The sequence below is a fragment of the Macrotis lagotis genome, chromosome 1 (assembly GCF_037893015.1).
Source record: "Macrotis lagotis isolate mMagLag1 chromosome 1, bilby.v1.9.chrom.fasta, whole genome shotgun sequence".
Lineage (NCBI taxonomy): Eukaryota > Metazoa > Chordata > Mammalia > Peramelemorphia > Peramelidae > Macrotis > Macrotis lagotis.
Genome location: NC_133658.1, coordinates 904,154,186 through 904,223,252, shown reverse-complemented (window position 1 = coordinate 904,223,252; position 69,067 = coordinate 904,154,186). Strand labels below are relative to the sequence as shown.

General features: G+C 47.3%; 4 protein-coding genes across 8 annotated transcripts in view; all 4 read left to right on the top strand.

The window, feature by feature from the left end:
- Positions 1-15,472, top strand: part of CCDC9 (coiled-coil domain containing 9) — a 16,120-nt gene extending 648 nt beyond the window's left edge. Inside the window, exons 3-12 of one of the 3 annotated variants that reach the window (XM_074219180.1) lie at positions 37-141; positions 235-336; positions 449-718; positions 1,723-1,806; positions 1,895-2,065; positions 2,308-2,483; positions 14,287-14,333; positions 14,415-14,562; positions 14,681-14,768; positions 14,902-15,472. In XM_074219180.1, the coding sequence (XP_074075281.1) occupies positions 37-141; positions 235-336; positions 449-718; positions 1,723-1,806; positions 1,895-2,065; positions 2,308-2,483; positions 14,287-14,333; positions 14,415-14,562; positions 14,681-14,768; positions 14,902-15,264 (1,554 nt within the window). In that variant the 3' untranslated portion in view covers positions 15,265-15,472. Of the gene's footprint in view, positions 1-18; positions 142-234; positions 337-448; positions 719-1,722; positions 1,807-1,894; positions 2,066-2,307; positions 2,484-14,286; positions 14,334-14,414; positions 14,563-14,680; positions 14,769-14,901 lie in introns of all 3 variants that reach the window. The other 2 variants (XM_074219179.1, XM_074219178.1) reach the window with 2 other exon arrangements.
- A 2,095-nt stretch (positions 15,473-17,567) lies between these two features.
- On the top strand, positions 17,568-38,101 carry C5AR1 (complement C5a receptor 1). 3 transcript variants are annotated; one of them, XM_074219175.1, is made up of 3 exons: positions 17,568-18,729; positions 30,795-30,845; positions 36,580-38,101. In XM_074219175.1, exons 1-3 carry the CDS (start codon positions 18,720-18,722, stop codon positions 37,608-37,610), a joined length of 1,092 nt encoding a protein of 363 aa, XP_074075276.1. In that variant the 5' UTR covers positions 17,568-18,719; the 3' UTR covers positions 37,611-38,101. The 3 variants fall into 3 exon arrangements, 2 of the variants coding, with proteins under 2 accessions (XP_074075276.1, XP_074075277.1); XM_074219176.1 differs by lacking the exon at positions 30,795-30,845 and having other exon boundaries at positions 17,571-18,729; positions 36,580-38,097; XR_012474663.1 differs by lacking the exon at positions 17,568-18,729 and having other exon boundaries at positions 30,806-30,882; positions 36,580-36,661.
- A 1,910-nt stretch (positions 38,102-40,011) lies between these two features.
- On the top strand, positions 40,012-44,552 carry C5AR2 (complement C5a receptor 2). Its single transcript, XM_074219177.1, has 2 exons — positions 40,012-40,550; positions 42,351-44,552. Exon 2 carries the CDS (start codon positions 42,371-42,373, stop codon positions 43,394-43,396), a length of 1,026 nt encoding a protein of 341 aa, XP_074075278.1. The 5' UTR covers positions 40,012-40,550; positions 42,351-42,370; the 3' UTR covers positions 43,397-44,552.
- Positions 44,553-50,049: 5,497 nt separating this feature from the next.
- Positions 50,050-68,425, top strand: DHX34 (DExH-box helicase 34). The gene is made up of 16 exons (XM_074219174.1): positions 50,050-50,949; positions 52,074-52,385; positions 53,074-53,331; positions 53,450-53,552; positions 54,359-54,576; positions 55,328-55,502; positions 57,112-57,305; positions 57,506-57,607; positions 58,087-58,332; positions 58,536-58,709; positions 59,131-59,242; positions 59,494-59,600; positions 60,078-60,356; positions 60,807-60,983; positions 61,274-61,412; positions 61,594-68,425. Exons 1-16 carry the CDS (start codon positions 50,248-50,250, stop codon positions 61,785-61,787), a joined length of 3,492 nt encoding a protein of 1,163 aa, XP_074075275.1. The 5' UTR covers positions 50,050-50,247; the 3' UTR covers positions 61,788-68,425.
- The last annotated feature ends 642 nt before the right edge of the window (positions 68,426-69,067 follow it).

The following is a 69,067-nucleotide window of genomic DNA, read 5'->3' as shown; positions in this document are numbered from 1 at the left end:
CCTTGGGGTCCGCCTCAGCCCCCCCTCCGGCCCCAGGCCACCACGCTGGACCTGAAGTCCAAGGAGGAGAAGGACGCCGAGCTGGACAAGCGCATCGAGGCCCTGCGCAAGAAGAACGCGGCCCTGATCCGGCGCTACCAGGTGGGTGGCCCCGGCCTTCCCCCAGCCCCAGCCCAGGCTGGCCCCCGGGGTCCGGGTGAGTCAGAGCCCTAGCCCCGGCTTGTCGTCCTTCAGGAGATCGAGGAGGACCGGAAGAAGGCCGAATTGGAGGGGGTGGCCGTGACGGGTCCCCGGAAGGGACGCCCCGCCGAGAAGGAGAACGTGGCCGTGGACGTGGTGACTGCGGGGCGGGAAGGCTGGAGGAGCAGCTGGAGGGAGCTGGGCTCCCAGGGGTGGGTCCCGCATGGTACCCGGTGGGCTTACCGGCTTCCCTTCTCGTCCCTTACAGGAGAAGAGCGCCCGCCGGCCGCCCGCCCCTGCCCGTGCCCAGGGCAGCACTGGGAAGGGGGGCCGCAACACCCCACAGAGAGGAGGCCGAGCCGGGCTGGGCAGGGGGTCCAGGTTCTGGGAAGAAGAAGTGGTGATCTACGTGGAGCCGCCGCCGGCACGGAGCGGAGGAGGCCGGGGCCGGCGTGGCCGGGGACGAGGCGGCATGGCTTATCCTTCTGGGACCAATGTGGCGGCGGGGGATGCCCCAGTCCCTGACAGGAGATCTAAGGTACCCGGTGGTGACGGGGACCTCTTCTTCCCAGTTTTCCATCTCCCAAGAAGATGTGGTCCTTGTCTTGGCCAAGGAGACCCATCTGTCTTACGGGGAATCCCACTCCATCCCATCGGTGCCAGCTGGCACCCTCTCCAGCAACTCCCATTCAGTTCTCTTCAGGCTCACCTCTCCAGGCTGCCTCTTCCTGGGTCTCTCTGCTTTTTGTGGTTCCACTCCCCAAAGGGGCTTCTGCTTCCTTCACCCCTGCTCTCTTCTGAGCCCCTCACTCTCTGACTCCCCCCCCTCACCTCCCTGGCCACCCCACTGCCCTCTGTCCCAGTTGTCCCATCCAGGGGCTTTTCCCCATCTGTTGCTTGCTGACCTCTGCAGCCTGGATGCTGCCCCCCACCCTCTGCTCAGAACTACAGGTGCCTTCCCGAGGCTTTCACCATAGTGCTCTCATTCTCCATCTGCTATTCATATCTAAGAGAAGATGAAGGCCCCTCCTACCTTTCCAGGCTTGTCAGCCCCCTTGTCTGGCCCCCTCGCCCCAGTGTTCTCCAGTCACTGATAGTGGCTTCTCTCCCAACTGCTGCATGTCCTCCGACTGGACTCGCCCACGCCTGCAGCTCTCTCCCTCCTCATCTTCTCCTCAGACCTTTCCCAGCTTCCATCAGGTCCCACCTTCTGAAAGAAGCCTTTTTGGTTCTCCTTCCCTCTGAGACTAGCTCCAGTTTATAGCTCCCCAGGCCAGATCCTGTCTGTCTCCAGTGGACTGATTGCATGTGGTTTCCCTCCTAGTTAGATGGCGAGTTTCCTGAGTACAGGGACTGCACTTTCCCTTTTAAGTTCTTGGGGCTTAGTCCAGGCCTTGACTTGATAAAGGCTGGTGGACTTGTTAGCCCACTGCTTCCCCAGCCTTCCCTGTCTGCCATCTTCCCTTGCCATCCTCTCCTAGTTTTGCATCTCCTGTCCTTCCTCTGTGTTTCCTTTCTTCTCTCTGACTCTGGACCTTCCAGGAGTGGGAGGAGCGTCGTCGCCAGAATATTGAAAAGATGAATGAAGAGATGGAGAAGATAGCCGAGTATGAGAGAAATCAGCGGGTGAGGGGGGCTGGGGAGAGTTAGGGGTGGTAGGGTGGTGCTTGGTCCCAAGGGGACTGGCTGACTGACCTCACTTCTCTGAACTCAGGATGGGCTGCCTGAAAAGAACCCTGTCCGGAATTTCCTGGACGATCCTCGTCGCAATGGACCTCTACAGGAGTCAGAGCGTGACCGTCGGGAGGGAAGCAGACGCCATGGACGGAACTGGGGTGGTGCCGACTTTGAGCGTGTTCGCAGCGGCCTAGAGCAGGAGCGTTATGTGGGTACTAGATACTGAGTGGGGCTGGGGACCCGGGAAAAGCTCAAGGAAGATCTAGGCCCTGGGCCAGGGCTGCCAGGGATGAAGTGGTCTGGAGACAGGGCCTGGCCTGAAAATGGCCTGACCCCCGGGGGTGTGGGTGCTGGGCAAGGAGGTTGCTTAAGAGAAGGGCCTGGCCCTGGGTCAGGGAGCCTGGTTTTTGGGAGCCTCAGCTCCAACATGGCTGTTTGTTGGAGAGACAGGGTCGTCGGGCAGGGCCAGGTGGGGACATGACACTGTCCATGACGGGCCGGGAGCGGGCTGAATACCTGCGATGGAAGCAGGAGCGCGAGCGCATCGACCAAGAGAGGTTGCAGCGGCATCGAAAGCCCACAGGCCAGTGGCGCAGGGAGTGGGATGCTGAGAAGACAGAGAACATGTGGGTGTCCCCAACCTGAGCCACCCTGCTGCCCCCTACTCGTGGGCTTCCATTGTCTCTTCTGCCCCCCATCCTTTCCTTTCTTTCTCCACTCTTGATTCCTCTCATCATCTCTGGTCGCTTTCTTATTTCCTAGTCTTTTTTTTTTTTTTTTAGTTAGCACTTTTTTCAGTCTCCTTCAGAGAAAGAAAGAAAAGTGTTACAGGCATGTAGTTAAGCAATATGAATCTCTGAATTGGGTCTGTCTGAAAACCTCATGTCTCAGTCTGTGCTCTGAGTCTATCAGGAGGAGGGGACATGGTTCATCATGAATCTTGGGGAATCCTGCGGTCGCTACATTTACCATAGTCTTTCTAAGTTGTTTGTCTTTACAGTGTTATTCGTCAAATTGATTGTCCTTTTGGTTCTCACTTTGCTCTGCATTGGTTCATAGAAGTCCTCCCAGGCTTTCTTGAGACCCCCCCCCCCCTTCATCATTTCTTACAGCACAATGGCATTCCTTGCCATCCACATCCCTCGTTTGTTCACCCATTCCCTGGCGATGGTCACCCCTTAGTTTCCAGGTCTTTGACAGTGTGAAAACAGCAGCTGTCAATATTTTGATCCAAATAGATCCTCTGGAACACCCTTTCCTCATTGCTTTCCAGCATGACTGAACCAGTTCACAGCTCCACTAACAGTGTAGTCTGCTACCTGATTTCCCACAGCCTCTGTAGCATTTCTCATTTTTTTCTTTTTTATCAACTTTGGTATGATGGAACTCCAGAATTGTTTTAATTTCAGTTTCTCTAAATATTAGTTATTTGGAGCATTTTTTTCACCTATTGGTAACTTAGATTTCTTCTTTTGAAAACTGTTCATGTTCTTTGATCATTTATCAGTTTGGGGGATGAATTATTCCTATAAATTTGAATCTGTTTTATATATATCTTAGAAATATGACCTTTATCAGATAAATTTCCTACGAGAATTTTTTTACAGTTCCCTGCTTCCCCTTGAATTTTAGCTGTATTAGTTAAGAAAACCCTTTAAAAATTTAATCAAGGGGCAGCTAGGTGGCGCAGTGGATAGAGCACCGCCCTTGGAGTCAGGAGTACCTGGGTTCAAATCCGACCTCAGACACTTAATAATGACCTAGCTGTGTGGCCTTGGGCAAGCCACTTAACCCCATTGCCTTGAAAAATCTAAAAAAAAAAAAATTATTTAATCAAAATTGTTCATCTTCCCTTCTGGGATTCTTTCTATCCTTTGTTTTATCATAAATTCTCCCTCAGGCCCTTTTATCTACCTGGTAATTTCTTGCTCTTCAGATTTGTCTATGATGGCACCCTTTGTATCTGTACCATGTGCCCATTTGGAGCTTGGGATATATGTCAGGAGATGTTGGTCTCTGCTTCACTTCTGCTGAGAGGCTTTCCAGTTTTCCCAGAAGTTTTTGGCAGACTATGAGTTCTTATCCCAGTACTTAGGATCTGTCAAACACTGGGCTGCTAGGGGTTTTCATCTGCAAATTGAGAATCTGATTTGTTCCACAGATTAGACTTTCTGTGTCTTTACCCTGGACCAGATTGTTTGGATGACTATTACATTGTGGTGTTCTTTAAGAGGTACCTGGTGGGGGTGGCTAGGTGGCACAGTGGATAGAGCACTGGCCCTGGAGTCAGGAGGACCTGAGTTCAAATGCGGCCTCAGACACTTAATAATTACCTGGCTGTGTGGCCTTGGGCAAGCCACTTAACCCCATTTGCCTTGTAAAAAACAAACAAAAAAAAAGAGGTACCTGGTGTGGCTAGGCCTCCTTCCTTTTTTATTCATTATTTTTCTTAAGGCCTATTGTTGTTGTGGATGTACTTTGTTATTATTTTTTCTTTATAAAGGAATCTTTTGGTCATTTTATTAATTGAACAGATAAGTCCATTTCGGTAGTAATGCCATTTTTATTATATTGACTTGGTCTACCCATGGACAGTTAATATTTTTCTAATGATTTCGATGTCTTTATTCATGTAAGAAGTGTTTCATAATTGTATTCATATAGTTTCTGGTCTGTCTTTGCACAGGTAGACTATGTAATTTTGGTTACTGTAAATAGAATTTCTCTTTATTTCTGTTTCTTACTACGATGTTTTATATATATTATTCAGAAATGCAGTAACTGATATGGATTTATTTGGTAATTCTGCAACTTTACAGAAATTAATATTTTCAGTTAATTTTTTCGTTCTCAAAGACATCTAAGTAAACGATCATGTTATCCATAAAAAGGGCTGATTTTATTTCCTCTCTGTCCTTAGTCCTTCACTTTCTTTTGATTGGCTTACTGCTGCTATAGCTAGCATTTCTGGCACCGTAATGGGGAGAATGGACATTTTTTTGTTTGATCTTCTTGGAAGGGCCTCTGGTTTGTTATTGCCATTACATATAATGGCTCTTGGTTTTAGATGGACATTAATTACTTATATGAAGGAAAGATTAATTTATTACTTTGCCTAATGGTTTTAAAGGGAATTTTTATCTTGCCAAAAGCTTTTGCTGAAACTATTAGCATAAACATCTTTTTGTTGTTTTTATTAATATGGCTATTTATGTTGATTGTTTTCCTGATATTGAATCAGCTCTGCCTTCCTAGTATAAATCCAAACTGGTCATAGTATGAGTAATCTTTATGACATGTTGCTGCAGTCTTTTTTTTTTTTTTTGCTGCAGTCTTCTTGCTCTAATCTAATATTTAAAAATTTTCATTTTTCATTGTTCATTAGGAATATCGGTCTCTAGTTCTCTGTTTTGACACTTCCTGATTTAGGTATCGACCATTTTTCTGCCCTGGAAGGAATTTGATAGGATCTCTTTTCCTATTTTTTTCCCAGTAGCTTTTGTAATATTGGAATGAATTGTTTAACAGTTTGATTAGAGTTCATTTGTGAATCCATCTGTTATCCAGAGTTTCTTCTTTGCATTTTTTTATTTCTTTTTTCTGAGATTGTATTTTGGTTAATCTGAACATTTTACATTTTTGTAAAAATTCACCCATTTCATTTAGATTATGAGGGCTTTTTTTGGTATATAATTGGCAAGATATTTTCTAATAGTTTCCTTTTTTCATTTGCTATGAATTCACCATTTTCATTTTTGATCCTGGTAATTTGTTTTTCTTCTTTATTTTTAAGAATCAAATTCCTTAATGGCTAATCTATTGTGTTAATTAGGGAAAAAAAGCACCCAACAACCTAGCTCTAGCTCTTAGTTTTATTTAGTAATTTCACTGGAGTTTTTGCTTTCAGTTTTGTTGATCTCTCTTCTTTATTTTCAGAATTTTTATTTTTGTGTTTAATTGTAGTTTTTAGTTTGTCAGTTTAAAATTTTTTAATTGCTTGCCCAGTTTGTCGATCTGTTCTTTCTTTTATTGATAAAAGTATTTAGAGATATATAAATCTTCCCCTAAGGACTGTTTAGGCTGCATCCCAGAAATCTTGCTCTGTTGTTTCATAATAGGCATTAACTTTAATGAAATTATAGATTACTTCTGTGGTATGTTCTTTGACCCATTCACTCTTTAGGATAATTATTTAGTCTCCAGTTAATTTTTAATAGTATTTTCAGTGACCTTTTATTGAGTATAATTTCATTGCATTGTGGTTTGAAAAAGAAGCTTTTAATACTTCAGATTTTTTTTTCCCCATTTGTGAGGTTTTTAATGCCCTGAATAGTAAATTTTTATAAGGTGTACAGCTAAGTAATATTTACACCCATTTAATAATCTCCACATGTCTATTGTATCTAACAGCTAAAATTCTATTCAGGTCCTTAAATTTTTCATTTTTTTGATTAGATTGATATATAGGTTGGAAAGGATTACCTTGAGATTCTCTAATATTATAGTTTTACTTTCTTTTTCTTTTTTCTTTGAGTATTCATATGCTATGCCATTTAGTTGATTGTATATCTTTAATACTGATATTAATTCATTATGATATCTTTCAAGATAAATAATATATAATGTTATTTTTGCTGTTACCATGTCTGAGATCTTAATTGCTTCCCCTGCATTTTTTACTTTGGCTCAAACATGATGGGTTTTGCTCATGCTTTATGTTTTAAGTATGTTTCTTGTAAACAACATTTTGATGGATTTTTCCCCTTTTATCCATTTTATGGGTGAATTCATTCCATTTCTCTTCACAATTATAATCATTTATTTCCCTCTCTTCTGTTTTCTTAGACTTTTTCTTCTCCCTTTCTTGCAACTTCCACCCTAATGAAGAAGATAGTGAGAGAGATGTACTGAGCACCATTGCTCTGTACTCAATGAAATCTGCCTCTAGCTCTGTCTCTTGTCCACAGTCCTATCATGGGTTCCAGTCCTTTCTTTTCTTTTAAAACTTCTTCCTGTGATTCATTCTCTATAATTAGAGTTTGCTTTGCTTTTATTCCCCCCCCCCCTTAACCTTATCCTCTTTCCTTCCTTTCCTTGTTGGGTGAAATATATTTCTACATTGAGTTGTGTATAAATATTTGTTCTTACCTTCTTTGACTATTTCAAATGAAATGAAGTTTAAGCGTGACCTTTTGCCTACACCCTTTCCTCTTTATTTTGATTGTCTTCCACTTATGCATCCAATTATGGAAGAAAATCTGATCTCCCCCCCTGCCCCCCGTGTATTCCTTTTCTTCTTTTAAACTCATCAAAATATCACAAAAACCCTCTCAGACCCTATGTCTTATATGACTCTTGAAGATAGGGTTCAGAGTGGATACTATTATCTCTTCATATTAGAATACAACAGTTTGTCCTCACTTAGTATTATAATTATCTTTATCTTGATTCCTGTGTTTGTATTTCCTGGGAAGTCCTTTATTTCATTAGAGGTCCAATTTGTTGTATAAGTTATTCTTGATTGTAAACCACTATCTTTTGCCTTCTGTAGCATCATATTCCGAGCTTTCCATTTCTTTTTAGTGGTGTCTGTTAAATCGTATTTATTCTGTCTGTATATCCTTAGTGATTGAAATTTTTCTTTCTTATTGTTTGCAAGATTTTTTTCTTTGACTTGAAAGGTCTGAATTTTGAACGTAATAGTCCTGGCAATTTTTATTTTGGAATTTCCTTTTTCTCCTCATTAAAACTTTTTTTTCAGTTAGCAAAATCTTTTCTTCTTACCTTGCAGTTGAGAAAGAAACCCCACCCCCCGTTATAAGCATGTATAGTTAAGCAAAACAAATTCTTAAATTGATGTTAAAAAAATACTCTAATTCTGCTCTGTGAGTCCGTTCCCTCTCTGTCAGAAGGTGGGTAGCGTTTTTCATTGTGAATACTTTGGAATCAAAATTGGTGGTTAATCAGAGTTCCTAAATGTTTCAGAGTTCTTTGTCTTTTAAATGTTGCTGTTCTGTATAAATTGTCTTTCTGGTTCTTCTCCCTTCACTCTACTCAATCATTTGTACAAGGCTAATCAGGTTTCTCTGCAGCCATCCTCTTCACTTCTTTTAGCACAGTACTATTTAATCAGGTTTATATATCATAATTTAATATATTTAGGCATGCCTAAAAGAATGGGACCTCCCTCAGTTTCCAATTCTTTGCCACCATATGTAGAAGTGCTATTAATTTTTTTGTATATCTTTAGTTTGATTTGTTTAGGATTAATCTTTTCCTTAAGATGTTTTTTCTCTCATTCCCCCTTCCTGTTTCCCTGTTGAATGAAATGTGTTTCTATTCTCAGCTGTGTGTGTGTGTGTGTGTTTGTGTGTGTGTGTGTGTTTTTTCCTTTCCTTTAATGTGATCATAAGAAAGTGAAGTACTGGTGTCAGTCAGTCACTTGTCCCTGATCTCTTCTTCCTTGTCTGTATAGACTTCTTCTTCTTACCTTAATTATATTAGATACATTTTCCTAACCTTCCTCTCCTTTCTCTCCCCCTTTTCCCCTTATTTTTTCCCCTTCCCATTCCTCTGTGTGTGTGTTTGTCTTTGTGCCTGTGCCTGCGTGTCTGTGTGTCTGTGTGTCTGTGTATGGGGCAGTGGGGTTGTGACTTGCCCAGAGTCATTCAACTAGCAAATATCAAGTGTCCGATGAAGGATTTGAACTCAGGTCCTCCAGCCTCCAGAGCCATTCCTCTTTTAAGATCATTCAGTTATAACGGAACCCCTCCCAGCATAATTAGACTCTTTCAGTGATCTTAGGATTCAGAAGGGAGCCATCTGTCATCACCCCAATTTGATACATATTTTCTAATTAGAATTACATTCATCGGGGCAGCTAGGTGGCATAGTGGATAAAGCACTGGCCCTGGAGTCAGGAGTACCTGGGTTCAAATCTAGTCTCAGACACTTAATAATGACCTAGCTGTGTGGCCTTGGGCAAGCCACTTAACCCCATTTGCCTTGCAAAAACCTAAAAAAAAAATTACATTCATTAGGATGGGTAGCATTTTATATCTATTTAGTCCTTTATGATTGTTCCTTTTTATCTTTTTCTTTACTCATGTGTTTTAACTATAAAGTTTCTACATAGCTCTATTTTTTTCCATCAGACATGCTTAGAAGTCCTCTTTTTCACTAAAAGCCCATCTCCCCCCCTCCCCCCCCATGTAAGATTATTCTCAATTTGCTGGGTAGGTTATTTGTCTTTTTCTTTCTGCAATATTTTATTCCAAGCTCTCTCTTTATAAGTGATGGCTGTTAAGTCTTGTTGCTTGGTATATAAATTCTCTCTAGCTGCTTGTATTATGTATGTATTTATTTTTTTTAATCTGGAAGCTCTTGAATTTTGACTGTGATGTTCCTGAAAGCTTTCATTTTGTGATTTCTTTAGGAGGTGACAGGTAGGTTCTATTTTCCCTTTGCCTTTTCCTCATGCTAAGAGATCCTAGCACTTAATTTTTTTTTTTTTGATCAAGGTTTCAGGTGATTTATTGTTTCTTAAATTATATCCCTTTTCCTGTTTTCCACATTGGTTATTTTTGCTATGAAATCAGTTAGGTTTATCAACCTTTGACTTGAATATTTCTTGTGCCCTCATCAAATCTTTGGCTTCTGTTTGGTCCATTCTTGTTTTCTGGGCAAGGTTTTGTACCTCTTATGTCAAACTGGAAATTCCCTTTCCATTCATTCTTCTACAACTCTCATTTCTTTTCCATTTTTTTCCTTTGAGTCTTTTCATTGACAAAAACATATTAAAATCTTTAACACTTGCTTAGTATCTTGAATATATTCTAGTTGAATCTGTGCCCAGATTTATATGAAATTTTGATTTTAGACAGTTTGGAATCGTTCTCTTTTGGGTTTGTGTCTTGAGGCTCCCAGACACCATTATGAGGGGGATTCCTTTTTATCTGCTCCTTCTTCCCGCCCTCTTCCTTTGTAGTAGGAGCAGTCACTGGTGCTAGGATTTATCTGAGCCCATCCTGCCATTGCTTTCTTGGGGGGGGGGGCATTGACTGAGTATTATTCCAGGATCTAAGGTCCAGCTCCAGTGGAAGAGTCCTAGCCTCCTGCTCTCATCTCTACAAGTCCCTGACCCAGGTGATTTTTCTGGTTTTCTGATTGGACTTTCTGATCAAGATTAGGCCTGCTATATCTTCTAGATTTGTTTGGAGGAGATGTTGGGAGGGGGAGTTCATTGTTCTCCGGTTCTTCCACTTTGCTATCTTGGCTCCTGTCCCATCCTTCTTTTCCAGTAGTTCATTGATTTTTTTAAAAAGTAAATTTTTATTGCTGTATTTTTAGAATACTCTCTCTCCAGTTTCCCTTTTCCCCTCCCAGAGAGCCATTCCACTTAACAAATAGTCTTTTTTAAGACATAGAAAAAAGATGAAGAGGAGAAAAAAATCAGCCTGATGAATATATCAAAAAAGTCTGAAAAATAAGAGCAATGTTTTACAACACCTGTGGACTTTCTCACCTCTGAAAAAGTTTGGAATGGGAGGGGGAATCTTCTCATCTCTCTTCTCTGGAGTCAGGCTTGTTCTTTAATATTTTTGGTGAGTGGTTCTTTCCATTTTTGTATTTTTTGTGTATCTTAGTTCTCTCTGCATTGATTCATGGAGATCTTTCTGTGCTTTTCTGTATTCCTCTCTTTCACCATTTTTTCCTATATAGTCATATTCAATTCTTTCAAGTATCATAATTTTTTTAGCCTTTCCCCCATCGATGAATATCAGCTTCATTTCCAATTCTTTGCTATTACAGAAAGTGCTGCTCATAAATATTTAGTATGAATGGGACATTTTTATCAATGGCCACTTTGGGGTATACACCTTAAATTTGGAACCTTTGAGTCAAAAGATATGGATATTTTTAACCTCCCAGATTTCTTTTCAAAGTTGTCATTACCAATTCAAGCATCACCTACAATATACTGGTGTAATTATTTTTCCACAACCTCTCTAAAATTAACTATCCCATCATTTAGCATCTTTACTGATTTATAGGGTTTGAGATGAAACTTCAAGTTGTTTTCATTTGTATTTTTATATGGGCACACTTGTATATAACATACACACATTATATTTATATATATATATATATATATATATATATATATATATATATATATCTGTTATTTATTTGTAAATCTTAATATCAAAGCCTTAGAGAAATTTTGAGTCAAATATTTTTCCCATTGTTTGCTTTCTTGTCCTAAACATATTAAATTGTTTATGCTTTTTAGTTTCATATAATCCAAACTATTTTCTTTTGTGATTGCTTCTGTCTTTTGTTGAGTTATGATGTTAAGAGTTGTCTATCTCTTATACATACCTGGGAGAGATATATTATCTAATTCTCTTCCAATTTTTTTATAGTGTGAACTTTAATATTATGGTGCTGAAGCCATGTCTTATGGAATATTGTATAAGCTGTTGATCTAAGCCTAATTTCTACTAGACTTTCCTAGCTTTCCCTTATTTTATCAAATAAGGGGTTCTTTCTTAAGTAATTTATGTTTTCCTGTTTATCATAATCTATTTTTAAATACATTTTTATTGATCTTTTATGTCTCAAGTTCATTGATTTTTAATTTTCTCTCAATCTGTTTTTAGTTTTTTTATTATGAAATAACTTTTTGGTTTTCAGTCTTTAACTTTGGTTTTAATATCTCTTATTGTCTCGTAGAGTCATTAACTTCTACTTGGTCCTAATATTCAAGGATTCTATTGCTTGGGTAAAGTTTTGTGCCTCTTGTGCCCAATTGTTATCTTTCTGATTCTTTCTTCCACAATCCTTATTTTTTTCCTCCAATTTTCCCCAGTGATCTCTTATCTTTTCCCAGTTCTTTTCTTTAGAAAGATTTTATTAATTTTGAGTTTTACAATTTTCCCCCCCATTCTTGCTTCCCCCCCCACAGAAGGCAGTCTGTTAGTCTTTACTTTGTTTTCATGATATATATATATATATATATATATATATATATATATATATATATATATATATATATAAGTTGAATGTGATGAGAGAGAAATCATATCCTTAAGGAAGAAAAATAAAGTATAAGAGGTAGCAAAATTACATAATAAGATAGCATTTTTATTTTTTTTTTCTAATTTGAAGGTAAATAGTCTTTGGTCTTTGTTCAAACTCCACAGTTCTTTCTCTGGATACAGATGGTATTCTCCATCGCAGACAGCGCAACATTGTCCCTGGTTGTTGCACTGATGGAATGAGCAAGTCCACCAAGGTTGATCATCACCCCCATGTTGCTGTTAGGGTATACAGTGTTTCTCTGGTTCTGCTCATCTCACTCAGCATCAGTTCATGCCAATCCCTCCAGGCTTCCTTGAATTCCCATCCCTCCTGGTTTCTAATAGAACAGTAGTGTTCCATGACATACGTATACCAGTTTGCTAAGCCATTCCCCAATTGAAGGACATTTACTTAATTTCCAATTCTTTGCCACCACAAACAGGGCTGCTATGAATATTTTTGTCCTTTCTGGTTATATTGGCCAGTCTGAGAGGTGTGAGGTGGTACCTCAGAGATGCTTTAATTTGCATTTCTCTAAGTTGTGATTTAGAGCAATTTTTCATATAACTATGAATCTCTGATTTCCTCATCTGTAAATTGCCTTTGCATATCCTTTGACCATTTGTCAATTGGGGAATGGTGTTTTTTGAAAATTTGACTCAGTTCTCTGTATATTTTAGAGAGAAGTCCTTTGTCAGAAATACTAGTGGAAAAAATTGTTTCCCAATTTACTACATTTCTTTTGATCTTGGTTACAGTGGTTGTGTCTGTGCCAAAGCTTTTTAATTTAATGTAATCAAAATTCTCTAGTTTTTTTTTTTTTTAGGTTTTTGCAAGACAAATGGGGTTAAGTGGCTTGCCCAAGGCCACACAGCTAGGTAATTATTAAGTGTCTGAGACTAGATTTGAACCCAGGTACTCCTGACTCCAGGGCCTGCGCCACCTAGCCGCCCTCTAGTTTGTTTTTAATGATGTTCTCCATCTTTTCCTTGGTCATAAACTGTTTTCCTTTCCATAGATCTGACCAGGTAGACTAGTCCTTGATCTTCTAGTTTGCTTATAATATTGTCTTTTATGTCTAAATCCTGTATCCATTTGGATCGTATCTTGGTATAGGGTGTGAGGTGTTAGTCTAAACTAAGTTTCTGCCATACTACCAATAATTTTCTTTAGAGCTCTTAATTCATTTATAAAATCATTTCTAGTTCTTTCTACTTGTGTTTCATCTCTTCCAAAAATTTTGGTTGCAGTGGTGCCCAACGTGTGTTTTTCTTGCTGACTTGCTTGTAGATATTTTAGGCCATTTTCTTCTGGGTTTGTGTCTTAAGCATCCCTATAACCAAAATATAGCTCTTTATGTTAGTATTTGTTTTTTCGTCTCATTCTTCTGCTCCTTAGACACTGGGGTTTTCTGTTCAGAGTAAATGCTGTGTATTTTGGTTGTAATTGTTTTGTTTTGTTGGGGTCTTGTTTCAGGGTAGGGTGCTGGGTTCTTTTTTCTTTTTTTGTAAGGCAGTGGGGTTAAGTGGCTTGCTCAAGGCCACACAGCTAGGTCATTATTAAGTGTCTGAGGCTGGATTTGAATTCAGGTACTCCTGACTCCAGGGCAGGGTGCTGGGTTCTTTCTGGAGAGACAGCTCAGCCTGGGGACCCACAGACTGTCAGTGGGCTCAGGGTGGGCTGTTCTAGGGCAGGTTTGAGCTCTCCTCCTTTCTCAGCTCCACAGGTTCCCCAGCAGCATTCTTGTGAGCTTGTCTTGAATGGAGCTTGGGGAGACTGGCTACTTCCTGACTCGGTCCAGGATCCCCTTTGGGGTGGGCTTTCTTCCCTGGTATTTTGCTGCAGGTTTCAGACAGGCTCCTCTGGTGTCAAAGCCATAATGTGGCTCTGTGATTCTAAATTGGCCATCTGTGGGGCCCCTGGCTGCTTATGCTCAGCCCAGGACACCAGGGATGAGCTTCAGGCCTCACCTGATCCCCCTTGTCAGCTGACTTCTTGGTTTGTGCCCCCCCCCCCCCCCGCCCCCGGCTGAAAAATCACTGGTGTTGGTCTAGTGTCTTTTCTAGGGGAGACCTGAGCCATCCTGCCTCCTGCTGCTCCCCAACTGGTGTCTTCTCTTTTCACCCCCTTGCCTGCCCCTTGCTTTTCTCCCCTCCCTATCTTTTTTCTTCTCATCTTCATGTCTCTTCTCCCCCCTCCCCTTTCTCTTGTTTCTCTGCCTTGACATCACCCCCTTAGTGCCCGGCTGCTTTCTACCATCTCAGCCCTGCCTCCCACATTCTGTCATCCTCACCTGCCTTCCCCTGCGAGTACCTGTTGTCACCAAATTGTGCCCTCTTCACCCAGGTTCAAGGATGGCCCTAGCCCTGCCTCGGAGACCCCCACCCATCGTGGTGAGCCCTGGGATTGCCCCAGAGGAACGGAAGGGAGAGAGGAAGGGAGGAGGCAAGGTGGAGGGTCTGGTCTCTACTCAGCCCTTCTCCCCACAGAGGAGGGTGGTAGCCGACCCCCCAAGCCCCCCACCTTCGGGGACTTCTTGAGCCAACACAAGACAGTATCCAGCAGCCGGAGGAGAAGGAAGACGAGCCATCCCCGGGTCAAGGGACCAGCTCGGGGCTACAGGTGAGACTCTCCTGGGTTCTCCCCCTTGAGGCTGACTCACCTGGAGAGAGCCACCTTTAGGGATGCTGGGCCTGCTGGACCCCCATCTCCCTCCTTCCCTCTCCTTCCTCTCTCCCAGCCACCATGATGACCGGTGGGAGCCCAAGGAAGGGGAAGAGGAATCGCCTGCAGCCCCCCAGGAGGAGGCCCCTGGCCCAGAGCCGCAGGTAGGGGGGGGGCATCCCCAGGAACCCTTGGCTGCCAGCTTCTGACTGGGGGTGTAGGGGGAGACTCGGGGTGCTGGGACGGAGACCAGGCCAGAGGGAGAAGGCGGCCTCTCGTGCTCCCCTTCCTCCACAGACCGTGCCCCCCAGTGCAGCCCCGGAGCCCCCAGAGGCCCCCGCCCCCGAGGCGTCCCCTGCCACTGAGGAGGACGAGGACCAGTGGGAGGATGTGAGTGGTGAGGAGGAGGAGGAAGAGGAGGAAGAGGAAGAAGAGGAGGAGGAAGAGGAGGCGGAGGCAGGTGCTGGTGGCTCAGGGCAGGCCCCAAGCCCCCAGGAGGGCAGCCCCGGCCCGGCCCCAGCGGCCCCCGGCAGCCCCTTCTCCCCCGCGGGGGGCCACCGGCCGGTGTCCGACTGGGGGGAGGAGATGGAGCAGAGCTCCCCGCGCGCGGCCCCCGCGGCCCCTGCAGCCCCGGGCTCGGGCCCCCGGGAGGCCGCGTGACTGCCCCGAGCCCCCGGCCCAGCTGGGGCCCCCCGCCGCCCTGAGGCCGGGCCCGAGGGGGGCGGGGGGCGCCGCTTCAGATCATTCCGTCCGGCCCCCCCCGCGGCCCCCGGGTGAGGCGGATCCAACCCTCCCGGACTCCGGGGGGCTCCGGTGTCCCCCGTGTCCGTGTCCCCCCCGCCCGAATAAAGGAGCCGATTGTAAATAAGCCGCGGCCCTGTCCTGTGTCTGGCGCCGGGGGCGGGGGTGGGGGCGGGGCCTGGGCGGCGGAGGCGGGGCCTGTCTGCTGCAGCGGCTCAGGGCAGGGGGTGGGGCGGGGGCGGGGCCTGGGTGCCGGGCCTGTCTGCTGCAGCGGCTCAGGGCAGGGGGTGGGGCGGGGCCTGGGTGCCGGAGGCGGGGCCTGTGCTGCAGCGGCTCAGGGCGGGGGGTGGGGCGGGGCCTGGGTGCCGGAGGCGGGGCCTGGCTGCTGCAGCGGCTCAGGGCGGGGGCGGGGCCTGGGTGCCGGAGGCGGGGCCTGGCTGCTGCAGCGGCTCAGGGCGGGGGCGGGGCCTCGGCGGAGGCGGGGCCTGGCTGCTGCAGCGGCTCAGGGCGGGGGGCGGGGCCTGGGTGCCGGAGGCGGGGCCTGGCTGCTGCAGCGGCTCAGGGCAGGGGTGGGGCGGGGGCGGGGCCTGGGTGCCGGGGGCGGGGCCTGTCTGCTGCAGCGGCTCAGGGCAGGGGGTGGGGCGGGGCCTGGGTGCCGGAGGCGGGGCCTGGCTGCTGCAGCGGCTCAGGGCGGGGGCGGGGCCTCGGCGGCGGGCTCGGGGCAGCAGCGGCTCAGGGCGGGGGCGGGGGCGGGGCCTGGATCCCGGAGGCGGGGCCTGGCTGCTGCTGCAGCGGCTCAGGGCGGGGGCGGGGCCTGGGTGCCGGAGGCGGGGCCTGTCTGCTGCAGCGGCTCAGGGCAGGGGGTGGGGCGGGGGCGGGGCCTGGGCGGCGGAGGCGGGGCCTGGCTGCTGCAGCGGCTCAGGGAGGGGGCGGGGCCTGGGCGGAGGCGGGGCCTGGCTGCTGCAGCGGCTCAGGGCAGGGGGTGGGGCGGGGGGCGGGGCCTGGGTGCCGGAGGCGGGGCCTGGCTGCTGCAGCGGCTCAGGGCGGGGGCGGGGCCTGGGTGCCGGAGGCGGGGCCTGGCTGCTGCAGCGGCTCAGGGCGGGGGCGGGGCCTGGGTGCCGGAGGCGGGGCCTGTCTGCTGCCGCGGCTCAGGGCGGGGGCGGGGCCTGGGTGCCGGAGGCGGGGCCTGGCTGCTGCAGCGGCTCAGGGCGGGGGCGGGGCCTGGGTGCCGGAGGCGGGGCCTGGCTGCTGCAGCGGCTCAGGGCGGGGGCGGGGCCTCGGCGGCGGGCTCGGGCTTGGGGCAGCGGCGGCGGCGGCGGCAGCGCTCGGCCCGGGCTCCCGCAGGGATGCGCGCGGCGGCGGCTCCAGCGGCGGCTGCGGCGGCGGCGGCTCCAGCGGCGGCTGCGGCGGCGGCGCCTCCGAGCCCGAGCCGGGCTTCGAGGCGGTGGGCAGCGAGGCCCCCGCGGGCCGCTGGCTGCGCCTGGCGCCCGTGTGCGCCTACTGCGTGTGCGTGTCGCTGGCCGCCGCGCTGCTGGCCGCCTACTATGGGCTGGTGTGGGCCCCCGCGGCGCCCGCCCGCCTGGCCGCCAGCCCCGCGCCCCCCGGCGCCTGCCCGCGCCCCGCCGCGCCCGGGCCCTCCTGCAGCCCCGCCGCGCCCGCCGCGCTCGCCGCCGCTGCGGCCTCCGCGCCCCGCGGGCCCCCGCAGCTGCCGCCCGGGGATCCCGCGCCGGAGCCGCCGCCGCCGCCGCTGGAGCCAGCGCGGCCGCACCACGAGCCCCGGGTAGATAGCCGCCCCCCGGCCCCGGCCCCGGCCCCGGCCCCGGCCGCGCTCCCCTCCCCCTCCCGCGCCCCTCCCCCCCGCACCGCAGGCCCCGCGCCCCGGGGGTCCCGGGGCCCCCGCACGCGCACCCGGCGGCTGAGCAGCCTGGACCCCCCGGATGGGCGCCGGCCGGAGCCGCCCGCAGCAGGACCCGCCCCGGAGCAGGATGCCCCGCGACGCCCCCCGCCTCGTCTCCCCGTCCGTGGGGCCCCGTGTCCGTGCTTGTGTGTGTACGTGTGTCCTCGGGAAATAAACCTCGCACCCGGCACCGCGGCGGCCTCGTCTCTGCGCCGGGGCCCGGGGGGCGCGGGGTGGATCGGGGGAGGGGGCGGCCGGGCCCCAGGGACCACCAGCCCGGATAAAGGAGAGCGCCCGGCCCCGCCCCCGCCCCCCGCCTTTGACGCAGGAGGGACCCGGATAAGCGAGAGGCCGCCATCCTGGAGCCTGGGGACCCTGGGAGCCCCTGGGGCGCCCGCCCCGCCCCCCGCCCCCCATCTCCAGCTCCGCTGCCCCCTGGCAACCCGGGGGCGGGGCACGGCTGTTACTTTGGTGGGGGGAGGGGGTGCGGGGCATGAGGACGCCCCCCCCCGAAGAGCCACCTCCCAGCTCGGGGGGCCCAGCCCTGCCCCCTCCCCGCGGCTGTGGGCGCCGCCCCGGCTGTCCGACTGAACGTCCACCAGGGAGGAGGGCTCCGCACTCGCCCCCTGGCGCCCCCAAACCGGCCCGCGGTTGTTAGGGGCCTGAACTGGGCGACACCCCCACAAACGGTGCCGCGGCCACCCCGCCTGCCCTCCTTCTGGACCCAAGACCACGATGCCGGGGGTGATGCCGTGCCAAGCACAGGAACTGGACTGGAGGGGGCCAGTGGGCAGAGCGTGGGCCCTGGGTCCGGAGGGCCCGAGTTCAAGTGCAGCCTCACTCATCACCCAGCTGTGTGGCCCTGGGCACCTCACTAACCCTCCCCCTCCCCCAAAAGACCAAACAAAATGAGCCATCTTGTCACAAAGGATACGTTTGCCCAATTACAGTTGAGATTCCTGGGAAATGGAGCCTTTGTCTCTATAGAGCAGAAAAAGCCGCCCCATTGTGCCCACGCACATTTGTTAAGAGGACCCCATGTTCAGATGCCCCTTCTCCCACCCAGGGCATCTCCTCCTTTTCAAGGCTCCTTTGCCCTTCTCCCACTGAGCCTGCCTCCCCCACCTTGGCCCTCCTCATGCTACTCTTCCAGAAGTCTTCTGGGTTGACTTTTCCTGCCATCATCATTAGCCCATGGGGAAGGAGGGGTGCCTTGTGGTTTGGCCCCTAAACTCAGGGTCATTGCTTTATGGCCCCAGGGCAAGGGCCAGCTCCCCTTCCAGCACAGTAGCCAGGAGGGAGCGCCCGGGTTCCTTTGGGTAGTGGACATTGAGTCAGGGGAACCCCTGGGTGGAGCTAGGTCACTGTTTCCTCTTCACCCCCCTTCTTAGCCTCCCTCCCTTACAAAAGTGGGCAACAGAACTGGGGCTGGTAAAAACGGAACAGCTGAGAACAGAGCCAGAGTGACTGGACCGAGATGGAGCTAAGTAAGTTAGCCCCTCTTTCTGCCCCACCTCAGTGACCCCTCTGCCTTGATCACTGTCTTCCCTGTTCTGTGACCCTCAGTGATGTCTCTCGTTCAGGAATTCTGTTTTCAATCCCCTCCCCCCACCAGCTCCCTCACTCTCCCCCTTGTCCCTGCAGGATACCTGCTCTGTCCCTGTCTCCCCTTTCTCTGTTCAGTTTTTCTTCTTTCTTCCTAACCTTCAGTCTGCCCATCTCTATCCCCCAGTCTCCCCTTTATCTCAGTCTCTTCCATTTCTGTCCCCTGGTCTCTGTCTGTGCCCTTCAGTGCTCCCTGCTGCTCTCTCTGTCCCCTCATTCTCTCTCTCTCTCCTGTCCCTGACTCACTTTCCCTTCCCCTCCCAATCTGACTTCTCCATTCCTTCACCTTCATCCTTTGATCCTCTCCTCCACTCTGTGTTCCTTCCTCTCCCTGCCCCACTTCTGTCTCCCCGATATCCCTGTGTCTGTCCCTTGGTCTCCTCTGGGAGTTCTTCCTTTGTCCCTTCCCTTCTGCCTGTCCTTTCTTTGCACCCCCTCCACTCCCCCCCCCCCCCCCCGTCTTTCCCATCTCTGGATTACGACCTCATGGTACTCTCTTCTCCATTTCAATCATTTCATCTCCATCCTCTCTTGTCTTTCATTCTTCCTTCTCTGTGTCTCTTTTTTTTAGGTTTCTGCAAGGCAGTGGGGTTAAGTGGCTTGCCCAAGGTCACACAGCTAGGTCATTATCAAGTGTCTGAGACCAGATTTGAACCCAGGTCTTCCTGACTCCAGGGCCAATGCTTTATCCACTGCACCACCTAGCCGCCCTCTCTTGTCTCTTTTCAAAAAAATACATCTTAATTTCTATTGGCAAGTGTGGATACTCAAATAGAGTAAGAAATGATGATCATTAACAAGGGTTAGAGGTTAGAGGACCAGATTGGCTTGGGATACCTACTGGGGTTGGTTGACCCTGGCAAAGTCCCTTCAGTTCTTAATTTCCCCTAGGCTACACCTGGAAGAGTTGCATGCTGCCTTGATGGAGGGAATGTCCTCATCAGGAATTCCCTTCTGAGCTGAATTCACAGAAAGCCCACACATGACCTAACCCTAATAACTAATCCCATCGAAAAAAACATTAAAATAAAGCAATTACTTGAAAGATGGAAACCAACCAACCTAGATGGTACAGAGTTATAGAAAGGGAAAGGGGAGACTAGGGGACTAGGGAGGCTGGGGGAAGGAGGAGATGGTCATGCAAGGAACTGTAGTTTCATCAGCCTTCCCTTACTCTCCCTTCTTGTAAATAGCATACAACTGTCTTTGACTCAAGAGAGAAGTGACCTTTTCCCTTTACTTCCATATTTAGTCAGACTCAGAGGAGAGATTTGAACACAGGTCTTCCAGACTCAACCAAACTGAGTCCTTCATCTATTTACAGTATGTTGACCTTGCCCCCAAAGATGCACAGCATCCATATCATCAGTGTTTCCACGTTCTTTTTCTTTTGTGTCCTATTTCTGGGCTATGATTTGGAACTGCGGAAAAGATAAAATATATATTAAAAAGAAAAAAAGAAAATAGAGTGAACTTTGAAAAAAAGATTTAGGATGTCAGATTTGCTCTCCAGATTATGTTCTTTTCTAAAGTGTTTCCTGTTTATTGTGTAGTTCTGAAGCTGTAACTATTTTGGTGTAATCAAACTCAACTCTTTTGCCCTGTGGTGGTTTGTTGTTGCTTCTTTTTCCTGGTCCTGTAATTTCATCAGTATAGGGAACTTCTGATGTGGAAACTTCCTCCCACTTCTAGTTCAGTTTACTTATATTCAAGTTGTAATCTTAAAAGTTCTCTATGGGCTTTCCCCCCAGAACCTATGACTTCTCCATTATATAACTGGCGTGGGAACCAGATGGGCCAGTCTAGTCTCCCAGTATGCATTCACTTAAGATCAGAAAAGAAAAACAAAGGAGACTAGTCATTGGTACCATGCTTTCATAGACACATGGTGGCCAGGTGGGAGAAGGGAAAGTGAGAATACCTGTGGATGTCTGCAGTTGGAGAGGTAGAGGAAAGGGCCCTCTCATCATGCATTGAATATCCTTATTTAAGTTAAATGAAGTCAATCAATACAGCTCAAGGAACTCTGGTCTTCCACTTACTCCCTTCTAGTTCTTGGGTGAGTCCATCCTTGGTGGGCCTCAGTTTCCTCATGTAAAAGACTATATCTCCTTCTACCTCCAAATCTGGGGTACTGAAATCTGTATCTCTCCCTGTTCCTTCTTGTTCTCCCTCTTGGGATATTTTTGTCCAGTTCTTCCAGATAGAATTCAGAACCAAAACTCTTGGTTTTCACTGACCCTGTTCAACCTCAAGGGAATCTTCCAGTAGTCATCCTCATTGGTGTGTGTCCCAAGTTAGGAGTTTCTCTGCTAACATCAGAGTGTGATGCTTTCCAAGATCTCTTGGGGAAAGATCCCTCAGCACTCAGGTGGACAAAACACAAGTTGAGGGGAAATGTTTGTCCTAGAGGCAACGAGTGGATAGAGAACAGAGCCTTGAGTTGGCAAGACCTGAGTTCAAATCCAGCTTCAAATCCAGCCTAGCTATGTGACCCTGGGAATGTCATTTAACCTCTGACTGCCTTAATTTCCTCATTGGTAAAATGAGAACAATAGCATCTCCCTCTCAAGGTTGTTGTGAGGATAAGATGAGATAAAATTTAAAAAAGTGCTTAGTACATAAATTATAATCTTAATAATTATAATTAATACTTAGATAGTGCTTAATAGTGTGGTTGCCTTACTCCCTTCCCTGCTCTCCCTTCTTTCTTGCTCCCTCTTCTTTCTTCCCTCTACCAAGAAACTGCATCCACAAACATAACAATTAAGAAAATTCCCTTTCCATCACCAGTGGGCCTTTTCTCCAAGGTATCCATCGAGTCTTTCACACTTACAATCTCATCCCTGCAGGACATCTTCCCAGGAAGGAAAAGTATTAAGCAAATCTACTAAAAATAACATGTATTCTTTTATCATATCAAGCAGCTGTTTAGAGGACAGCTAACCTCTAAGGAGAAGCTGTGCCATCAAACTGTCTTGAGTTTAGCAGATCCTTTAGAAATACTTCTGGAAAGTTCTAAAAATTCCTTCATATTCTTGGGTTTGCATTAAAGTTAGACATCACCAAGATCTGTTAAGATAAATCTTTATCAAAAGGAAAGGGAAATGGGCCCAGGATACAGTTTGTGATGGTAGCCTTTAACAGAAAGAGATAAATGCACACAATAGTTAATAGTTGTTATTCAGTTGTGTCCAACCCCATTTGGGTTGTTTTGGGCAGAAATATTGGAGTGGTTTTGCCATTTCCTTTTTCAGCTCGTTTTACAGATGAGGAAACTAAGGCAAACAGGATGAAGTGACTTGCTCAGGGTCCATTACCATTACAGGAGTTTCTTTCACTTGCATAACTATTATTTGTGACTCAGAGAGGCCTGGCTTCTGTTGAGAAGTTTGATCACATTCTTAGACCTCTTAATCTTTGGGGAATGCTTCTCAGGTTTGTATATTTGTGTTAATTCTCTTTTTCTTTTGGAGAGTAAAATATTGCCAGAGATATTCATACAATTTTTTTTTTTGCCAAATTGATAGTTTCCCTTGGCAACCAAGTGACCAGTGTAGTCAGGCAGACCTGAGTTCAAATCCAGCCTTTGATATGTCCTAGCTGGATGTCCTTGGACAAATCACTTAATCTCTGTCAGTCTTAGTTTTCTCGACTGTAAAATGGGGATAACCATAGCACTTATCTCATGGGGCTATTGAGAGGGTGAAAACGAGATCATATTTGTAAAGCACATAGCCAGGCACCTTCACATGGTAGTTTCCCTTCTCTTCCATTTTTGGAGCACTGGTTTTGTTTGGATGAATGTTGTTTAATTCTGTGTAATTGGAGCACTGGTTTTGTTTGGATGAGGGTTGTTTTATTCTGTGTAATTGGAATAATCTCTGGTTTTGGTCCTTGGGTCCCCTACCTATTTCTCAATCTTTTTCTTTGTGGATTTCCTCTGCTGACCTTTATCCTCCCACTCTCTCTACTCTGACCCTCAGCCCCTCTTCTGTTCAGTTTGGCCCCTTAGTCTCTACTTTCTTTATGTCTCTGTCACTCTCTTCCCTCTGTCCCTTCTCTCTGCCCCTTGCCCTCCTTCCTTCCCCTTCCCCCTCCCTCTGTCCCTTGGTTCTCTTCTCTCTTTCTCACTTCCTCTAGCTGTTCCTCATTGTCCTCTTTTTCCATTCCTCAGTCTCTACCTCTTAGTATCTCTACTTGGGGCACCCCAGCTCCCCTCTCTTTGCCCCTTCCTTCTCCCTCCTTACTTTTATTATTTTTCTGTCCTCTTTCCCCATCAGTAGCCCCTATTTTGCCCCTCAGTTTCTCCACTCTCCACCCCTCCATCCTTTATCCTTTGTCCCTCCGCCTTCCCCTTGGGTCCCACACTCGCCCTCTTCTCTTTTCCTTCCTTCTGGTTTTCAGTCCCAGTTCGTCTCTTTGTCTTTTCATCTCCAGGTTGGGGTTCAGACTTCCAGAAGCAGACTCTGGGGCCCCAAAATGACCTTTATGATGTCGCCAACACATGACCACTCCAACTTTGCTTGAACTCCTCCTATGGGATACCAGGGGTGGGCTTAGGGAAGAAAGTCTGTTATCCTCTAAGTTGTCTCATTCTATTTTGGGATGACTTTCATCACTGGGAAGTTTTTCCCCTCCATATGGAGGTACAAATCCAACCCATTTTCACCTTCGCACTATCCTGATCACAGAATCTCAAAACTTTTGATTTGGAAGGGACTGTCTATAGTCTATTTCTTCTCTGCAATCACTCTTATTATAGCATCACAAATTAATTAAAATATAATTCAATTAACATTTTAATTAATTTGAAAGTATTAATTTAATGCATTTTAATTAATGTTCTAAAGTATTTTATTGAGACAGCTAAAATGGTCCAGTCGATATAGAATGTTAGACTTGGAGGCAAGAGGACCTGTGTTCAAATTTGACCTTGGACGTTTACTAGCTATGTGATTCTGGACAAATCATTTCCCTTCTGCTGACCTTAGTTTCCTTATCTGAAAAAATACAGATAATAATAGCACCTCCCTCCCAGAGGTATGGTGAAGATACCCCATAGAAAGTGATTTGGAAGTTTTATGGCATTGTGAAATTTTCAGTTATTATTTTAAAAATCCTTTTGATTTTTTCTCACAATTACATGTAAATACATTTTTAACATTCTTCTAATTATTTTTAAAATTTGGGGTTCCAAATTCCCCCCTCCCTTCCCTGCCAGCCTCCTTAACAAAGCAAGCATTTTGCTATAGATTATGCTTGTGCACTCATGTAATTTCATATTAGCCGTGATACAAAACTCAAGAATAATCAAGAAAGTAAGAAAAATCTGCTTTAATCTCCTTTCAGATGCCGTCTATTCTTTCTGTGGAGGTGGATCATTTATTATTATTATTATTAGGTTTTTGCAAGGCAGTGGGGTGAAGTGGCTTGCCCAAGGCCACACAGCTAGGTCATTATTAAGTGTCTGAAGCCGGATTTGAACTCAGTTACTCCTGACTCCAGGGCCAGTGCTCTGCCCACTTCGCCACCTAGCTGCCCCTCATTTGTTATTATTGATGGCCTTTTTTTAAAAACAATGACATCACTTCTTTCCTCCCTAGACTTTTTCCTCCTAGCAAAGACATAGTTGAGCAAAAGGAATGAACCCACCAGCTGTGTCTGCCAATGGATGCCTCTTTCCATACCTGCATCCAACTCTTTCAGTCATTAGAGGAAGGAGGTGTGAGGAGGTTGATATTAGGACCCTTTTTTTCCTTTCACAGATATTGGTTCTAGACCTGGAAGGGATCTTGGAGGCCACTTATAGTCCAACCCCCTCATTTTACAGATAAGGAAACCGAGGCTTGGAGGCAATATCCCATGGCTAGGGACAGATAGACCTGGTGGGATCAACAGAACAAGTGGAATCGCACCCTTCACATCTCCAAGGCGGGCTGAACAATCTCAGATTCTCCTCACTTGTCCTAGACCCAGGTCTAATAATCAGGACGCATTCCTCTTCTCTGTATGTCCTTCGGCTTGTTGTTATGAATGACTCTAAGATGAACTCCATTCTCCAAATAGAATCTGGGATGGGGTAACAGTGTTAGGTAGGACTCTCACTTCCCTTATTCTGGTGCTTTGCTCTTGTTGCTTGTGTTGCATCTCTGACTCACACTGAACCCCAAATCTATGCAATGCTTCTCCCCACCTTTGGCATGTGAACTATGGCCCAGTCATGTCTCCTTCCTCTCTCTTGTACAGCTGATTTCCTTGGTCCTAAATATAGGACTTTTAATTCATCCCTCTTATATTTTGAGGTTTCTTCCAAACCCCACCCCATTTTCGCTTGACTCATCATTAATTTCATTTCATTCCCCTTAAAGATTTAGCTCATTGTTCAAACTTGTCTTCTTAGATAGATTGTTAGCCGGTCAAATGCTATCCATCCTTCCCAGTGCCGTTATCAACGACCAATTGGATAACTGCCGTCTAGTCCCGACAAAAGTATCAAAGGGCAGAGAGAGCTCAGGACTAATTCCTGACCTTAACCTATTATTAGAAATATTTGGATCTAGTCCCAAAGGATACAGTTTCAAACCCTCTGAAAAATTGTTTCTACTATCCAGTTCACATTTCATCTCATTCCCCAAGGTCAGCAGGAAGAGTTTTCCTGAAACCTTCGCAAACTGTGTCTATTATATTCATAAGAATCATATAATCTTATTATTATTTGGAACATTTTAAAATAACCAGAGGTAACTAGGTGGCTCAGTGGATAGAGCACCAGCCTCAGGCATTTATTAACTGTGTGACCCTGGGCAAGTCACTTAACCTTTGCCTCTGTTTTCTCATCTCCCAGTGTTGCTGGGAAGATCAATTGAGATATTTATCCTCCAGATTCCAGGGCTGGTGTTGTATCTATTGCTCTTTTTAGCTGCCCCTTAGGCAATGGGATTAAGAGTGACTTGCCAAGGTCACACCGATAGGCAATTGTTAACTGTCTGAGGCTGGATTTGAACTCAGGTTGAGATAATATTTGTAAAAAAAAAAGCATTTAGCTCAATACCCATAGAAATTCCCTAATCTAAGTCCTTTTTTTTTTTTTTTTTTACAGATTAGGAAACTAAAGTTCAGAGAAGACCAAGGTCACATAGATAGTTATTGCAAAGGCAGCATTTGAACTCAGACCCCCTGACTCCAATTGCAACTCTCCTTTAAACACTCATTTCAGTGCATGGAAGTTTTTTCATTCTTTGTTGATAATGTTTTGTAATTCTTTTGAAAAGCATTTGACCACTTACCTATTCACTAATAACTGTTAGTCTTATGAATTTGTATCAATTCTTGATATGTCTTGGATATAAAAATTTTATCAGAGTTGATACAAAGATTCTTTTCTGCTGTTTTTCTTCTTATTCTATTATTGATTTTATTCATGCAGAAATATTATACTTTAAAGTGGTCCAAATTGTCTATTTTATTTTTTATGATCATTCCACTCCTCTTTGGTTAAGAATTCTTCCTTAACTACAGTTATAAAATATATGCCCTTTCATTCTCCCCAAATTAAAAAAAATGATTTGGCTGTTTACATTTAATTACATTTAATTCAAATATCCAAAAGGATCTTATTGTGATACATGCAAGCATGAACCTAATTTCTGCCCAATTGCCTTCTAGTTTGAGTGTAAATTTTTGATGAATAGAGAAGTCTTTCTTCAAGTCATTTGTGTTTCAAAGATTTCAAGTACTAAGTTGCTGAGGTGGATAATTTCTGAGACTTTCTTCTCTAGTCTTTTCTGCACATGATCTGTCTGTGATGAAACCAAACTCTGTGTCATTTCTGCTTCTTTTTCTGTTTGTTCACATGCCGTGCCATTATCCTTTCCAGAATTTTGTCATAGAATGAAGTCAAGGAAATGGTTTATAATTTTCAAACTCCTCTTCTCATTTTTTCCCTTGAAAATCAAGGCAAAAGTTAAACCCTCCTCTAAGCTTGTGGTGTTTCTTCCATTCTCTGTGGTCTTTCAAAGATCAATGGCTTTCAAAAATCAGATCATTGTGGTTCAGCATTATACAATGCCTTTGCTTTCAGGACTGGAGGATCTTGTTCATCTGGGTCAAACACTTAAACTCCTCATTTCTGCCTCCATTTTTGTTTTGTTTGTTTAAGGCAATGGGGTTAAGTGACTTGCTTAAGGTCTACTTCCATTTTTTTTTTTTAAACTAGTGCCCCACTTACCCACACTAAGACTTGGAAAATCCAGTATTTTGATTGACAGCTCACATTTTTTTGCTTCTTCTGTTGAAGGGTGTTCTTCCTCTGTTCAATTAAATGTTTTCAGTTTTCCTCTCATTTCTGGATTTTGCCACATCATTATAAGAAAGTATAATTAAAATAATGTATATTTGTGAATCACTGCTCACTTTAAAGAACTATACAAATTCTGGTTTTTTAATTATTATTATTATTATTAATGACCCTCTAGAATGAGAATGGCTTCATCCCTTGAGCCTTCACCTTCATTTCTACAGAGAATGTTTATAGAATAATACAAGAGTATATTGGTAAATGATTAAAACCTAGACTCTGGGTAGGGAGAAGAAGAAATTCTGTGCACACCCTTTTAACTTTAATCTGAATTATTTTTATACTTTCTTAAGTCTAGACTCTCAATAAAACAATCAGTCAAGTCTTGATTTGGACAGGTTGATGCAAATGCTTACAAATTCAATCAGCTCTAGCAAAAGTTGCAACACACCCCTGATTCCAATTAAATATAGTCTCACAACTCAAAACTACCCTTTTTCTTTCCTGTTTGTTTCGAATGAGTGGCATATTCAGAGCCATTGTTCTTTTTTTGTTTGTTTGTTTGTTTGTTTTTTGCCAGGCAATGGAGTTAAGTGACTTGCCCAAAGTCACACAGCTAGGCGATTGTTAAGTGTCTGAGGTTGGATTTGAACTCGAATCCTCCTGACTCCAGGGCCAGTGCTCTATTCACTGTACCCCTAGCTGCTGCTAGAGATATAGTTCTAATCAGAGTTATAGTTTTAGCATCTCACACAGTTTCTGAAACATTGTGTTAACGATAATAAAAATAGCCTTTATAGAACACTTTAAAGTCTGCAAAACAATTTACAAATATCTCGTTTGATCTTCACAACAGCCTTGGGAAGAAGGTGATATTATTGTCTTCATTTAATAGCTAAGGAAACTGAGGTAGACTAAAGTGACTTGACCAGGGTCACACAACTAGTGAATGTCTGAGTCTGAATTTGAACTCAGGTCTCCTTGATTCTGGCCCTTAGATACTTTTTAAATAATTGTGGATTGATTGATTTATTCCATCCCATCAAGTCTTACAGATAGCTAGGGGCCTATGTTAGCCCCCTTTCATTATTTTTTTTTAAGGTTTTTGCAAGGCAAATGGGGTTAAGTGGCTTGCCCAAGGCCACACAGCTAGGTAATTATTAAGTGTCTGAGGCTGGATCTGAACTCAGGTACTCCTGATTCCAGGGCCTGTGCTCTATCCACTTAGCCTCCCTGCCCCCTTTCATTATTAATATCTTATCTTCTTGCTTATGTTGCTTTTTATCTTTTGTGACCTTCTAGATATCTTTACTGTTATTCTTTGTTTTTTAATTACTATTTAAAAATTTTAATTGATAGCCTTTTCCTTTTCAAATATGTCACTTTTCCTCCTTTCCTCTTCCCCTTACCATCCCTTGTACCATAGAAGAAAAAAAGGAATGTCAAAATAGTCCAGTCAAAACAGACTGCCTTCTGTGGGGGATGGGGGGAGGGAAGCGAGATTAAGGGAAAAATCGTAAAATTCAAAACAAACAAATAAATAGATAGATAAATAAATAAAATTAATAAAATTTAAAAAAATAGTCCAGTCAAGCCAACCACAGAGTAATAATATCTGTCTACTCCAATGGCCCCCCACTTTTTCCAAGAAGGGAAAGGAAGCACACTTTCTCAAATCTTCTCCTGGGCCAAACTTGGTCATTTTAATTTCACTTTGTTCTTTGCTGTTGTGGTGGTGGTTGTTGTTTCTGCTTCTATAGTGAATTGTGGAAATTGCTGTCTGGGTTCTCCTCATTTCATTTGATATTGGATTATATAAATCTAATGTAGAGGATCAGCTGCTAGGTCCATAAGGGCCAGGATAGTTTGTTCTCACCCTGTTCTGTACTCAGCTATGTAATTTAGACTGGATTCAGTTCTGTGGAGGTTTACTTTAATGGGAGGGGTTTCCCTCCATTTTATCATATTTTTTATCTCATAAACCCCTATCTGATGTTCCAGATGGAAATTTACTTTTAGCTTAAATTGTGACTCATATCAAGGTCCTTTCTAAAATAGGAACAAAAAGACCTCCAATATGAATCAAGTATATAATAGGTAATTTTTTCCCTAGCCACAAATCTGAGAATCATAAAAAGACTCCCAGTCTGTATTCACAGAATAACTCAAAACAGGGTTCAAAAACTTGTTATTGCTGTTCCAATTCATTGACAGGCTGACACGTAAACCTCATCAGGACCTAGTGCAGTTGGCAGAATAACTAAGTGGGCACTTGATTTTTCACCTAGACTCTGCACTGTCCAAATAAACTCTTGATACATGGACCCCTTCTCTTGTCTGGGGCCATTTTCTCTTAGAATGTAACTGTTAGGGGCAGCTAGTTGGTGCAGTGGATAGAACCCTGGCCCAGGAGTCAGGAGTACCTGAGTTCAAATCCAGCCTCAGACACTTAGCTGTGTGGCCTTGGGCAAGTCACTTAAGCCCATTTGCCTTGCAAAAAGCCCCCAACAATCTAGAAGGTAACAGTTGCTATTGTTTTTGAATTCAAAAAACTTGAGATAGATACTCATTTGCCTAAGATCAGGAAAAAACAAACACAAAAATAGAAAAGGAAGCCGAGGGTATAGGTGCAAGCTTCCTTTTCTTCCCCCCCCCCCCCCCCCCCCCCCGCGCCCAAAAGACCATATTGATCTTATGGGAGAGACATGGTTGGGTAGTTACTAATCTAAACAAAGATCTAGAAGTTTCAGAGACTGCATTTGCTGCCAATGGAGAAGGTCAACATGAGGCTGGGGTGAAGAAAAGCCAGTCTTTCTTCATCTTTTGCTAGAAATCTAGTAAAAAGAATTCGTGAGACATAGTCAAATTCTTGTCTCTTCTTGGAACTACTGCAGTCCCCAGTTATAGGGTAAGGGGAGACCAAGGGACCACTCCAAATCTGCCACATCAGAGCAAAATGCAAAGTCTGTTCAGCATTGGGTCAATATATGGCTGGAAGCTGGTCCCAAGGCTTCCATAGAGTTGACCAGAACCAGGAACTTCAGCTCTTAAGAGTGTTCCATGGGGAGTGCCTAGGTGGTACAGTGGATAGAGCCCTGGAGTCAGAAGGACCTGATCAAATAATCCAGCCTCAGACACTTAATAATGATCTAGCTGTGTGGCCTTGGGCGACCACTTAACCCCATTGCTTCGCAAAAAAAACAAACCCCAAAAAACAAACCAACCTAAAAAAAAGTGTTCCCTGTTTGGCAGGAACTTCAAACCCTCTTTTCATGATACCCCAACTGCACCCCAATCTCTGCCTTCTTCCTGTCTCTCAGTCTCCTCCCTTCCTTTGTCCTGCTATCTCTTTTGTTTTTATCCTTTAGTCTCCCCCTCCCCTTGTTCCTCAGTCTCCTCTTGGACCTCTAGTCTCCTCATTTTCTCTGTTTCTTAACTCATCTTTTCTTAGGTGTCCTCTCCTCTCTATCTTTCCATCTCCCATCTTTTCCCCTTCAGTCTTTTTTTTTGCTCTCTGTTCCTCAGTACCATCCCCATGCCCCATTTTCATAATTCAGGTTCTGTCTCTTCTTTTTTTTCCATCCCTTGCTTTCCCTGCTATGTCTTTGACCAGTTTCTTTTTTCTTTTTCTTTTTTTTTCTTTTTTAGGTTTTTGCAAGGCAATGGGGTTAAGTGGCTTGCCCAAGACCATACAGCTGGGTAATTATTAAGTGTCTGAGGCCGAATTTGAACCCAGGTACTCCTGACTCCAAGGCCGGTGCTTTATCCACTACGCCACCTAGCCACCCCAATGTCTTTGACCAGTTTCTTAAAGAAGTCTTTCCTCTCATGTGCCCTCTATTTCTGAGTACTCTTGTCCCTGTCTCTCTGCTACAGGTTTTCCTTTCTCTTAGCCTCAGTTTCCTCTTCTTGTATAATGGTTCTCACAATCTGAGATGGGAGAGGTGTTGGATTCCATCTAAGGATAACTCATACCCCAAATCAGGATCAGACTTGGATTCTGGAAGGGATCTTAGGAGATGACTGGTGGAACGCATGTCTGAAAGGAATCTACACTAGAACTCACCCGACAGTTGGTTATGCAGGACAGGGTGCCCACCTCCTCTAGAGACTCCCATTCCACTTTAGCTTTTCTCTAATCATTAAGAGACTCCTGATCGAGAGAAATTAGTTTGTCTCTTTGCTATTTTTACCCATAGTTACTAACTCAGTCCTCTGGGGTCAAATGCAACATGTCTAATCATAGCCTTTGAGATGTGGTAGGCAGCTATCACATTCTCTCCTGAGCCCCTGTGTCCAGTTCTATCAAACAATTCAAGACCCTTCACCATGTTGAGTGTGTGGAGACCCCACAGCTTACTAAAGGACTTCTTAAATGGAAGTTCCCCCAAATTGAATGCAACGCTCCAGATGACATCTGTCCAGGGCTGCCTACAAAGGGATCATCCCCTCTCTATTCTCTATGCCCTTCTTAGTGAAGCATTTTTGACTTTCCCATCACAAGGCTATATTTCTTTTTTCTTTTTTTTCTTTTTTTTTTTTTTTTTTGCAAGGCAATGGGGTTAAGTGGCTTGCCCAAGGCCACACAGCTAGGTCATTATTAAGTGTCTGAGGTCAGATTTGAACTCAGGTACTCCTGACTCCAGGGCTGGTGCTCTATCCACTGCGCCACCTAGCTGCCCCTACAAGGCTATATTTCATAGTGTGTTTGTGGGTCCCTTGGATCCCTAGATGTTTTCAGAACAACTAGTATGGAATTGTGCCTTCCTCGTCTTATATTTGTGTGACTTGATTTTTGACCCCCAAGTTCAAGACTTTCACTGATACCCCTTTTAAATTTCTCCTTATTAGATTCAGTCCAAATCCAAGCTAGCCTATCAAGCAAGTTTTGGTTCCTGATGGATTTTTTTTGAGGTTTTTTTTTTTTTGCAAGGCGATGGGGTTAAGTGACTTGCCCAAGGCCACACAGCTAGGTCATTATTAAGTGTCTGAGGCCGGATTTGAACTCAGGGACTCCTGACTCTAGGGCAGGTGCTCTATCTGCTGCGCCACCTAGCTGCCCCCTCCTGATGGATTTTTGAACCCAAGTTCAAGACTTTACTTGTATTCCTATTAAATTCCTTCTTATTAGATTCAACCCAATCCAAACTGGCTTAGCAAGCAATTTTTCAGTCCTGAAGGCTGTTTTCCTGACTTCCTGCCAGTTTGATGTGATCTGCCAGTTTGGGTAGCATTCTATCAATGTCTTTATCCCAGTTAATGATAAATTCAATAAAGCCCATGACCAAGCAGAGATCCCTGGAGCACTCCAGTGAAGACCTCTTGCTACATGGGCTTGCTTTCCTTGACAGCTATCCTTTGAGTAAACAGATACACAGTCCTCTTAACAATATTCTAAGTCCTGACTTTCCTTGAAGCCTTCCAGGAAAAGAGAATCTAGTACCTCCCAAAGCAGTCCTGGATGTTAAGCCTTAATCTGCCTCAGTTTCCACTTTGGCCTTGTGGACACCTAAGGTCTATTTAAGTTACTAAGGTGACTCAAAGATGCAGATTCAAAAGAGATGATTTAGGAGTGACTAGGTGGCGCAGGGGATAGAGCACCAGCCCTAGAGTCAGGAGTCCCTGAGTTCAAATCTGGCCTCAGACACTTAATAATGACCTAGCTGTGTGACCTTGGGCAAGCCACAACGGGGTTAACCCCATTGCCTTGCAAAAACCTAACCCCCCCAAAAAAAAGATATGATTTAGCAGTGGACATGATTTCATAATTTTTCATAAGTGATGATCAAATAATCTCAGCTGACACTCTTAATTTTAAGCAAATAAGGCAATTTCCCCATTTTGGCTGGGAGAGGTCCTAGCTTCTCCAGAAACTTCAGAACTTTAGAATTTTATCACATTGAGGTCAGCAGAACTGCTAAGATCTTACAGTTCTTCTCTAATTGAAAGTCCCAAGGGACCTCACAGATCAAGATAATTTTAAAAGGATTTGATTACCTTTTCTCTCAATAGTGAATTCTTAATATTGTCTACTTTAAAGCAAAATTTATCCCTTAAATATTTAATGGTTTTCCTCACATTTTTAACCAAATCTTTTAACACCTCAATTCATAACCAACAACACCCAGATAAAAAGAGAAGTTATATTTCTTTTTTTAAAAAATTATTAATTTAAGGCAATAGGGTTAAGTGGCTTGCCCAAGGTCACATAAGCTAGGAAATTATTATATGTCTGAGATCACATTTGAACTCAGGGACTCCTGACTCCAGGGCTGATGCTCTATTCACTGTACCATCTAGCTGCCCCTGAGAAATTATATTTCTAAAAGCATTTCTGATACAATGATTTTCAAAATTTCACAATTATAAGAAATTTTAGAGACAAAATAATAACACACACACAGCATCCTGTTTTTAAAACAAAAGAAAACTCATCAGTTAAGTGATGCCAATTCAGTAGAATTACAAAATCAAATATTCTTACGTAGAAAGTCATTCACTGGGGCGACTAGGTGGTGTAGCAGATAGAGCACTGGCTCTGGAGTCAGGAGGACCTGAGTTCAAATCCGACCTCAGACACTTAATAATGACCTATTGCCTTGCAAAAAAACCTAAAAAAAAGTCATTCATTTGATTTTGGGCATTCTATAGTAATCACATCTAAACTTCAGTAATCAACCATAAAGTAATTATATTCAATTAAAAGTAATAATAATAATAGCAACATATAATATAGTGTTTGCTGTATTCTGTACAATCTACTGATCCTCTTTTCAGATTAGGAAGCTAAGGTAAACAGAGGTGAAACAAATTGCTTAAAGTCATGCAATAATACTGGGTTTTAATTCAATCTTTCCTGATCCGTGCATTTTTCAGCCTATTGCTAACTAGCATATATATATATATATATATATATATATATATATGTGTGTGTGTGTGTGTATATATATATATATATATATATATATATATATATATATATATATATATATATATATAGTTTTTGCAAGGCAAACGGGGCTAAGTGGCTTGCCCAAGGCCACACAGGTAGTAAGTATCAAGTGTTTGAAATTGAATTTGAACTCAGAGCCTGTACTGTATTTAGTGTGCCACCTAGCTGCCCCTAAAGTGCCATTTTTTAAGGAGCTCTTTCCTGGTGTCCCTCCTTTAATTCCACCCTAACTTTGTGTATGTTTGCATGTACTTGAGCATGTTACATCCTCTTATAGACTATAAACCACGTGAGGACAGAAACCATATCATTTTTGTTCTTGGATCCCCAGGGCTAACACAGAAGATGCTTGATAGTAATAAGAGCTGCATTTAATCAGAGATTTAAGGTTTGCAAAGGGCTTTGCCCACATTTAATTTGAACAGTAACCTTGTGAAGAGAGATGATGATGATGATGATGATGATGATGGTGATCTCTGTTTTGTGAAATGAAAAAACTCAGGCTGAGAGAGTTTAAATGTCTTGTCCAGGGTCTCACAAGGTTGCACTGTGCTACTAAGTTGCTAAGACCAATTTAGGTTATTATAATTATGTCTCTCTTAACAAAAACTCAAATAGAATTAACTTTTGCAGCTGCCAAATCATTCCATTCACTCACACTGAGCTTGTGGTCCACTAAGACATCAGATCTTTCCCAATAGGAATTACAGTCTTTGAAGTCTCCCTCAACCTATTTTTTTTAAATTGAAGTGATCATTTCTGGTTTGGACAGAGAGAGTTACAAAAGTTTACCATCTGATACAAGTGAATGGGGTGGAAGAAATGGAATTGAGAAGATCTTAGCCTTTTTCATTCAAAACGGTAACTAAGTATATGAAATTTTCAGGAATTTATCTACCAAGACACTCAAGAAATGTGTTAAGGCAACCACAAGACACTCTCTTCAGAAATAGTGGTTGGTAAACAGTATGTGTTTAATAAATGCTGGTTAATTCAACTTGGCTTAAATAATTATAGAAATATTAATTACTTATGCAGGTTCTGTCAAAATAATAAAAATGATAAAAAGACCTAAATTCATTAGAGTTCATGCCAAACTCCCAAAGGATTATTTTATAGAGCTAGAAAAACTAGAAATGAAATTCATTTGAAAAAAGAAGTTTGTTTTTTTAGTTGTTTTTTTTTTTTTTTTTTGCAAGGCAATGGGGTTAAGTGGCTTGCCCAAGGCCACACAGCTAGGTCATTATTAAGTATCTGAGGTCGGATTTGAACTCAGGCACTCCTGACTCCTGGGCCGGTCGGTGCTCTATCCACTACGCCATCTAGCAACCCTGAAACAGAGGTTTTAAACTTTTTTCACCTATGGAAGAAGGGTACAAGAATTTATTAAGCTAAGTACCAAGCCTATGCTAATTGCTTTACACTTATTACCTTATTTGATCCTCACACAATAACTCTGTGAGGTAGGTACTGTTATTACCCTTCTTATAAGATGAGGAAACTGAAGCAGGGTCACACAGCTAGTAAGTGTTTGAGGTTAAATTTGAACTCAGGTCTTCTTTACTACAGGTCCAACACTCTGTACCCTGTAGCTCCACCTAGCTGCCACGGCCTCATTTAACACTCTGGTGAAAACTATTGATTGACCCCTTTTCAGAACAAATACTTAAATTATCTTGTTGTTCTGTTTTGTTTTGAGTCATGTCCAACTCTTCATGACCCCTTTTGGAGGTTTTCTTTACAAAGACACTGGAATTGTTTGCCCTTTCCTTCTATAGCTCATTTTACAGATGAGACTGAGGCAAACAGGGTAAAGTGACTTGTCCAAGGCCACACAGAAGTGTCTGAGAGCAGATTTGAATTCAAATCTTCCTGACTCCAAGTCCAACACTCTATTCACTATAGCACCTCCCCAGTTGCCCTAAAACAAAATACATAGGATTGCAAAGGAAGCCAATTATATTAAAATATAGTTATTAATTTAAAAAAATAAATTCACAGACTTCCCCCCTACTTTAAGAATCCCTGATTCTGCAAAGAAAGATCATCTCATATTTATATGAATATAGAGAAATGAATCCTTCCAAACTTCAGTTTTCCCATCTATAAAAATGACAATAACCATACCATCCACTTGAGAGGTTTATTATGAGGATCAAATGAGATAACAGAATTAAAGCCTATTAAGGGGCAGTCAGTGGGATCCATACTGCACAGAGCTTCAGACCTTTGTGAATTCAAATCTGGTCTCAGAAACTCATTAACTATGGGACCTTGGGCAAGTCACTTCACCCTGTTTGCCTTAGTTTCCTCAACTGTAAAATGAGCTGGAGAAGGAAATGGCCAACCAGTCCAGTGTCTCTGCCAAGAAAACCCAGATGAGGTCATGAAGAGTTAGATATAACTGAAAAATGATTGATCATCAAAACGTGCCAGCTGTCATTATTAATGGTCTTGTGTTCAATGTTTGATCTTTCCCAGGCACTATACTTCCCACAGAGGGTGACTATCCAGACTACTCTGAGACTTATGACACAATAGAAAAGACCCCTGGATATTCAGCTTCAGAAATAATCTCCATCATTGTCTTTTTTGTGGTCTTCTTGGTGGGCGTGCCAGGCAATGCTCTCGTAGTCTTGGTGACGGGAAATGAAGTCCGCAAGATGGTGAACAGTGTCTGGTTCCTGAACTTGGCCCTGGCTGACCTGCTCTGTTGCCTGGTGCTCCCATTTTTGGTCGTCCCCATCCTCCGACATATGAACTGGCCTTTCGATGCGACCACCTGCCGCATCTTACCCTCCGTCATTCTCCTCAACATGTATGCTAGCATCCTGTTGCTCGTGGTCATCAGCATTGACCGCTTCATATTGGTCATGAACCCCATCTGGTGCCAGAACCACCGGAGGGTGAAAGTGGCCTGGTTTGCTTGCTCATTGGCCTGGATCCTGGCCTTTCTTCTGACCATCCCTTCTCTGAAATACCGGAGCCTGGTGGAGGAGCACTTTCCACACAAGTGGGTCTGTGGGGTGATCTACACCAACAATACAAGTGAGATAAGCGTGGCCATATCTCGCTTCCTGCTTAGCTTCCTGATCCCACTCCTCATCATCTCTACATGCTATGGTCTCTTACTCAACCGTCTGTGGATGCGCCAGGCCACTCGCTCCCAGAAGACCATCAATGTGGTTATGGCCGTGGTGGTGGGCTTCTTCATCTGCTGGACCCCCTATCACATTGTGGGCTTACTAATGGCTGTGAGTAAGAACAACTCCCATCTCTACTCTACATTAGAGAGAATAGACAGCTTTACCATTGCTTTGGCATATATTAACAGCTGCATCAACCCGGTCATCTATGTGGTTGCCGGCCATGGCATCAAAGGTCGCATGATGAGCCACTCCATATGCACCAAGCTCCGGCAGGCCCTGACTGAGGACTCTTTAGGACGAGACAGCAAGTCTTTTACCCGATCCACAGTGGGGACGACAGCGGTCCCAGAGGAGCAGCTGTGAATATGATTAGTGATGTGATGAAGCTCAGAAGGGCCCCTGCCATGCCTGGAGGAATGGTCAAGCTTAACCTGCAGACTGCCCAGACTTTTCTTCTTCCTTTCCTAACAGGCCTCCCGTAGCCTCCAGTTAAATCATGAGCTTCTTGATCACAGAGACTGTTTTTACCTTATTTGGTCACTGGCACATGGAATGTGGTACTCCTGTCTCTCCCAGAGAGCCCTCGACTGTCACCTTGACAGCCCCCAGACTCCTTGCAGCCTAACCTCCTTCCCCTCTTGGAGGCTTTCTTTGAATGTCATCAGCCCTGATGGGGACCCATGTCTGAGCTTCTCTGGCGTCCTCTTTCCCTCTTCCAGGAAATCTCCCCTGGATTCCACCCCCTACCTCTTCTCCTGTCACCCCCAGGAGCTCTTGAATATTCCCCACCTTGTTTCAATAAATCTTTGAGAATTTGAATTGGTTGGAATTGAATAGGAGTCCAGTTTGACTTTGTTCATTGGACCAATAGGGTTTGGATGTCTAAGCAAGGTCTAAAGATGGCAACTCTCCACACTCAGACCACTCAGAATATCTGCCCTAGGGGGCTCACCTGGCATGTCACCAGTCATCAAACCCATCTCCAACTGGTTGAAGGTTTCCCAAATTTCATTTTTCTGAATCAATGCCTTGAGAAAATAAAAGTAACTGGTTGGGAGGGGGCAGAGAAGGGGATTTTTCAAGAAAGGGAAATTAGTTGAAGCTCTGCTTACCAAACTTCTTTCCTCTAATCCTAGATTTTTAGCCTCCTTCACTCCTTAGCTGCCTTTCTGGCATCCACAAAGTCTTTATTGAATCACTCACTCTTCTCTGTCCCCTCCTCAGGCCACTGCCCATCTCTCCTTCCTCCTCCCCTCAGGTCAGCTGAGAGATTCAAACTCATTTTATGGAGGAGGTATGGATAGACCATAATATGTAGTATTTGAAGACGAGAGGAGGGAGTTATCTTAGTGGACTTGCAAGTTCCAAATGAGTCAGTCAGAACTAGGGTTGCTGGCATCCTTGTCAGCATTTCATTTCTGAGGTTTTGTCATCATCAGACTGGGAGGATCTCTCCAGGTTTTGCTTGCTTTGGACCAAGTTTACCTGTCTGCTTTGCCTCTTTTGGTCTCTGATTCTTGCCCCAGCTCCTGGGCCTTGAGGATTATCCTTTGACTTGTCCTTTAGGGTCCTGACTGAACAGGATTCCTCATTTCTTAGTCCAGAAATCTAAGAAAGAGGTAGAGAAAGCACTGTGGATACTGGAAGAATCCTAAGACTTAGGGTGGTCAAAGGCCTTCGAAATAAGCCATAAGCTTTTAGAGGAACCCTCCAGGCTTCCCTGAATTCCCATCCCTCCTGGTCTCTAATAGAACAATAGTGTTCCATGACATACATATACCACAGTTTGTTAAAGCTATTCCTCAACTGAAGGACATTGACTTAATTTCCAATTCTTTGCCACCACAAGCAGGGCCACTATGAATATTTTTTGTACAAGTGATGTTTTTACTCTTTTTCATCATCTCTTCAGGGTATAGGCTCAGTCATCTCATCTAATTCAATCAATATTTACTGATTTCCACAAGACCCTATTCAGATCTGGAAGGGACCTTAACAGACAATTCTTTTTAGTGGCATGTACCCCTTTGGAAGTCTGGTTCCCTTCTCAGAATCTTTTTTTTAATTCATCAGTGATGGAAATGCTCAGTTTCAGTTCAAGGTAAGTAAATATATATATATATATATGATTTTTCACCCCATCAAAGTTTATGAACCCTTGGTCTTATCTAATGCAGAATGCCAAAGCTGATCTCAGAATGAGTAGCAGGAAGTAAATGTTGGTGTCACTGAAGGGTTAGAACTGTCCCCAGATGGAATGAACTACCTCCAATGATGCTAGATTCCCTCTCCCTCAAATAGATGATAGATGGCCACTTTCTGGGGATGTTATAGGGGACATCATTCCTTTCAGGTCCCGTTCAATTCTAAAATTCTCTGATTCGATGAAGGTGGATTGTCAAAGGCTTTAGCAAGTATACCCCTCCCAGTTATATAGGGAGGTAACCTGAGTTCCAAAGCAGGGGAGACACTTTCCCAAGGTCACACCACAAATTGGGGACAGAGCCAAAGAGGTACAAGGCCAAGATGGCGGTCTTTCATTCAGTAAACATTCCATGGGCCTAGATTATGGGGCATATGGGTTTGATAAACTTGGTCCTTGTCCTTGGGAAGATAAACTCTGGACATCCTGAGCCTGATAAGGGTTCCATCAAGTCAGAGGAGGACTGAGGGGGAGAGGGTGTTGGGGGATGGGAGGGTTTTGAGTCAGATCCAAGGAAAAGCAGTCTTCTTTGAGGCCTGTGCAGAAGAAGGGAGGTAAAGAGGGGGAGGGTCCAAGAGCCACTTCTAGGAGAGTCCTCCAGACCTGGCAAGATCCCAGGAATATTTGGCAAACATTGAAGCTGGGTGAACACCAGGGGAGAAGGTCCTGGACCCATCCCTAAAGATGACTCCCAACTGAGCCCTGAAGACTAGAAAGATCCCTGGATCTGGGTTCTGGAGGTCTTCAATGCCAAGTTTAGGGGTTTGATCGGGGGCTGGGACCAGGGTGGGCGAGCCAGGATGGGATAGGATAGGTTCTGTATCTTCCTGACAGCCTTGCCTGTCCTGGTTGCCTGCCAAACCCTTATCCTGTTCCCCTGTGGTTAGAGTAGGGGTGACTCATGGGGAAGTGAAGGGGCAACCACACCCTAACTGGCACTGGTCAGTAAGATGTTGTCAGCTTCCAGCTTGCCCATTGGGTGAGAGCTACAGGAATGATTGTGTGTAGACTCAGAATCATGGAGAGTGGCCGAGAGGGAGCAGCCCCACTCTTCTAGAATTCCCAGGGATTTTGTGAAAATTCCACTCGTGTGGAAAGTGGTAAGGCTAGCTTGGCATTACAGGGGGAGGGGGAGAGGGAGAGGGAGAGGGAGAGAAGGGAAATGGGGTGTTGAAATCTACCCGGACTTCTTCTTTTCCTCTCCTCTCTGCTCCACCTACTGCCCAAATCTTTCCTGTTGTTCTACTCAAGGGACAGCTCTCATTTGCATTTGGGTCTCTGTCCTTGGGGAAATTAAGCCCTTGAGTTAGCCTGGTCCCAAACTGGCACCAAACCATGAAACTCCCTTAGAAACTCCCTATTCAGCTGGGGCAGAACACCCTTTCCGTTGGGGGAGCGTGCCCTGATTGCTAGGAAGTTCTGCCTTGTCTGAAAGTGGGGGATTTTAACTCCCTGTAATTTCCTCCCTATGATGGCTCTTCAGATATCTGAAGAAATGAACAGGGTTCAGACAGACATTTGTCCTGGATAAGTAGTTCCAATTCCTTCAATATAATGTTACACTGCAATGTGAAAAGGCAGACTTGGGAGAGGCCTTAGCACATGGGATATCTGAACTGGGAGAATCTTTAGAACATAGGGTGTCAGAACTGAAGGGGGTCTTAGAACATGGGAGGTCAGAAATGGGAGGGTTCTTAGAACATGGGAGATCAGAAGTGGGACAGTCCTTAGAACACAGAATGTCTGAACTGGGGGGGATCTTAGGACATGGGATGTCAGAGCTGAGAAGGGCATTGGAAGAAGAGATAATTAAAACAATATAATAAATACATAATATTCTATCATATTATTATCATAATTACATATGAAGTATTGGTCTATATGGCCAGTGAATGTCCTTCCAGTTTTTGTTTTAGGATTCTATAATCTCCATCCTGGTCTCACTCATCTGGGGTATCCCAGATCATCTTTCCTAAAGTATGGTACCCCCAAATAAATGCAATATTCCAGGTAGACCCTGATTTCTCCAGTGGAATTAATAATTCCCTCTCTTTGGATGTCTTCTAGCTAATTGTTTAAAATTTAATTTAATTTAATGTTTAAGACTTCATTTTCACCCCTCCCCTCCATCCCATTCCCCATTGAGAGAACTTCAACAAGGTAAACCAAGACAAATCCCTTACTGTTCATGTCTCCAAAACTATATATGTCCCAGTCTTCATCCTAAGTCCATCACCGCTCCGTTTAGAAGACAGGTAGGATGTTCCTCATGAGTCCTCTCATGCCTTCCATTAAGGCAACCCAAGATTATGTTAAGCTTTTTGTCTATGACACTACATAGCTTGTTCCTATCAAGGTTATGATCCCATTAAGACTCCCGGGTCTTTTCACACAGTGGTGATCTAGATGCATCTCCACTATCCCACTTTGGGAACTCAAGGACAGGCTTTCCTATTCGGGGACACAATCAGTCTAACCCCAGTGTCCTGTTTTTAAATCCAGTGCTCTTTATATGTTACTTCACTGGCTCAGTAAGATCCTTTGAAATTCTGGTCTATGACTGAATGATCTTGGAGAAGACTTTTGCTCCTGACTCCAGGTTTTTCTTCTGTAAAAGGAGAATTGTCTCTGAGAGAGTCATTTCAGTGGGGTCCGTCTGTGGCTCTCAGTTTCTTTCATCCAATCTTTGAACTCTTCCTCCCATTCTTTCATCTTTTATGTCTTCATCCAAGGCCAGATGGACCTTCCTAGGGATGATCCAGAGAGAAATCATTCATTACAGAGATAGTTAGATTAAATGACCTAAGGTTTATCTAAACCTGAGATTCTATGATGCAGTCCCATGTCTTATTTGCTAGACTCTAAAGTGAATTCCACATGGTTTTCATCTCCTTCCCCAGGGCTCCTTGGGTGCTATCCCATGGCTGAAATGGAGAACTCCTCAATAAGTTATGAATATGAGGATTACAGCCTGGATCCTGGCTTGCATGTAGACTGTGAGTCACTTGGCTCATGTGACTCCATGGACCCTCTTCGGATCTCCCCCCTGCTTCTCTATGCTGCAGTTTTCCTAGTGGGTGTGCCAGGAAATGCCATTGTGGCCTGGGTGACTGGGGTCACAGCCCGTCGGGCAGCCCCCTCCATCTGGTTCTTGAACTTAGCCATAGCTGACTTGCTCTGCTGCTTGTCCCTGCCCCTCATGGCTGTGCCGATCATCCGTCAAGGTGAATGGCCCTTTGGTTCGATCGCCTGTCGCCTTCTGCCCTCAGCCATTCTGTTCAACATGTATGCCAGCGTCTTACTTTTGGCTGGTGCCAGCATCGACCGATGTCTGGCTGTACTTTGGCCAAGCAGGGTCCGGGACCATCTGTGGCCAGCGTGGGCAGGCTGTGGAGTTGCCTGGGTGTTGGCACTACTACTGGTTCTCCCCTCAGTGCTGACTCGACGACTTCACCAGGAATATTTCCCAGAACGATATGAGTGTGTGGTGGACTATGGTGGATCCCGTGGGGTCGAGGGGGCTGTGGTTGGCATTCGTTTCATTGGTGGTTTTCTTGGACCATTGGGGATTGTGATTTGCTGCCATGGCCTCCTGTTGATTCACCTGAGAGGACAGCCAAAGCCCCAGATCCTGCGCCTGTTGACCTTGGTTGTGGTTGGTTTCTTCCTCTGTTGGGCACCTTACCATGTGGTAGGGTTGGTGATAGCTGCTGCAGTCCCTCACTCAGAACTCCTAGCCAGTGCTCTCCAGGCTGAGCCCCTCGTTATAGGCCTAGCCTTGGCCAATAGCTGTCTGAACCCCACCCTATTCTTGGTCTTGGGCCGGGCTCGTCTCCAGAGGTCCCTGTGGGCTGCCTGCCGCCTGGCTCTGGGTGAGGACCTGGAGGAGGAAGAGCCCAGAAGTAGCAAATCTACTAGTGAAGTTCTGGTCTCAGAGATGGTCTAGATTAAGGAGGAGCTTGGTTTGAATGAAGTAATACTTATTTTAAAATATATATATGCCTGCATGTATGTATGTATGTATGTATGTATGCATGTATGTATGTATCTATCTATCTATCTATCTTTGTGGGTTGATTGGTTGCTTCTGGTCCTTCATTATGGAAGAAGACCAAAATGACATCACTTTGTTGGAGATAAGTTACACTGTGGCCAACTGTGGTTGATCAGACCAATACAAGCTCAGAATGTTCTACCATGGTTGGACACAAATTGTCCATGGGAACACCAGAAGTGCTTATTCTAAACTAGAAGTATATCTATAAAAAACAAATATTTATACAATGTACATGTGAATATTTATACATTTTTTATTCATTTTAAACAAATACAAAATCAGATTTCCATGTACCCAGGAGAAACGAAGAGAAGATTCAATAGAAAATAATGAGTTCCCATTTCAAGAAAAACTATAAAATAAATACTGCACATTGTTCTCAAGCCCACCCTGCTTTTCTTTGCTTCCTTCTAGGTTTTCTTTTGCTCTCTCCTGGGCACTTTTTACTTCATTTTCCCCTTTTATTCCCCACCCACCTGCACACACACTCTAAATAAGGCCTTGGATATAGATGATATAGCTATAAATACCCAAATCATAAACATTTATGTAAGACTACACTATGCATAGTTTTCATTTGTCATCGTTCTCTGGAGGTGTTTAATATCTTCTTTCATTGGTTCAACCAAGTCTTTATGTTTGTCCTAAATCAACTAACTCATCATTTCCTATACTACAGCAGTATTCCAACACCATCTCGGCTTTTCTGGGAGATTGTCTATGAAAGGTTTCCCTCCAATTTTCTGTATTCCTTCTATTATTGTCTTTTTCAGTTTTATTTATGCAAACAACTTTTTATTGAAAATAATTGAAGTACCCATTTTACACTTAAGCATTTCTATCATCTTAAAACATAGTTGAAGGTCTGATATTGCAGATTTTCCTTCCTTTATATCTTTTTAACTTTGGTTTCTTTGAAATTCCTGACCTTTGTTTATCCAAATAAATTTTCTTATTTTTTTTTCTAATTCAGTAAAATAACTTCCTTAGTAATTTGATTGAGATGACATTGAAAAAGTTGTCATTTTTATTATATTGTTTTTACCTACCCATGAACAATGAATATTAATTATTCCAGTTATTTAAATGACTTTATTTGTATAAAAATGTTTTACATTTATGTTCATAAAGTTTCTATGTCTGTTTTGACAGGTATACTCTCAGGTATTTTATACCATCTACTTATTTTTAATGGTCTAAAACAATATGGAATAATATTGTGTAGTTTCCTTATTTTCTCTTTTGATTATATTTCTTTTAGCATTAACTTTGTCTGGGAACATGATTACGATCCCTGATTTTTTTACATAATAAATTCTACTCTAGCCTCTTATTTTTTTCTTTGTATGTATTTTTCATTTTTATTGAATTTCCTGAAAGCATTGTATGTTGAATTCAAAATTTAATCTGCTGTTTCCATTTTATGGGTAAATTCATTCCATTTATATTCTATAATTACTATTATAGAATATATAGAATATATTCTATAATTACTCCATCCTATTTTCCCTTACTATCCTCATCCTATTTATTCTAATCTTCCTCACTCTTCTACTTTACTTCCAACTGCTTTTCCTTAACCTGCCCACTCCTTTGAATACTTCCTTTATCTCTTCCCCCCCACTTTAGCCCCTTGCCCTCTTATTTCTTTCTGAATTTAGAAGACTTTTTTTGATATTTTATTTTTCCAATTATATGTTATGAATGCTTTTTTTTTAGGTTTTTCTTTTTTTGCAAGGCAAATGGGGTTAAGTGGCTTGCCCAAGGCCACACAGCTAGGTAATTATTAAGTGTCTGAGACCGGATTTGAACCCAGGTACTCCTGACTCCAAGGCCGGTGCTTTATCCACTACGCCACCCAGCTGCCCCATGAATGCTTTTCAACATTCATCCACATGCCTAAGTTATATAATTTCCTTCCACCCTCCCTTCAGTGATGAACAGTCTGGTGAGCATTGCAGATATACATCTGTGTTTAACATGCTTCCAGATTAGTAATTTTCTGTATTAGGAATTAGGACCTAGGGAAAAGAAAGAAAACTGTGAAATAGGAAGGAAAAACATATGAGAAATTTTAAAAAAGTTACCATAGTGTTCATTCAGATTCTGTAGTTTGTTTTGTTTTGTTTTTCTTCTTCTAGATGTGGGCAGTATAGTCCATAACAGGTATCCCAGGGAGGTCCTAGCTCTCTCAACTGCTTTACAAGCTTTTTATACCCTTCTAGATAGATAATTGGTTTCCTTTTTAGCACATTGTCTTTGAGAGTAAGGTTCTAGCTCTATCTACCTTCCCCTTCCCTACTTGCTTCCTCTATATCTATTTTACCTTTCATTCTGCATTTAAATGGATAGTTACTTGTTTATCTCTCCTTACATGGTTTTATTTTTTTAGAATCACCCTATCATATATATGGCTCAACCCAATCCTTTCAAACTAACCAAATAACGACAGTCATAAGAGTCCTGATAACATTTTATTTAAAAAAAAAGCATTTTCACATATAAGGAGTAAACAATTTGGCCTTATTGGGTCCTTTATAATTGGTTTTTAATGTCTACCTTATATTTGTCCTGAATCTTGTATGTTGAATTTTCCATTAAGATTTTTTTTGTCATTGTTTCTTCCATAAATACCTGAAAGTCTTTCAGTTTGTTAAATGTTTATTTATTTATCTATTTCATTCAAGATTATACTTAACTTCGGGGTGGCTAGTAGTGACCGGCCTTGGAGTCAGAAGTACCTGGGTTCAAATCCGGTCTCAGACACTTAATAATTACCTAGCTGTGTGGCCTTGGGGCAAGCCACTTAACCCCATTTGCCTTGCAAAAACCTAAAAAAAAAAAAAAGATTATACTTAACTTGGCTGGTTGAAATCCCAGTTCTTTAGATCTATGAAATACAGTATTCCAAGATTTCTGGTCCTTCAGAATAGTAGCTGCCAGGTCTTATATACTCCTTATCGCAGTTCCATAATATTTAAATTGTTTTTGCTTCTTGTTGCTTGCAATTTTTTTCTCCTTAACCTGGGAACTTTGAAACTTGGCTATGATATTCCTGTAAATGTTCTTGGGATCTATTTCAGGTGGCGATTGGTGGTTTTTTTTTTTCCCTATTTCTCCTTTGCCTTCTTATTCTAGAACTTTGGGGCAATTTTCCTAGAGAAGTTCTTGTAATATTATATTAAGATTTTTTAATTGCAATTTTCAAAGAGTCTATTTTTATGTAATTTCCTCTCAATGTGTTCTGTAGACCAATTGTTTTTCTAGTTTTTCACATTCTCTTCTGTTTTTTCATTGTTTTGATTTTGTTTTATTATTTCCTGGTGTTTATAACATCATTAGCTTCCCCTTGTCTTATTCTCATTTTCAAGGAATCGTTTTTTGAAGTTTTTGATTCTTTATTTCCAGTTGGTTAGTTTTCTTTTCATAATTTTCTTGGATCATTCTTTTTTTCTTTTTCTTTTTTCCCCCAATTTCTCTTATTTAATTTTAAAAGGCCCTTTTAAGTTCTTCCCAGTTCTTTTTTGGGGCTTGGGACCATTTGACGCTTCTCATTGCAAAAGGAATGACTTTTTCAGCTTTGCTTTCTTCCACTGAATAACTCAGCTCTTCTCTATCCCCATAGAAAGGATCTATGGTTGCATTCTTTCTCTTTTGCATACTCATTTTTATTTTTATTTTGTTTTTTAGCATCTATTAATATACTCAAGTTCTAGTCCCAAAGCTGGGGAATGATGACCCACGGCTTAAGCCCTTCTTGCTGTTATTTTCTGAGGTCTGTCCCAGAGTCCAACCTTGGGCTCTCCTCTCTACCCCTTAGCCGAGCTTAGGGTCCCAGGGGTGCTGTCCCACAAATGGTCTTGCTCTTTGCGGTAGCTCCAGTGGCCACAAATTTCAGCTGTCTCCTTTGCCCTAAAACTGAAACCAGGGACTCTGCTCTCCTGCAATGGTCCCAGCTCACCAAGGATGTGATAGCAACTTTTCTTCACTATCCATCCCCCCCACCTTGGGACCTCAATTTGGGACCTTAACCTTGTCTAGTCAGCACAGCTGTGCTTGGAGTCCCCTGACAAAGGATGGTCCTTCAGTCTCCTGGTCAACTTTCTGACCCTGGTTCTGTGGTTGAGGTGAAAATTCCTGAGGCCAAGATTGCTTCCCCAAGGACTGGTTGTTTGTCCATTCTTTAGAGTCACCAGGAGATGTTTGCACTTCACTCAGGCCAAACCTCCATCCCTTGGAGGTCAGGTCTTTCCTAGGTTCCTCTCAAGTTGTCTTAGGAGGACAACTGCTTTACTCTGACTTCTGTTTATTTCTGTTACTCTACAGTCATTCTGAGGTGATGTCGTGTTTTTTTATGGAACAAATTTGGAGACCCAAAATTTTTCTGATGTACTCTGCCATCTTCCCAGGATCCCCCCCATAGACATTATAAATGCTTAATGCTTTTCTTTCTCTTTTGTTCTCCAAAGTAGGAAAAAGGCCCCTCCATTGAGTACATCACGTAGTTGTTCTAAGGACTGGACTTTCTCTAGCCAATGTTCTTATGATCTGTTTTATTTATTGAATGTAAAATGGTTACTAAACAAGGTTATATGTTTGTACTGATGTTCAATATTAAGTTTTCAACAAAATATCTCATTTTAAAACATCAAATCAAGGGACTTGGTCTGGTGATGCCTTCCTAAGTCAAATTCTTACTTTAACATCTCTCACCCCTTGGCTGGAGAGCTATTGGCCTTCCAAAGAGTAATGGCTAATAAAAGTTTGAATAACAGACTTTAGGTCTCCTGCCCCTACCAGATGGTGAGTTTCTCAAGAGTAAGGTCTTTCTAGCATGAAGAAGTCCACAGGTGTCCTTTGTCCTAGATAGATGGAATGATAGTCAATTCTAACAAAAAAATAAATAAAATCTTTTGAAAAAAATTCTGACAAAAATATTAATTAAAGGCCTTCTGTTTATTTGCAAGAAGGTCACCAGATGGTGCTGCAGTGGATAAAAAAACTGGGCTTGGAGTCAGAAAGACATGACTTTAGTTCAGATCCAGCCTCAGACACTTCCCAGCTGTGTGACCCCAGGCAAGTCACTTATCTATTTGTCTCATTTTCCTCATCTGTGTAATGAACTGGAGAAGGAAATGGCAAAAACCACTCCAGTATCTTTGCCAAGAAAACCCCAGATGGGTTGAACGTGACTGAAATGATTGAGCCATAACGTTCCAGGACTTTGCTAAAAGTTTGATACAAATAGGGGCGGCTGGGTGGCGCGGTGGATAGAGCACCGGCCCTGGAGTCAAGAGGACCTGAGTTCGGATCCAGCCTCAGACTTAATAGAGACCTGGCTGTGTGGCCTTGGGCAAGTCACCTAACCCCATTTGCCTTGCAAAAACATTAAAAAAAATTAACAAAAGAATCGTGGCGCTGTTATCTCGCGCTTGCAGAGCGGTCCACACCATTATCTGCTCCGAAGCTCAGCGCGAGGCCGGGCCGCGGGGGTTCGGGTCCTGTAGATAGAGAAGGAGCCGGGGGCGGGGCTTAGAGAGCACGCGCCGGGGGCGGGGCTTAGAGACGCTGCGTAGGGGCAGGCCGCGCGTGGCTCCTCCCCCTCCCTCCCCGCCCGGGGCGGGGCTTAAGGCGCGCAGGCGCAGTGAGCCGCGGCGCGTGTGGGCCGGAAGTGGAGAGGTGAGGGCGGCGGGGCGGAGCGGGGCGGGGAGCCTGGGGTCGGGGGGCCCCTCCGGGCCGCGGCTCCGGGCAGACCCCCGGGGCCGGAGCGCGCGTCACCCGGGAGGAGGCGGCCTGGGGCCGGCCCGGGGCTGGCGGGACTGGCCCAGGCCCCCGGCGCCCCGAGTTCAGCTGCGGCCCCCGTGCCCAGCCCGGCTCCGGGGGTCTCGCGCAGCCGCACACGGGCGGCGCCCCTGCATCTGCATCGGGCCCGGGCCTTCTTGGGGACACCCCGCAGACGCGCTTTCTGAGCCCGGGGGCAGCTCTGCCTCAGTTTCCCCGGCCCCGGAGGCGGGAGGCCCTGGGTTCAGATCCGCTCTCAGACACTCCGTACCGACCTGGCTGTGTGGCCCTGGCCGAGCCCCCTAACCGCTGCCCTGCAAAAGCGTGAAAACGGGGGGCTCGGCCTCCCGGGTTGGGGGCGGCACACGAGGGCCGGCTCGGGAAATGGTTTTGTAGCAACAACCCCTCGTGGGCCTTCCGGGCCCCCCCCGGGCCTTCCCGGCCCCCCCCCGGGCCTTCCCGGCCCCCCGGGTCGGGCCTTCCCGGCCCCCCGGGCCTTCCCGGCCCCCCGGGCCTTCCCGGCCCCCCGGGCCTTCCCGGCCCCCCGGGCCTTCCCGGCCCCCCGGGCCTTCCCGGCCCCCCGGGCCTTCCCGGCCCCCCGGGCCTTCCCGGCCCCCCGGGCCTTCCCGGCCCCCCGGGCCTTCCCGGGTCGGATATCAGTTTCAAGGTTGCTTTCTTCCCCCCAGCATTCGCCCCGAGGGACCCCGGCCAGTCCGGAAGCTGCCCTCCCGCTGCCCCTCCCGAGGAGACCCACCCATAAATCGCTTGTCGCCCTGGGGGGGACAGGAGACCCCCGGGGAGGAAGCGCAGCTGCTCCCCACGCTTCCTCACCTCTGGCCTGACGCTTGCTTGGTGCTTTCTCCCGGGACCTGCGGCTCTGAAGACGTGAGGCCGGGGGGCCGCTAGCCGGACCCCGAGTCCAGTTGGACCAAGAGAACCCGAGGCACCGGCCCGGAACCATGTCCTCGTCCAAGCGCACCCGGGCCGGGGGCAGCCGGGAGCCCGAGAGCCCCAGACAGTGGGACTGGGGCTGCCCGGAGACCCGGAGCCAACTGGAGGAGATCTTTTTTGGGGACCAGGACGTCATCCGCCGGGGTTCGGAGGAGTGCCGCAAGTTCTGGGCCTTTTTTGAACGCCTGCAGACCTTCCGGAAGCCCAAGCCCATCCCGGAGGCCAAGCAGCCATCGGAGGCTCAGACTCCCCAGGGACGCGGACACCCGGCCCTGGCCGACCTCCCCGCCACCTATGACCCACGTTACCGCATTAACCTGGCCTTGCTGAGTGGCGAGGGCGAGCCAATCCTGGGGGCGAGGGGTGCCCGCAGCTCGCTGCCCCGTGACCGCCTGGCAGAGTTCCGCCAGGCGGTCCTGCACTACCTGGACTTTGGGCAGAAGCAGTCTTTTGGGAAGCTGGTCAAGCTGCAGCAGGAACGGGCCGCTCTGCCCATGGCCCGCTACAGGCAGCACTTGCTTCAGGCCCTCAGGGAGCACCAGGTGGTGGTCGTGGCTGGGGACACGGGTTGTGGCAAGTCCACCCAGGTGCCCCAGTACCTGCTGGCTGCTGGCTTCAGCCACGTGGCCTGTACCCAGCCCCGGAGAATCGCATGCATCTCTCTCGCCAAGCGCGTCAGCTTTGAAAGCCTCAGCCAGTATGGATCCCAGGTAAGCTGGCATAGCCAGTGAGTGCCAGTCATCTGGTCGGGAGTGGGTTGGGTTGTAAGCTGGATGTTGTGATGGAGGAGCTATTTATTGCAGGAGTGTCAGACTGGCTCTGGTGCCCTCCTGCGGTCTCAGTTGGCTCACCCGTTAAATGGGGGTGACCCCTTTGAGGGGGGCCCAGAACACTGTGTGGTGGTGTTATTGTAGAGAGCCTTAGATAAAAGGTCCTCATCCTCCTACTCCCCTGGACTGGTAGGGCCTGGAGATAGAAAGTCCTGAGTTCAGTTCCTGCTTCAGATGCTTTCTAGCCGAATGGCCATGGGCAATTCAGTGCCTCTCAAGCTGGCTGTCCCCCCAACCTCCTTTATAAAAAATTTTTTAAATTTTAATTTTAAAGGCAATGGGATTAAGTGGTTTGTCCAAGGCCACACAGCTAGGTCATTATTAAGTGTCTGAGGCCAGATTTGAACTCAAGTACTCCTGACTCCAGGGCCGGTGCTTTATCCACTGCACCACCTGGCTGCCCAACCTCTTCCTACAGGAAGCCTCCCCTGACAATTGTCTCTTTCCTGGCCTGCCTGCTTGTGTTGGTGCCCATGTCTTCTCTCCAGTAGATCATGAGCTCCCAAGGGCAAGTTTGGCTTTTCTTTGGGCCTGGAACCCAGTAAGCACTTAATAAGTGCTGATTGATTGATTCATCTGTAAGATGAGCAGCCTGCCCAGTTGTGGATTCTGGAGGGGCCCTATATGGAATGGAAGAGGCAGCCCTGAAGCTGGGCCTTCTCTTGCCAGTCGCTGCACCACTTTCCCCAGGTCCCACTGGAAGGGGCAACCAAGGGATGCAGCGGGTGGCTGGGGAGGTGCAGATGGGGCTGCCCTATCTCAGAGATGGGAGTGGTGGTACCTTTTCAGGCCCTTCCCAGGTTTCAGGGCCTGAGTGAGGAAGGAAGTGGGGTGTGGGGCCCCAGACCATGGAGCCAGGCTGGAGGAGGAGGAGGTTGGAGCCTGCAGCAGTGGAACCCACAGGAGAGTCACCCAGGCCTCGGGACCGGCCATTAGGAGATCAGTGGGTGGCAGCCATGGGGAGGGCCCGGGGGAGTCTCTTCCCAGGTCACTCCTCTGCGCAGGTTGGCTACCAGATCCGCTTTGAGAGCACACGGTCGCCGGCCACCAAGATCGTGTTCCTGACGGAAGGCCTTCTGCTGCGGCAGATCCAGCGCGAGCCGACCCTGCCACAGTACCAGGTGCTCATTGTGGATGAGGTCCATGAGCGTCACCTCCACAGTGACTTCTTGCTGGGTGTCCTCCGCCAGCTGCTGCCTGCCCGCCCGGACCTCAAGCTCGTCCTCATGTCGGCCACCATCAACATCGGCCTCTTCTCCAGCTACTTCAGCCACGCACCAGTGGTGCAGGTGCCTGGGAGGCTGTTCCCCATCAAGGTCAGTGCCCGGGCCGGGCTCTTCTGCCCCATAATGGGGACACCCCAAGGGGACACCCCTGCAGACTCCAGTGTGGGTGGTCTCCTAGTAAGTCCCTTGCACTGTTCTCTGCCTTCATTTCCTCATGGGCTGGGTAGTTTCTAAGGCTCCTCCTCACTTCTAACATCCACTAACTCTGATGTCTCAGAGGGAGGGCCTTAGAAAGGACGTATGTTCCATGTGTTCAGGCAGCGGGTGCACTCTGTCCCCTCAGAGGCCCAGAGCAGGGTCAGGAGGCTTGGGTTCGAGGCTCTGGTCTGTCCTCAGACCCTTTCTCCCAGAGCCTCAATTTCTTCTATTGTTGAGCAGTGGTGATAATTGAGGAGGCAGCGTGTCATAGGGAGAGTCGGGACTTTGGTGTTCAGAGTCTTGCCCTGACCCTGATGGGGTGCTGGGGTGTGTGTGTGTGTGTGTGTGTGTGGTTGGGGCAGGAGCATTGGGGCCAGCCACGCAGCAGCAGCTCATGGCTCTATAATACCTCACAGATTAGAGCCCGCTGGAGAGGAGAGCCGGCCTCCAGGATCTCATCCTCCCTGTGCCCCAGTTTCCAGATCTGTAAAATGGGGGTTTCTCAGGTGCTGCCCCACTCATGGTCTTTGATCTCCAAATGTGCCGCTTGGGGTGTGATGAGACCTGTCTTCTCACCCAGGTCATCTACCAGCCTGTACCAAAGGAGGAGGTGCCAACGTCCAAGGCGGAGAAGTTGGACACGCGGCCGTTCTTACGTGTACTGCAGGCCATTGACCACAAGTACCCGCCGGAGGAGCGTGGTGACCTGCTGGTGTTCCTCAGCGGCATGGCGGAGATCAGCACCGTGCTGGAGGTCTTCCAGCCATATGCGGCCCACACCAAGCGCTGGGTAGTGCTCCCCCTGCATAGTGCCCTCTCCATCACAGACCAAGACAAGGTGATCTGGAGTCCCAGGCTCCATGGTTCCCTTTCCCCCATCACGCACCACCCCTCCCCCCATCCTGAGGCTAGGAGCACCCACCATGCGTTCTCACTCTCTTTGCCCTTCCTCCCAGGTGTTTGATGTGGCTCCTCCTGGGGTACGAAAATGTATCTTGTCCACCAACATCGCAGAGACCTCGGTGACCATTGACGGCATCCGATTTGTGCTGGATTCTGGTGAGTGTTGCTCCCCCGCTTCCTCCTGCCAGTCTTCCCACCAGCCTTGTGGTGCAGACCCGAGACCCTGGCAGAGGAGAGCAGCCCGTGTCCAGGAGCTTCCTCGATGGCCACCCTCAGGCCTGTCCTGGGTGTTGAGGCTTCCTTGGCTGCCATCACGGGATCCCAAAGCAAGAGCCCTGGACCTGGAGTCAGGAGGCTTCAAGGCTTGGTGGTCAGGGGGAGTTTCTCATCCTCAAAATGGGGGGTGAAGGCTCTTCTATCACAGGGTGAGAAGGCAGAGGCTGGGAGATCCCAGAGCCCTGGAGTGTCGGCTGTGGGGAGCCCCTCCCCAGGAGAGTGTCAGAGCTGAGAGCCCCAGGGGCTCATCCAGCTCCCTCTTTTACAGACCAGGCCGGGCTCTGGCTCCTTTTGTCTGATATTTGGGGATTGACTTATTTGATTTGGCCTGTGAAAAGCAGAAGAGCAATGTTACCTTCCCCCCAGAGCCAGAGCTGGTCCCTCTGCCCTGGACTGCAGCCCGGCCTAACCACCTCCAGGCCACAGCACCGATCTTTCCTTCATGTCTGGCAATGTAAAGTCAGCAGGGTCTGAGGGCACCCAGTCACCCTCACATTTTACAGAGGCCAAGACAAAAGGGTCTTGGCCAGAGTTCACCTATGTATCAGTAGATCATGGATTGTCCAGGTTAGCGCTCTGCCCTCCTTGGTTGAGGTCACAGCCCGTTGGCAGCAGAGCTGTCCATTGGTGCAGCTAGGGTGCCAAGGCTTCAGCAAGGGATTGAGAACTTCTCCCCTGGCCTCCAGGAAAAGTGAAGGAGATGAGTTTTGACCCCAAGGCCAAGCTGCAGCGACTCCAGGAGTTCTGGATCAGCAGGGCCAGTGCTGAGCAGCGGAAGGGCCGTGCTGGCCGCACGGGGCCGGGGGTGTGCTACCGCCTGTATGCCGAGTCTGACTATGACGCCTTCGCCCCCTATCCTGTGCCAGAGATCCAGAGGGTGGCCTTGGATGCTCTGGTGCTGCAGGTAAATGGGAGGCCTGGGTCCTGCTGGGACAGGATTGGGGGGAGGCAGCTGCCCCCCAAACCCTCAGGCATCCATGCACGTTGACCCCTTCCACAGCTGGCTCTTCTTAGGGGCGGGACCTCGCCTGTTTTGAGGTGATCAGGGAGCAAAGGGGAGGGAGGGTCAAGCTACACTCTTAGGGATGAAGCTGGCCACTCACTTGGTCTGGGCCCAGATGACCTCTGAGAGGTCTTCCCGACCCTGCCAGGCCAGCTGGTCCATTTTGTGGCATCCCACTCTCCCAGGACAAGGAGACTCTGGCTTCCTGCCTCTCCACCCAAAGGGGCCTTACCAACTCTCCCAGGCAACACCCCATGTGAAGGTGCCCCCAGAGCTGTGGTTGTGTGAGGGTGCCCCTATGAGCTCCCAACCCTGGCCTGTGACTCCCTGGGCCTCCTGGGTGGAGATGAATGGCCAATGGGCATACAACACTGTTCCTCAGAGGAAGCTACTTTCCACAGAGGGGAGGGAGGCTGGCATCCAGCCCACACCCTCCATGGGTCAGCCTGTCCCTGGGACCTGCCCAGACCTTCCCCCACGGGTTCACTCCAGAGCCTGCCAGAACACGCAGGCACATGGGCACACGGGGGATCCAGCCTCTCTGCTTCCTTCTCTGACGGTCTTGGGGGGAGTTCAAGAGTGAGCCTCATGCTCGACTTTGGCCAGAGTCCTTACCCTCTGTCCTGCTGAGACAGTCTGTTCTGTGATTTAGATGAAGAGCATGGGGCTAGGGGAGCCCCGCAAGTTCCCCTTCATAGAGCCCCCTCCAGCCGCCAGCCTGGAGACGGCCATCATCTACCTGCGGGACCAGGGTGCTCTGGATGCCTCCGAGCGCCTCACACCCATAGGGACCCTGCTTTCTCAGCTTCCTGTGGACGTGGTGATCGGTGAGGATGTGCTCTGGGGGGGCTGGGGGGAAGGGGGAGGGGGAGTGCTCAAATCCCAGCTCTGTCCTTGACCCTGGGGTCATGTGGAGCTGGGCTCTGCCTTTCTCTGGGACTAGCTGACCTCTGAGCTTCACATTGTGTGATTCTTTGAGGGGATGGGCACCTAGGTGGTGTGGAGGAGGCCTGGCCTGGCCTCGGCTGACTTCCAGCTCCCACCCGCTCTTCACTGTGGGATCCTGGCTATGTCCTAGGCTCTGGTTTCTCTCTCTAAAAGTAGACAGAATACTATGCAGCTCACCTGGTGGTGGTGGGGGGAACGGGAAAGCTCTTGGAGGCTTCTTCAGTCCTCAGCAAGTATCTGTGAAGCACCTACTGGGCGCCAGGCCCTGGTCTAAGCAGGAGGGGTACAAAGAGAGGCAGACAACAGGCCCTGCCCTCAGGGAGCTTACCATCTAACGGGGGAGTCATCAGCTAGCAAACAAATACAAACATGCACACACACACGCACACGTACACACACATACACACGTGTGTCCTCTCTCTCTCTCTCTCTCTCTCTCTCTCTCTCTGTACTGCCTTAAGAGGAGCTCATTCATAGAGAGAAGACACTAGAAGGAGGGGGGAGGTTTTCTGTAGAAAAAAGCCATGGGGGGTCAGTAGTCAGAAAGAAGGGGAGCATTCCCTTCAGGAGACAATCAGAGAGATTGCCTGGAGCCCAGAGACAGTGTCACTGATCAAAGAGGAAATGGCAGGGGGAGGAAGGGGTGGGAAGGCTGGAGAGATGGGAGGGGGCTTTTGAGGAAGGGCTTTGAATGCCAGACAAGACTTGTTCTATTTGCTCCTGGAGGCATTAGGGAGCCCCTTTAGTTTACTGAGGAGGGGAGGACAGATCACACAGATGTGCCCTTTAGGAAAATCCTTCTGGTGACTGAATAGAGGGTAGATTGGAATGGGGAGAGACTTGAGGCAGACACCCCCCCCCCCAATTATTGCAGTTATTCAGCAGTGATGTGATGAGGACCTGGGCGGGGGTTGGGGAAGTTCTTATCAGCAGGGAGTGGGGGATGATTCAAGAGATGCTCTAGAGGTGACCTCCACTGGCCTTGGCCCCAGCCTACATGTGTCTGAGGGTGAGAGTGAGGAGTCCAGGATTGAGGCCTGAGGAACAGGAAGGATGATGCTTTAGAAGGAAAGAGGAGATGGGGAGGAGATGTCTCCTGCCTCTCAGGTGACATTTGGGAATGCAAGAAGGAAGGGCAGCAGAGAGGTTGGGGCAAGGAAGGCAGATTTGGGGATCGTGAGGGGTGATCATTCAATCCTTGGTGGCTGCTGAGATTGCCCAGCGGGCCCCAGACCAAGCCCTGGGGGTCACCTAGGGTTAGAGGGTAGGATCTGGAGAAGGATCTAGCATAGGAGACTGAGGAGAAACAGTCGGGTGGGGGGGCAGGATATGTGCACACAGAGCCTGTGAATCGGGAAGATCCTCAGAGACCCCCAATACTCTCATACAGTAGGCTGCACAGAAGGCGACATCCCAGGCCAGGCCCCCAGCCCACCTGGCCCCGTCCTCTTGGAGTTTCTACTCTGACGGTCTTGTCCTTCTGTGCAGGGAAGATCCTGATCCTTGGTTGCCTCTTTGACCTGGTGGAGCCTGTGCTGACCATGGCAGCAGCCCTGAGTGTCCAGTCTCCCTTTGTGCGCAGTGCTCAAAGCAACCTGGACTGTGGGACAGCCCGGAAGCCCCTGGAGAGTGACCTGGGGGACCCTTTCACCCTGTTCAATGCCTTTAACGCCTGGGTTCAGGTGAGACAGTGGGCATGTGGCCCTTCCTTGTAGGTGGGCCCCTCCTCGTGGTGGTGGTGGCCTGTGCTCAGCCCCTCCTTCCTGTGCCCAGAAGGGCTCCATGCTCCCCGTTTCCCACCCGCAGGAGGCTGAGGACCAGGTCTGGAAGCCCATTCTGTGGCCCAGTAGGTGAGTCCCCCAGACCCCTCCTTCCTCCCTAGGTGAAATCAGACCGGAGCGCCAACTCCAGGAAGTGGTGCCGCCGCCGGGGCCTTGAGGAGCACCGCATGTATGAGATTGCCAACCTGCGCCGGCAGTTCAAGGTCAGGCCTGGTCTGGGCCCTCAGTCACCATCCCACACAGGACTCTGGCCCCCAGACCGGGAGCAGCCTCCCTCTGGGATGCCTTTTACCTGTCCACAGCCACTCCCACTGCATTCTTCCAACTGTGACCCAGCCTCGGGTTCAAAGAGTCCTTCCATATGTCAGCGGGAAGTCTGAGAAACCCTAGAGGAGGGTTATCTGGGGAGAGGCTTAGCATGGGGCATACTTGGGAGGTAAAGAAGGGCCTAGCTGGTCAAGGAGGGGCAGGGCCCCCAGGCTGCAGGTGGGGGGTATGGCCTGGGTCCCCGTGGACCCTGTCCAGACAAGAATGTCACATCCCTGCCCTTGAGAACTTCCAGCTGTTGGGGCCTAGCAGCCCTTCTCTGGAGAAGGCCCCTGGGCAGGGGTGCATGGGCTGTGGGCTGGGGAAAGCTGGTCCTCTGGCTTCCTGCCTTAGGTGCCTCTGGCCCTCGGAGTAGGGCCTGTTGCAGGACCATGGGCTCCTGGCTGAGGCGAGGGCAACACCGGGAGATAGCTATAGCCGCCAGCAGCAGCACCGCCAGCGCCGGGAGCTGTTCCAGCTGAAGCGTCAGCACGAGGAGGGCGAGGGCCGGAAGAGGAAGGTCCTGCGACTGGAGGCCCTGGAAGGTGGCTCATCAAGCGAGGACGATGCAGAGGCATCTGGCTCTAGGGCCAGGGATGGCTCCCATCATGTGGACATCCAGGTGGGAGTGCTGGGCTCCGTCCCCTGAAGGAGGGTCCTCACCGATGCCCTTCCTGCAGACTCGAGTCCCCTCCACAGCTCCCTGCCTCACCGTCACTCCGGTGGCTGAGGGAGCACGTTGCTTTTTCCTCTGGATGTGAGGATGAGAGGCCTTGAGAGCCTCAGCCATCTCCCCTAGGAACCTCCCTCTTGTGTCCTTCCCAGGATGTCAAGTTCAAGCTTCGCCATGACGTGGACCAGCTGCAGGCGGCTGCCAGCTCTGCCCAGGACCTGTCCCGGGACCAGCTGGCCCTGCTGAAGCTCGTGCTGGGCCGGGGCCTCTACCCCCAGCTGGCTGCGCCTGACCAGTTCAACAGCTGTCGCAAGGACTCAGACCAGGTCTGCCTCCTTCTCCACCCCCCCCCCCCGCCCCATGATGTCAGTCCTGCTTGACTTCCAGGGTGACCCTCGTTGTTCCTGTGTAAGATGGGGAGGAGGGACCCCGGGGCCTGGCGTTGCCACCCATTCACTGGAACCTTGGATAAACCTTTTCCTTAAAGGCAGGGTTCCAGGGGTCTCAGAACTCACACCATCACCCTGTTTGTGTAGGCCCAGGTTGTGGGGAGTGTGTGGATATAACTCATTTTATAGAAGAGGGAGACTCAGACGTCCCTCAGATCAGTCCAAAGCTGGCGCTCCCTGCCAGAGCCAGGCAGGGAGAAGAGCAGAGGGTCCCAGCCCAGACCTGCCTCTTCCCCCTCCGAGGCCAGGCTCCCTGGGGGGGGGGGCCGGGGCCTGAGTTTCTCCTTCGGTTGTTTAGTTCTTCCACACCCAGAGCAAGCAGGGTGCTGTGCTTCACCCCACCTGTGTGTTCTCCAACAATCCGGACCTGTTGCAGGGGGGCCGGGCTGAGCCCCGGGGCCAGAGCCGAGGTGAGTGTCCTCCCTGCGTCCCCTGGAGGCCTCTGACCCTCCCTCCCCAGGGCTGCTCTGAAGGGCACCTTGTGATCCTGCATAAGGTCCCTGAGCTGGGTGGTGTCTGAAGAGGGATTTGAACCCAGGGCTTCCTGACTCCAGGCCGCGTCCTCCTCCACCTTGACTGGTGGTGTGGACACTTGGGGACCCTCAGGAGAGACCAGGCCCTCAGTTTGGAGCCTTCAGAGCTGTCTCCCTCCCCTCTTCAGATCAGAAAGATGGGATGAGCACCCAGCACCAGCTGCTGGCCTTCGTGTCTCTCCTGGAGACCACCAAACCCTACCTGGTGAACTGTGTGCGTCTCCCAGCCCTGCAGGTGAGGGAGGGCCCCTGGAAGAAGGCCCCAGGGCTGCCTGATGTCACTCCCTCTGACCCCATTCAGCCCCAGGGGCCTGGCCTAGAGTTGGGATGTAATCAGTGTCTGGGGGGGGGGGGGGGTTGGATGTCTGAGCTGCTGCACAACTCAGCCCCACCTTGCCCTGGATTCGAGGGGATTCATGCTGTTGATAGGGACAGTTGGGTGTCAGGGTATGGGGGCTCACCTGGTGCTTCCCTTCTGTTGTTTCCTCTGGCCTGTGCAATAGCCCCATGGTTGGACCCAGTGGTCTAAAAGGCAGGATGGGTCAGAGGTGGCGTCTGACTCAGGCCACAAACCTCCAGATTTACCCCAACTCCCACTCTTTGCAGTGAGTTTGGAGAGATACTGGACTAGACTTTGGGACCCCTGTGTCCCTGGGGATGAGCAGGCTGTCCATCTCCCCCTCCCCTTCCCTTCTCTTCTCCCCCATGCCAGGCTCTTCTGCTTTTTAGCCGGACCCTGGACACGAATGGTGACTGTTCCCGCCTTGTGGCGGACGGCTGGCTGCAGCTCCAGCTGGAGGGCAACGAGAGTGCCGCACGGCTCCTGTCGACCACTCTGCGCCTCCGAGCCCACTGGGAAGAGGCTCTGGACCAGCAGCTGACCCGCCAGGCCCAGCCGAGGAGTGAAGAGAGGGCAGCCGCGGCCCTCAGGATAGAGAGGAAGGCGGCAGTGGCGTTGGGCCGGGACCTGGTGGACTTCATGAGATCCAAGGTCTGATACGCCAGAGCCTGTCTGGGCCAGGGTTGAGGATGGGTCCAGGGGCCTGGCCTGCTGAGCCTGCCCAGACATGTGCCCCCATCCCCAGGAGGCCACGGTCCTGCCTCTACTCCAGCCTCCTCCCCAGAGCCCCGGGGCAGCTCCAGGCGGTCTGAGGGTCCTTTCCAGCACCAGGTCTGGGTGTCCTCTCCCTTTGTGAGGCTCTGGACATAATTGTAGAGGCATCAGTTGAGAGCTTGATGACCTACATGGTGCTTCCTGCCCATTCTCTAGGGTGAGGATAGCTGGGATGGAGCCCGAGGCAGGGCTGGGGGGTGCCAGGGAAGGAGGGGAGGAGTTTCAAGATCAGAGTGGGGTGGGAGCTGGGGCCAGGCCAGGGATGGGGCAAGTTGGAGACACCGAGTGTCCTGGCCAGAGGGATTGACCCTCACACCATCCCCTCAGGTGTCCTACAGCATCCACAGGCTGACCACTCTGGAGGCTCAGAACCTCTATGTGGGGCCCCAGACTGGCACAGCGGCCCCCCAGCTCCCAGGCCTGTTTGGGGAGGCAGCCTTGACCCCTCATGACACCAAGGGTGGCTATGCTGTCACAAGCTTCCTCACCTACGACTGTCTCATGGTGAGTGAGGGCCAGGACTGGGAACCCTCTTCTCCCCAGGCCTCCTACAGCTCCGAATTCATTTTTGAGATGGGGGAAACTAAGGCCCAGAGATGCTCACACCAAGCTTGGGCCAAAACTAGACAGAGCCAAAGATCCCCTGACCCCCTAGTGACTGTGAAGTTTCCCTGTCTGGAGTCAGGCGGGTGGTGGTGGTGGAGAGCTTGAAGGATGGCATCACCTGTGACCTCTGGAGGATGGGTGGAGAGCCGCAGGCTCAGGGCTCTGACCAGGGCACCTGTTTCCTACAGAGTGACACAGACCTGTACAGCGACTGCCTGCGCACCTTCTGGACCTGCCCTCACTGTGGCCTCTACATGCCCTTCACCCCCATGGAGCGGATGTGCCATGAGAGCTCGTGCCATGCGACCCCTGATGAGGATACCCGTGGTGAGTGGAAGGGCAGCGCCCATGCGCAGTGGGGGTTGCTACCCAGGGAACTTCAGGATGTCTGGCCTGAGAGTGGGAGCCTGCCACTAGGTCAGCCCTCCTTCCCTCTTCCCCATGTCTGTCCGCCCCAGCTTTGAGGCCACCAGGACCCTGCTCTCAGCTACTTCCTTTCCTTTCCCAGGGGCCAGTGAGGAGGAGGCCGACTCCAGCCACCAGGTGTCCACTCTGCAGCGGGCCTACCACTGTGAGGTCTGCCAAAAGGACTTGCTTCTCACACCCACGGAGATCCTCCGGCACCGCAGGCTGCATGTGGGAGGGTCTGGGTCAGCTCAGCTTTCTGGGGCCCCTGCAGGGACTAGTGGGTCTGAGGGTTAGCCTCTGAATAAAGCCAGCCCCCGCCACCTTCTCTGTTTCTATCTCCTGGGCTGTGGCTGGACTGGATTCCTGGGAAGAACCCAAGAGGTCTCATGCTCCAGCCCTGGCCTTCATGTCATCATGTCATGACCATCCATCACTCTCACGGTCTGGACCTGGCCTCAGCTTCCTGGACAACTTCTGTGAGATGGTCTTGTATTCTTGGGGGGAACGTGGCCGGATGGTCTGTGCAGTGGGCCCTCACAAGGGGCTGGTCTGGAGTCGGGACTGGGAGTCCAGGAAGGCACGTGGTCAGCCACACCAGGTCAGTTCTGTGTGCCCTGGCTTGGGGCAGGGGGCACCCGGGGACGAAAACAAGCCTCTTCGTGGGGGTCCTGGAACCCAGACCTAGAGCTGCAAAGGGGGAACCTGAGGCCAGAGAATCCAAGTGACACGGGTAATTTTGGAGATCTGATTAGAACATAGAGCTCTGTGCGTTGTCCCTCACGGCATCCCTGTCTGTCACATGGTTCTCTACTTTCCTTCAACTGGTAAACAGTGGATGCTCTGGGCCACAGAAGGGTGGGTGGTCAGCCTGCCCCACTGCAGCATGCCCTCTTCCCATTGGGCAGTGCCACAAAGTAGGTGCTCCACAGATGCCCAAAGTCTTCTGGGCCTGGGGATGATGGCTTCTTCAGCCTCTGTCTCTTTGGTCAACAGCGGTAGATGAGGAATGGGCCCCTGGATCTCTCAGACTCCTGAAATTGTATTCAGGATAATTGTTTTCCTTTATAATTCTGAGTATTTTATGCATCCTAAAACATTATTTTTAGAAAAGGTCACTAGGCCTCCCCCAGACCCAAGAGATCCATGGCAACCCAAAAGGGGTCTTGTTTTACTGAAACTCAGGGGAGAAATTTCTTTAAGGCAAGGCAGTTGGGGGAAGGACCAAGCTAGATTGAGGTTCTCTGCTTGCTGGCTCTGGGCTTTTGTCTGATCATCTCTCGACGAAGTTTCCTTCCTTCCACTTGAGTGGTTTGGGGTAGAGAGGGCCTGCTTAGAAGAATTTGGGGTCCCTAGCTGGAAAAGGGAGGTGTAATCTCATAAGCACTAAATGGGTCTTTGAGGATGACTGCTTGTTTTTTGGGGGGTTCCTAGATTGGGACATAGGGGCAGGACTATAATGTAAGGGACTTCATAGACTTTAGCAAAGTATCTGACACATTCATGCTGTTCTTGGGAAGGATGAGTGAGCTAATGCTATGGTGGTTGGATTCACAACTAGTGGAATGACTGAATCCATGGAGAAAGGATGTTACTGGAGGCTCCAAGGATTTGTGTTTGTTCCTGGACTATTTAATATTCTTCATCAGTTCTTAGATAATTTAAAAAAAAAACACCTTGGAAGAGAAACTGATCACATGTTATTCATATAAAATAATTCTAATTATGTGAAGCTGAAAAGCTTTAACCTGAATAAAATCAATGCATTGAGAATAAGAAGGGAAGAGATTGATTGGGGGAAAAGAAATCTTTATATCCAATATCTCCAGTAAGGCAGTTAACTTATCTTTAAGATGTTTATATTTTATTTTCCAATTACACATAAAAACAATTTTTAACATCCATTTTTAAAATTTTGAGTTCCAAATTCTTTTTCTCCGCCCCCCCCAGAAGGGAAGTAATTTGATAAAGATTTCACAAGTGCCATCATGTAGTGGCAACTAACATAAACTAATGTAGGCAAACTTATAGGCAGCTGACAATCCTCAATAGATAAGTGGGCAAAGGACATAAGCAAGCAATATTAAAAAAAAGGATTATAAACCATTTACAGTTAACCATATGAAAGAATACTCCAAATAAGCGAAGTTCTGGGGCAGGTGGGTGGTGCAGTGAATGAGTATCAAGCCTGGAGTCAGGAAGACTCATCTTCCTGAGGACAAATGTGGCCTCAGATTTCCTATCTGTGTGATCTTGGGCAAGGCACCTAACCCTGTTTGCCTCAGTTTCTTCATCTGTAAAATGAGCTAGAGAAGAAAATGGCAAACCACTTCAGCATCTTTGCTAAGAAAAACCCAGATATGATTTCAGAGTTGAACAAAACTAAAAACTACTCAAGAAAAGGGAAATGCAAATCAAAACAGCTCTGAGCTTTATACCTCACCAGCCGATTGAGAAAGATGACAAAAGACTGGAAATATCAATGTTGGGGTGAAGGAAAGAGGAGCACAGTAAAGCATTGATAGTAGAGCTGGGAATTGATTCTGGAATTGGTGGAGGGCAGTTTGGCAATTATGTATACAAATGACTAATACGTTCTTCCCTTTTAACCCAGGGATCCCACTGCCAGGCACATGCCCCAAGGTATCCCCCGAAAGAAAGTTTCCATATATAGTAAAATATAACAGCCGAAAAAAGCTGGACACAAAACGGTTGCCCATCAATTGAGAAACGGTTAAATTGTGATTGGTGTAATGAAATACAACTTCCATAGAAAATGATGATTATGATGAATATGGAGAAGCATAGGTTTAGGTGAACAGATGCAAAATGAAGTAAACAGATACCAGAAGACAAGACAGACCATGATCAAAATATTGTAAACAGAACAACAAAATAATTGAATTGCTTGCCAAGACCCCAAAGAAGTCATGAGAAAGCATACATGGGACCCCCAAGGGGTGGAGCACTGCATCTAACTTCATACTTTTTGATATGTTGGTTGGTTTTCCTGAAATGCCCCCCTGCAGTTAAAGGGAGTATCCAGAGAAGACCAACCAGGAGAGGAAGGGCCTCAGAAGGACTGCTTGCCAGAAGTAAGAGTGTTTAGCCCGGACAGGGGAGGCCTCCTGCGGGGCTGTTGTGTGAGAGAGGGAGCTGGTTCTGTGGGGCCCCAGAGGCAGAGCTGGGATGGTGGGTGAGAACTGCCTAGGGGTGGAGGCTCTGGCTGCAAGTCTGGAAAAGCTTCTTGGTGGAGAGAGCCGTCCTCCCCAGCCAAAGCTTAGTAATGACTTCTTGGCTGTGTTTGTAGGAGAGGACTCTTGTTACTTGTGGGCTAGCCTCAGTGGTCTCCAGGGTCCTCTCTGGCTCAGATACTGTGCGATTCTGGTTTTGACTCCTACTTGTTAAAAGCCACAGATTCTCGGCGCTGACGATGCGTGACGTGAGAGTCAGCCTTAGCCGGGGGGGGCCTGGCCTATTTACACCCACCCTTCATCTTCCTTCTGCTCACATGCACCGTTTGACGTCAGTGAACATCAGTAGCTCACAGACGCTACTGGAAGAATTTTGGATAGGGACCAGATCTGGGTTGGACTGCTCCCAGTGGGGAATTTTTGTTTTTCAAATAAGCTTTTATAGCGTGCCAGATCTGTTTTACAGATCCCGGTTTACAGGGATCTCATTTGGTCCCTACAATGCTGAGTTATTATGACCCCCAATTGACAGCTATGGAAACTGAGGGAGATAGTGGTTAAGTGACTTGCCCAGGTTCACACAGCTAGGAAGTGTCTGAGGCCGGATTTGAACTCAGGTCTTCCTGGCTCCAGACTCTGCTTTATCTACTGAGTTACCTTTACCTATGCAGAGTGGTGGCTTCTTTGCAGTTCTTTGGAGAAATGTAGAAGATCACCATTTAAAAGATGGATTTTGGGGTGGCTAGGTGGCGCAGTGGATAAAGCACCAACCCTGGAGTCCAGGAGTATGTGGGTTCAAATCCGGTCTCAGACACTTAACAATTACCTAGCTGTGTGGCCTTGGGCAAGCCGCTTAACCCTATTTGCCTTGCAAAAACCTTAAAAAAAAAAAGATGGATTTTTATTTTATTGATAGAGAGCTGGAATTGGAGTCAGGAAGGCGAGGTCAAATCCAGCCTCGGATACTTGTCAGTTATGTGACCCCAATAGGATCTGCTTGCTCTCTCCCATTCACCAGACCCTGAGCCCAGCTCATTTTCCATCCACAGTATCTGTCAGATGTTCATACCCATCAAACTGTTCCTGCCAGTCTGGACAGGAAGCATTTTTCATCCACTTGATTTTCACGTGTGGATTGTTAGGTGAAACTTGAGACTGTTGCAATCAGTTCATTGTCATCCTCAGTGGGAAGAGTCTAAAGAACCTCAATATTCCCAGGTTGTCTCTCTTCCATTTAGACTCTACAGTGGAGCTAGAGACAGTAGGTGGTAAAGTGGGCAGAGTTCCAGACTGGGAGGGACCAAGGGACCTGAGTTCAAATACTACCTCAGAGCCTGATTAGCTCAGTGATCCTGCACAAAGACCCTAGTTTCTCTCAATCTCAGTTTCCTCATTTGTAAAATAAAGATATTAATGGTAATAATGGTTTAATGGCAGAGTTGTTAGGAGGAGGAAATGAGATAATGCAAGGTGCTTTGCAAAGCATTGATAGTTACAGAATAATTGCTAAGATTTGCCTAGGCCACAAAATATTAGCTGTGTGACCCTGGAGAGTCACTTAACCTTTGTCTCAGTTTCTCATCTGTAAAAGGGAAACAATAGCAATAATAGTGATAGCGCCTCCCTAGCAGAGTGTGACAATCCAGTATTTAAAAAGGACTTAGCCCAGGATGTAGTTCACAGGAGGCACTATATTAAGGTTAAACTATTATCATTTTATATTACTGGGAGCTGCTATTATGATTTTTTTTTAGGTTTTTGCAAGGCAATGGGGTTAAGTGGCTTGCCCAAGGCCACACAGCTAGGGAATTATTAAGTGTCTGAGGCCAGATCCGGACCCAGGTACTCCTGGCTCCAAGGCCGGTGCTTTATCCACTGCGCCACCTAGCCACCCCTGCTATTATGATTTTTGATATTCTTCATCCTAATAGCATTCCTCTTAAAGCACAAATCTAGTGTTATTTCTTGTTTGACATTCCAATACAATTCCATTGCACACACATTTATTAGGTAATTACCATGGGCTAATCACTGTCTTAGTTCCTGGGGGATAAAGGGCACATTCCTCCCCCCACCCAAAAAAACCCCAACTCACTGCAAAACAGCCAATTTTGGGAGAGCTGAGGCAGGAGCAGAAGAAAGTGAAATGAAGAGAAAACCAAAGAATATGAATGGGATCCGGAAGCTTTGTAATTGTGAGGAAGGGCAGAGGTTGATTGGATTGATTGGATTTATCCAGACAGGCTGGGAAGAAATGCAAAAGATGACAGGGAATAATATGAAGTGAAGGAAGCTTCTCTCGTCAGAGAGAATTGGGAAGGAATCCAGATGGGACCAGGGCTCTGAAACTAGAGTCATTAAGACCTGGATTGGAATCCTGCCTCAGCCACTTACTAGTTGGGTGATTGGCCCAATCCCGTCACCTCACTGTGCCTCAATTTCCTCATCTTTAAAAAAAAAGGTATAAAAAGGTAGTAGGTGTGAATTTGATGACCCTTGGGGCCTAAATCGATGATCCACTCTAGAGTTGGCTTGCCTCTAACCAGGTCTGAAGGGTGGTTCAAGTAAGCATTAAATAGCCAAGACTGGAACAGGGAACAACTTCCCCAATTCTGGGGAAAAGAGTAAACTTTCCATTTTTAAAAAATAGGCAGGGGGCAGCACCAGCCCTGGAGTCAGGGGGACCTGAATTCAAATCTGGTCTTCGACACTTAATAATGGCCTAGCTGTGTGACCTTGGGCAAGTCCCTTAACCCACCAAATAGAAAAAATGAATAAGCATAATGTTCATGTTGTCACCATCTTTCTCATTTGCCCTCCATCAAAAAAAGGAGCAAAATCCTTGTAACAAATATGCACAGTCTAGTAAAACTTCCCACATTGACCACTTCCAGAATCTAGACTTCTCATTCTGCTTCTGACTCCATCACTTCTCTGCTGTGTCATCGTGGCTGGTCATAGTGTTAATCGGAGTTCTCAGGTCTTTGCAAACTGTACAATGTTATTGTCATTGCATAACTCGTTCTCTTGGTTCTGATTACTTTGGTGATCATCTCCTTCTCCAGATGCTTGGTGTAGCTGAACCTCACACCTAGAACTCTCTCCCTTTTCCGCTTCACCTCCGATCCTCTCTGGCTTCCTTTAAGCCCCCCCACCCCAGGCCCTGAGATCCCACTTTCCACAGGAAGTTAATGCTTTGTGTCCCCTTGGTCCATTATCTTACACAGTTCATCAGGTCCAGTAGACCTGAAAGATGAACAGCTCTTGTTGCAAGAGAACTCAGCAGGTATGGTATCCGTGAGTGAGGCAAGGTTGGCACATGAAGGCCAGCTTACTGAAGTCAGAGTGGCTGTGGTGATGACGCCAGGGTGGGTTTTGCAATCAAAACTAATGTAGTCACCAAGCTTGTACCTACCAAAAGGAGTGAATGATGAGATTGCCACTTGCAGGAAAATGCCACCCCACCATCATCAGTGCCTATGCTCCCATCATGATGAACTCTGATGAAGTCAATGAAAAATGTTATGGAGACCTGGAGACCCTTATCAACAATGTACCAAAATTCTGGACGATTTTAATGCTAGAGGAGGCTCGGATTACCAGCCATGGCAAGGAGTCCTTGGGAAGTATGGAGGTGGAGACAGCAAAGCCAATGGTCACCTCCTACTGAAGACTTGTGCATCTCACGACCTCATCACACTATCTTCCATTTACCTAAAGACAATAAAAGTTTATCCTACACCTACCTTATTTCTGTCTTCCTGTGTCTCTCCCTCTTCCCTCCCTCCCTCCCCTCTCTATCTCATTTGTACACAGCTGTTAGTATGTTGTCTCCCCCCCCATTAGATTGAAAGCTCCTTGAGGGCAAGGACTGTTTTATTTTTGCCTCTTTTTATATCCCCATCACTCACTACATAGTAGGCCTGTGCATAGTAGGCACTTAAATACTCTTTGACTTGACAACTTCCCAGGCTTCTCCAAAACCATTGCCTTCATTTCTTTCAGCCCAGAAGCTATATACCACAGCTTGTTCAGCTGCTCCCCAGTAGATGAAAATTCCCTGTTTCCAATCTTTGCCATGATAAAAATGGCCGTTCTCAATATTTTTGTTCATATGGGTGTGTTCAAATTTTTTACTGTGCCAATCTCTAGCCTGGGCGGATCAGAGCATGCCAGAGACAGAATGCCAGTGATCAAGCAGCCAGCTAACGAATGACTTTCACAGAAAAGAACCCGTTTGGGAATCATGGAATCAGTGCTTCCTTGGAGCTCTGTCTCGCTGCAGCTCAGAGAATAAATGTGAGATCCTACATGGGAACAGAGGGGCAAGTTGGATTATAGGGCGGTCAGGTTTGGGGCTCTGAGTGATCTTCCCAGGACAAG

Coding starts and splice junctions, on each gene's coding strand:
- C5AR1 (XM_074219175.1), top strand. Junction 30,846..36,579: donor GCCCAAGACCATACAGCTGG/GTAATTATTAAG, acceptor GATCTTTCCCAG/GCACTATACTTCCCACAGAG.
- C5AR2 (XM_074219177.1), top strand. CDS start 42,371: ATGGCTGAAATGGAGAACTCCTCAATAAGTTATGAATATGAGGATTAC.
- DHX34 (XM_074219174.1), top strand. CDS start 50,248: ATGTCCTCGTCCAAGCGCACCCGGGCCGGGGGCAGCCGGGAGCCCGAG. Junction 58,710..59,130: donor GTCGCAAGGACTCAGACCAG/GTCTGCCTCCTT, acceptor TCGGTTGTTTAG/TTCTTCCACACCCAGAGCAA. Junction 61,413..61,593: donor CCCTGATGAGGATACCCGTG/GTGAGTGGAAGG, acceptor TTCCTTTCCCAG/GGGCCAGTGAGGAGGAGGCC.